Below are 62,369 nucleotides of genomic sequence, written 5' to 3' on the forward strand. Positions count from 1 at the left end.
AATATATAACATCAAATTAGTTTGAAAATAATACCATAATACATAACATCATAGCATCATATAGTTTGAAAATAATACCATAATTTGAAAATAATAATACATAACATCATAACATCATAAGTTTTCTCCCCTTGTGACATTATCAAAAGGAAATCATGAGTCAGAATCTGGAGGAGGAGAAGGAAAATGATAGAGATAAATGGCATCAAAAAATAGATAATCAAAACATGTATATATATATATATACACATATATGCTTATACATATAACTCTCTTCGTCTCTCTCTTTTTTCGCAAAACGCGGTTGCCACGAGGCCTGGCTTTTGCTTCATTGGCCGACAAAAGCTGCTCTGCTCGATTGTCGCTCGCCTCGGCTATCTCTCCCTCTTTGTCTTTTTCTCTTCAGCCGCTTCTCTTCAACCTTCTTCTTAATCACACTCGTCTGCTTCTTCTTCACCATTCTCTTCTTCACCACTCTCGTCTGTTTCTTCTTCCTCATCGAGAGACAAAAAAAAAAACTGAACGGAGGAGGCCAAACCTTAGTCTGTTCTCTTCTATTTCTCTGCAACTCATTTCTTTTACACCTCTCACCTCTAAACCATGGCTTTCTCATCCCGTCCCCTCACTCTATTTCCGGACCTGAACGATCCCATAAGCTCTGCCGAACCAAGTGCCCCTACTCCTACTTTTCTTGTTATTCCTCTTCCTAACCTTCCTATGATGTCGATTGAGCAAATCATGGCAGCTCAATCTAACATAGAAGCCAATCATTTCACACTGACGTCCTGTATGGAGACGGTGACGGCAGTCACAACATTGACTCACCGATTGCAAAACAGGACAAGTGAGCTCCATCAGGTCAGCGCCCAACTCTCTTTGCTCCAACGCATGTACAAGGATGCGCAAGCAGAAATAGGCGCACTGAAGGCTGAAAATAAAGAGCTTAAATGGAAGACCACCTCCATGGCCCGATTTGGAGCAACGTCGTTCTTGGCCTTTGATAGTTAGTGGGGAGTCATCGCTTTGGACGAAAGAACGGGGGCAGGGGCGTCAAGGGTCGCCCAAGGTGATAAAAAGAAGAAGAAAACGATGGAAGAGGCGAGTAAGTAAGATTGGCGTATGGCCGGAAAAAAATGATGGGGTTTTTTTTATGTTTATTTTGATCGGCGTGTGGCCATAAAAAAAAATGAAGGATGTTTTTTTTTTTTGGTTTTTTTTTTAATGTAAATATTTGTATTTTGATTTGTTGTTGTGTTTATGTTTAAGTATTGAAAAATGAAATTAAAAAGCAGGGAAAAAAATAAAAAAATTAAGCCCAAACAAAAAATAATAATGAGAGACCAAATTGTTAATGAGTATATGAGAAGCATTTGAGCATGATCTAATTCTCAATTTCTTAGCAAGAGCATACCGATCTCAAGAGTATAATAGACATAACAGTGCATAGATCAAACAAGGTTGCCAAGCAAGAGCATAAATTTGGAGCTAAAATTCAAGTCACTTTTCCTTGAGGAAAACGATCTTCCTCTTACATTATTAACAAGTAATCAGCTCAAAGGTCATGTTGTAAGAATTAAGATACCAAAAGCATAGAGATACCAAAAAAATCAGAGACACTAAAACAATCAAGTCTCTTTTTCTCCCCCGATGACATTTTCAACAAAATCAAGTACAAGGAGGGAGTATGGTACAACATATAGGATGAAAGAATGTAAGTCTCATTATAGCACAAATAATCATCCATATCAAGGTAGCTCTATGATACCAAAAAAATGATAGCACATAATGATCATACAATTGAAGCTCATACCATTTGACAATAATGGGCAAAAAAAAAAATTTAATAATATGTGAAGGTGTAAGCCCATAAGTTTGATATCAAAAACAGAATAAAAACTTAGGAGATTTTAAAAAATAATCAAGTTTAAATTCTTCCCCTTGTTTCATTTGGCAAAATCAATAGGAGATATGATAAATGAAAGCTCATAATTGAAATGTTCTCATCAATAATATCAAATAGGATGGCAAAATAATACCAACATACAATCTACCAAGGATACTAATATGCAATCTAGAAGATTTAACAATCATAGCTCAAGCATTATGTAGAATACCAAATATTGCTCATAATAGGTTAAACTCAATATAATCTCATGAAACTAATGTAATTCCAAAACAAATGAAGCATGTTCAAGGTATAACAATCTATATGCCAAGAAAAATCATGAATTTCAATATGTACCACACAATTAAACATATGCATGATTTTTAGGTAAGAGTATCATCAAAGAGTATACATTGCAAATCATATGAAGCATAATCAATCTTTTTCATATCAAAGTAATAACAGTATTAGCTCAAGGGATATAAGATAGAATTTTTACCTCAAAAGCTTAAGAGAGTATATGAGGCATACCTTAGGTTCAAGAGATGAAAGTTTTTCAATCTTCAATTTTCATTCATGAGGAGTTCATCTCAAAAGGGTTTAACAAGTATGTTAGAAAATGATTTCTCTCCCTAAGTTAGTGCTACCCTTTTCTATTTTGTGTAAATATAGCGTTCATAGAACAATCACTATTACTCAATAAAAATACAACACAAATCACTTTTTATCACAAACTAAAAAGGTGAAAAATAATTCAATGATCACACAAGAGTTTGGAATGCTATTTTTCAGAATTTTCAAGTTGTAACGCATAACATAATATACATAAGAAAATAGTTTTATGCTTTTTGTTTTATTAAGAAATGATGCAACAATCTCATTTAATCACATAACATTATCAAGAGGCATTTTCATCAATTCAATCCACATGCTTAAGTGTGATAAAACATTTTACTCAATATGGAACACAACATAAATGTTATAAACAATTAATTCAACAATTTATCAATCAAAAGTTTTTCATGAGATGTATGCCAATATAATCCATATTCAAAAGATATTCAATAGGATAGATGCAATATCTCTACAAACGGATGATACTTCTTTTCATTTAGACATTGTTGATGGATCATAATCAAGGAATTTCACAACTCATTCAAATATTCCAATGTAAAACATATAAGCATGAAATTTTCATATTGAGCATATTCTTGAGATCACAAATGTAGAATTCAAAATATAGGTAGTATACATCTCAAAAACATGCTATGACATCAAAATTGATTTTACAAAGATATGACTCAAAAAGAAATTAACATATTAGTATGAAGTCATATATAAGATGTGAAAAGTATGCTCACAAAAAAATTTATCACTTCTTATCTCTTTTTCATAGCAATGGATGACATGATATAAAATGTTAATGAATACATGAATCATTCATATTCTAATAGGCATTCATCAAAATAATATAATTCTCATTTTTGAGTTCAATGAATGTTTAAAAGAAACTAGCAGAACATGACTTAGCAAACTTAGTACAATTAGGTTACATGGAAGCAATGATTAGACACAACCTATTGTACACAAATCACACCTTAAAGAATATAGAACTTTAAGCTTAAAGATGTGTTAGGAGTTATACCTTCATTTACCTCTTTGAAATCTTCACCCATACATTACTTCTATTGTTCATCTTGGTGATTTTCATTTCATCATTCTTCTTCTTGTAGGAGCTGATTTTGCTCTTTAGATTGAACACTCTTGTTGTGCATTTCCTCTCGAAGTCCTTGGTGTTCTTCGAGATTCCACCTACAAAATATCTTGATTTTTTTTCTTGGTACCCATACTTTCTTGGGTCCATGAGGATTAGTCTCAAGAACATTTAATCTCATAAAAGGTTTAGGAGGATCAAAACCAATGCCTACTTTGTCAAAAACACATCTTTTATTTCCAAAAAGCTTGTTGAGGTTTTCTTTTCCTTTTACAAAATTTTCAGGAGTTTTGTTTAAATCCTCAACATTGTTTTTCAAAATGTTTTTCTCATTAGCAACAGACGTAAAGTCATTTTTCAAAGTAACATTTTCCATTTTTAAAACACCCACATCATTTGAAAGAGAAGTAACTAATTTCTTTAATTTAGAATTCTTAACACAAACGTTTCTAAATATGTCATGTAATTCATTGAAAACACTTTCAAGTTCCACATAATTAGAAATTACCTCATCTTGAGTGGATTCTTCTTCTCCAAGAGCCATGAGACACAGGTTGGCTACTCTATCATTTTCTTCCCAAATGACTTCCTTTTTGCTGCTATCCATCATTGAAAGTTCATGAGCCATGAATGAGCCTAAGAGTTCTTCAATGCCTAATTTTGTTAAGTCTTTTACTTCTTGGATTGCTGTAACCTTACCTTCTCATTCATTTGGCAAAGACCTAAGTATTTTTCTTACAAGCTCATCATTAGTATAAGATTTACCAAGAGATTTTAGAGCATTAATAATATTGGTAAATTTATAAAACATCTCATAAATAGATTCAAATGATTCCATAGTAAAGAGTTCATAATCATGAATAAGCATGTCAATCCGAGACTCTTTTATTTGGCTAGTTCCTTCATAGGCGATTTCAAGCTTATCCCAAATCTCTTTAGCAATAATACACCCAGAAATTCTATTGTACTCATTTGCATCTAGTCCACACACAAGAATAAGCTTGGCTTTAGCATTAGCTTAAAGGACTTTATAATCACGCTCATCAAATTCATCCTCCAGTTTAGGCACACTGATATGGTCTACTACCTTGGTAAAGATTTTAGGACATTTAGTGAGAATGAGCCACAAAGCATAATTGGTAGTTTAAAGATACAAAGTCATTTTTTCTTTCTAATGAATGTAATTACTACCATCAAAGAGAGGCAGCCTATTGCTAGCTTGTCCTACAGCAGAGTGAGTAGAATACATGGTTGCTATGGATCAAAAACTCAAGATTGGCAAATCTAAACAAGAGCCCTAGGCTCTGATATCAATTGTTACCCAAAAAGCAACCTAAGAAGGGGGTGAATTAGATTTCTACAAATCAAAATTAATAATACCCCAATAAAATTAACTACTATTACAACAAATTATTAACAAGCACAATGATGAACTTAGCAGTAAATGATCAAGCAAAATAACAATGAAGTATAACTAACATACATGGTAAATCAAATGATTAGCACAAGAATATTAGATAGATATAGCAGTAGTAGGAAAGTAAAGAGATTAGGGAAGAAGAAACAAACAGATTTATAGTGGTTCGGCTTCAACCAAGCCTACATCCACTCATCAAGCTTCACTTGAGAATTTTCACTATCTTCTAGCCTCACAGGGTGCTAGCAACCTTTTCACAGATGAAGCAATCATCCACAGATTTTACATAGACTTTCTAAGTCAAGAACACTGAGTGTACTACACTCTTACAAGGTTGAAAAGAATGTGTTTTTGCTTTCATAGAAAGCTACAATAATTATCTCTCAAAGATAGATATAAAAATGAAGTTCTAATTTTTTGTAAACCTTACACAGGAAAGATGAGCTTAATGCTAGAAGGCTCAGTGTATAATTTTTTAGAGAGAATGTAAACAAAAATTGAAGAACATTTCTCAGAGAATTTTTTAGAGAATATATGTGAGTGATTATAGATCAAAGAATATTTTCTAGTTTTTTTTTTTTTTTTTTTGTAACTTGTTTACATTAGAGGATTTGGTATATATAATGAAACTTATAGCCGTTTATAGCTGTTTATAGCCGTTGTATTCATTTGAATTTATAGCCGTTGTATTCATTTGAATTTGTAGCTGTTTATAGCCGTTGTATTTATTTAAATTTATAGCCGTTGTACTCCATCATTACTAATTTGAATATCTTCCACTCCATCATTACTAATTTGAATATCTTCCACTTGAACATTTTGAACCTTTTGAACTGCTACTGTGCTGGGCTATTTGAACCTCTATTTTGGGCTATTTGAACTCCTGATTTAATCAAATATTAAATACATTCTAACAACTTTTAGGGTAAAGGTTTAGGTGAGAAATAATGGGACAAAATAAATTTTGATTCTATTTTTCTCTTTCAAATAAATTAAAACATAATTAAATAAATCATCAAAATAAATTTTGGATTTAAAACATAATTAAATAAATCATCAAAATAAATTTTGGATTCTATTTTTCTTTTTCAAATAAATTAAAATATAATTAAATAAATCATCAAAATAAATTTTGGATTCTATTTTTCTCTTTCAAATAAATTAAAACATAATTAAATAAATCATCAAAATAAATAAGTCTAACAGTGTACTTATACATTCATATTTATAATTTGAATGCTTTACATACATGTTTTAGATACTTTGGTGACACTTTTTGAACCCTCCGAGCATGACATGTGTGATGAATCTTCTTATGTTTTGCATTCTTCAAAATACAAAGTTTACTCAAAATATATTTTGTAACATTTATAAGATGAAGTGTCACAAAAATATCCTACAAAAAAAATGATAATTAGAAAAATTGACATACCATATGGCATGTTTGACACGCGTGTCCCAGGCGTGTTAGTGTCCTGCACATGTTTGATACAGACACAACATCCATTTGAAGTGTTAGTACTTCATACAGACATGTTTATGAAATGAGTGGTGAAATAAGAAAAAGATATGATAGGAAAGAAAGTCATTTTGAAATAACATGAATTGAGGATAAGCCGAGAGAATTTATGAAAACAATGTGCTCGTCCGGTGCAACAAAAATCAATTACTCCTTTAGTAACTAGTAGCAATTTAATTCAAGCTAACGATACTTACTACACACACAAGCAAGGCCAAAGTTCTAATGGCATGGAAGCTTACAATTTACATAAGAAATGGCATGTCTGATGATCTTGATCCACAACCCTGACACTATATAAAGCCCGGGAAAAAATCAACAAAGACATTTTGGTCACTGAATCCTAACTTGCCTGTTCTATCTTGCTGCTGATATCTATGGTTTATCATATTTAACATGAACAAATTTTGTTTCTTTGAACAATGCATTGACTCAACTAGTTTAAACTTGTACTAAGGCCTCGTTTGTCAACTATACATTTTAGTTAAAAAGTCAAAAAGTTACTATAAGTTGTCACATTACTCTCTCTACTTTTCTACACATCTTTTCGTAAAAAGCCAAAAAGTTTCTAAAATAACAAATAACCCTTTTATTAATAAATTATCAGGTCAGTTAACAATTTTTAATGATATCATAAATATATTTCAATTAATAATTACGATAATTTTATTATTATATAAGAAAACAATTAGAAATTTTATTTTTTCACTTAATTTTGTTAAATAAAAAGTTATAACAAAAAGATATTTGTAATTTTTCAAACTATATAAAGTAATTCATATTTTAAACAAGCCACAAAGAGTATATTTGCAATTTACCTTAACTTTTATGTTAGGGAAATCAATGTTTGTTTATTAATTTCATTTTTTTCTTTGACAAATTTCACTTTACTCCCTTTTTATCAAATTAATTAGTGATTAAGTATAAGACACTTTTACATATAGGATTGACAAATTTTAAGCTGCAAGCCAAGCAACCAATTCTTATAATCTAACCTACTAACCTACCAAACTCAATCCTTTACCTTCTCAAAGCCAATTCTTATAATCTAACCTACCAAACTCAACCCCTCACCTTCTCAAACCACACAAGTTGTTTTGGATTGGTGCAATTTTGGGCTGATGCAATGTTTTTTTTTTTTTTTTTTTCTTTTTGTTTGGTTTTTTGTAAACTAAATGGGCAATATGAGTCCAAGTGTTGCAACAAAAACAAAAATAATATCCTTGACCCATCCTACTAAGATCAAAACCCTTTCATATTAAGATCTTGCAAGCTCGTGGCCTCGTGCAAAATTTCTAGTAATTTAGGAATTTTGCACCCTAACAGACCAAATCAAAAGCTGCTTAATTTGCAGTCTCTCATCAAATTTATGGGTTTCTTCTCATCTAATAAGCAGCATACAAGACAATAGTTGACTATGGGTATCTTATTTTTACCAAATAAAAATAAAGAAAATAAAATAAAATAAAAACGGTTCAACAATGGGTACCCACAATCCTCCATTTCCGTTTGGCATGGTCAAGTAGCACCACTATCTGAGAGGGAGAGCTATGAATGCAGCAACATTGAATGACATTTAAAAGAACCTAACGACCTCTTAAATTGTATCAGCATAATTATAGACAAGCTAAAGTTTAATTTCACTGCAAAAATGCATCTTGAAATCCACCCCATTCCTCCACAGTCGTTTTTAGTTTGAAAGCCCAAGTAACTCTCAAAAACTATGTCATAATATCAAATTATCAATATGCATAGACCAAACAACGAAAAAACCTCTTACATTTCGTACTTCAGAAATATAGAGGAAGATTGGTGGAGAATAGTTCCCATCAAAGATTGGATATCACTAAACATAATATGTCATGCCAACTTCTATAAGGCTAATGTAAGGAATGTTAAGCGCCACAACAAGGCCCCTGTAGTTCTTTCGGGGAAATGAATATCTAATGTCAATAACAAGCTTGTTCAAAAATGACGAAGATCTCCTTGCTTTAACATGAAAATGGCCTATTATATACGCAACCCCTGCTTCTTTTACCTGGATCAAGTCCAAGAGCTCTTCTCTAACCAAAGGGGCCATCCCAGGGTTTAGTGGCAATTGAAACCTCACTTGTCGCTTCTTCATCTGAGGATTTTCATCTTCATAAGAAGACTGCAAACTCTGAAGGGTTTAAAGACTTGCTACTTTGGATGGAATTGAATGTACCACAATCCTCTTGCTCAGATACTATCGAGCATGAGCTTAATTGAATAGTTCTAGTGCTTATCACAGCCATCCTCCCATCAAATGATGCACTGTCTCTGTCAGAGCTTGATAATGTTGGTTCTACTGCCTCTATCTGGATGAACTCTGCTACACTTTGGATGAGCTGGTTCTCAAATTCTCCATCATCTCGTTGAATGTCTTTATACCCGTACCTCACAATGCACTGGTACATCCGATAGGGTCTTGGGAAAATACGACCAACGAGGAATCGTTCCTCCGAGGAGACATGGGGTACCGAAACAGATTTTACACAAACAAAACTAACGGAGTGTGAAATGCTAAGAGATTTGTCACATAGTGAGAGAAGATTGCAGGCACTCTTGTTGCCAATTCTGAGTACACAAGTCCTATTCCTGGCACTCGGACAATGCCAAGGCTGGGGCCCAGGCCAAGTAGCCAACGCAATGGAACTTTGTTGTGAAGATCAAAGTTATACTTTTTGCGAGTTCCATAGTATCAGACATACATGATGACCATAAAGATAAAGGAGAGAACAAGAGAAACCCAGCCACCTTGAAGAACTTTCATGAGTGCAGATGACAGGTAGACGTCCTCAATAAACCCAAAAAAGAGAAGAAATGTTGCGGCTAGTAGAATGCTTCTTTGCTAGACGAAGACTAAAACAAGTGCCATGAGACACGTTGTGATAAACATAAATGTCATGCAAGCGAGGCCTAGGAACCAAAAACTAGATAATAAGGGTATTTCCTTCAAAACAAACATAACCACAGAAAAGTAAGATACCCTCAAGAAGAAACTGAGAGAGAGAGAGGACAACAAAGTGTTCCTCCTGCTTCCTGCTATTGTTTTTAAAATGGCAAATGTAAACAGCTTCAAGCTCCATCAATGGACACTCCTTATAGTAATAAACTTATAACCTAAGTAGCACAAACATGGATACATCGACACGTCGATTTTCAAAAAAATACAAGACATGACACATACTTGGGACACCTTAAAATTTTATATTTTTACAAATTTGTTATGTCACATATGTGAATTATTTATTCAAAGTTAACGAAAAATATGTAACATAACACTAATTCCATTAACAAGCTATATATTTCATAACTTAAACGTCAAAATACCACTCCATGGGAATTACATTCTATAGCATGCAAAACAAATATAAAACTTTATAATACAAATGATTTATTCATCTCATAAATATTTAAAAACATATTTAGAGTGCATAAATTGTATTATGAAAAATGCAAAACATTATTATTGCGAAGAGATTCATTATACAGGATGTCTTTGGAGGGTTCAAGAAGTGTCTGTAAAGTGTCCAATATTATGGATTTGATATTTTAATTGAAATGCATTGAAGAAGTGTTGAACACGCTTTTAAGAGTGTTCGAAGTGTTGAAGACGCTTTTAAGAGTGTTCGAAGAGTGTTAGTATCCGACATAAGTTAGACATGACATGTTTCCTCCGCAGAAGCGTTTGTGCATTCTAGCTAATAACTGATTGACTTATAGGTATAATCTATGTTTGTGATCTAACAAAAAGCAAAATCTAAGTGTTTACAAGTGTCTCCAAATTTCTCTTTTACTTATTTATTTTATATTTCTTTTGTGGAAGAGCAAAATCAAAATCTAGAAATATCTATATTTCTGTGCAACTCACAAGTTCATTTATCTAGCTCTAGTACTTCCTACTCTTTATTTATATATTTATTCGTTTCTTTATCTTTTTTTATGAATTTTTTTTATTTGTTTGTTTTTCTTTTGAAGTGGGGTCAATGGGAAATCATTTGGGTCTTCATATCTAAGTGGAACTAGGATATCATTTTGGGGGTGCCAAACCTTGACAAATCAAGTATGTGTATGATTTCAAATGAATTGCATCATACAATCAATTACAACGTAATCTCATATAAATTTCACTAAACATAATTATTTCAAGTAAATTTAATTATATAATCATTCAATTACAACTAAATTTTATTCAAGTAAAAAGAAACCATCCTATCGTTCCGTATTAAACTGTTCAACATTAATTATAACTAGAACTAATGTTCATCATAAACACATATTGAGGTCATCTAATCAAATTAAATTACAATAATTTCAAGTAGAATTATGAATACAAATAATTAATAAAGAATGAACCTCTTGCTTTATGAAATACTTATGATTTCACTACTATAATTACAAAACAACAACAATTAAAAATTAATCAAATTTCGTATTTTGGATAAATGATGATCTCCAAATCAAACCAACCTAAGCCTCGAGTCTCACTCAAGTGGGGTCAACTACATGAATCACTTTCCTCCATTTTACTCTGTCAAGGATTATATGCTTAGTTAAATTAAATAAATTCATTATTTTTTTACAACTGCATCTCATGTAAGTCCTAAAATTTCCATTTATAGTAATCATATAACTCTTCTTAACCGGTGCATTTATAAGTCTTTGTTGTACATAACCAACTTGTGAACGCATTGTTTCTTAGAGCATCTCCAATGGTTGTTGCTATTTTGCTATTGCTATAATTTGGCAATGAATAGTGTTATTTTGCCAAATTATAGCAATGGTACTCCAATGGTCATTTGCTATTTTTGGCAAATCTCAACCAACTTTCCCTCCAAGTTTGTAGGTGTTGTTTGGATATAGGTTTTTTGTGATTTTATTTTTATTTATTTTTTATTTTTTGTGACATTTTTTTACATGTTTGTTAAAAAAATTATGTATTTATATTATTCCCAACTAGACAAATATAAAAAATTTAAAAAAAAAATGAAAAATTGGAAAAAAAAATTGTTTGATTAATTCACCCCACTAAAAAACATATCACTACATATTTAATAAATTTTTTTAACTACATATAAAAAATAATTTTTCCCCAATTACCCACCAATAACCAACCACCAACAACCATCCATTATTAACCCAGGATTCATTCACTCACATCCACCCACCCAACAACCACCCATTATTCATCCACCCACCCAACAACCACCCATTATTCATCCACCCACTCAACAACCATCCATCATTCACCCACCCACAATTTTCTCTATAAATATAACATAAGGTTTTCTACAATTTTCATATTCACTTACCTATCATTTTCATATCTTCAAAACTCTCTGTACCGGCCAAGAAGATTTTCTACAATTTTCATATTCACCTACTTACCCATCCACCTACAATGAACAATTTGAGTAAAGCCATATTAAATGGAGATTTTGATGAATCTTCATCATCTGATGATGATATCATCATGATGCAATTATTCACAGCGCAACAACAAAGATTACAGATGTTAAGCCTAAGCCAACAAACCAGACGTGTTGGTTCCACAAGTGGTCGTCGATACATTAATCGTGAGAGGGTCAAAGGCGACGAACAAATTTATAGAGATTATTTTGCAGATAATCCTGTCTATCTAGAAGAATTCCGAAGACGTTTTCGAATGAGGCGGTCATTGTTTGTTAGTATCTTACACGATATTCAACAAGTGAATGAGTACTTCATCCAAACCCGTGATGCCACTGGTGCTCTTGGATTATCCGGTGTACAGAAGATGATTGCAGCACTTCGGATCCTCCAATACGGCGTGCCTGCTGATACTGTAGACGAGTACATTAGAATCGGCGAAAGTACTGCAATTGCCGCCTTAAATTTTTTTACCAGATCAATTGTTGCTACCTATGAAGCCGTTTACTTAAGATCTCCAAATGAAGCAGATGTCGCTAGATTATTGCAAAAGGGAGAGTAACGTGGGTTTCTTGGAATGTTAGGGAGTTTGGATTGTATGCACTGGCGTTGGGATAAATGTCCAAGTGCCCAAGCCGATGCTTACACTGGACACTATCACAAACCAACAGTTGTACTCGAGGCAGTTGCCTCCTATGACTTGTGGATTTGGCATGCTTTCTTTGGCATGCCTTCTTTGGCATGCCTGGCTCTCTAAATGATATTACTGTTCTTGACAGGTCGCCTTTATTTGCTGAACTAACTAGAGGACATGCCCCTGCTGCCAACTACACCATCAATAATCATGTATATACCATGGGGTATTATCTTGCTAATGGTATCTATCCTCGTTGGGCAACGATTGTGAAAACAATATCTCAACCTCAAGGCGCAAAGAGACAACTATTTGCGAGGATGTAGGAGGCATGTCGGAAAGATGTCGAAAGGGCATTTGGAGTACTCCAAGCACGATTTAATATTGTCAGCGTGCCAGCTAGAGGTTGGAGTGATGGGGATCTATACTACATCATGAAGACGTGCATTATTTTGCACGACATTATCATTGAAGACGAGCGTGATATTCCAGAAAATGAACACAGTGCAGCACAACTTGAGACTGATACCAGTAATTTGGGCTGTCAAGTGTCACGTGATCCAAATGAGGAGTATGCTCAATTTATGTTGAATCAGCAAAGGATTAGATCTATTGAAGCCCATAATGTAATTCGTAATGATCTAATTGAACACTTGTGGTCCCGAGCTGGAGAGTTAGATTAAGTTTGCATTTTATCTTTTTAATGACAGTTAATGTCATTTAATGTCAGTTAATATCTTTTTATTCTAATAAAATGTTCTTCATTTAATGTCTTTTTATTTTACAATGTCTTTTAATGTCAGTTAATGTCTTTTAATGTCAGTTAATGTCTTTTTATAAAATGTCTTTTTTTACATTGTGAAGTACAAAATATAAAAAAAAAAAAAAAAAAAAAAAACATGAAATTGCATTACAAAATAAAAATTACATTGCAAATAAAGACTAACAATTACATTAAAAAATAAATGGTATTGCAAATTTCAAAAAAATTTATCCCGTAATTATTCATCAGGAGGTAGGGGGAAATAAAAATTTGGTCCACTCACATTTGAGGACCACTTAGCGAAAATCTCATTTTTTCGCATTGTGTAATACGCTTTCATCTGAGGGTCCAAATGAGAAATGTCCGTAGTCATTATTTGGTGTTCTTCCTTTTTCATCTCAAACTCATGTCTTTTCATCTCAAGTTCTTTCATCTCCTGCAGTGCTTGAATCATTTTTTTCTTCTCTTTCCTCTTTTTTCTTTTCTTTCTCAGCAAGGTGTTGGTTAAATGTGTCTAATTGTATGCTCATTTTTTGGACTTCAGTTTCAATGACTTGATTTCTCCGGAATAATTCTTTTGCAGATTTTCTACCCATCGGCCTTTTACCCTTTCAAGAGACACTACCCTCACCAATAGTTGGATTGTTACCAACACTTGGATTATTGTCGTCTTCAAAAGAAATGCAGTTTTTCAAAGGGGAATCAGGGGCTGAATTAGGGGTAAACACTGTATGCATCCTTGACTTTACCGTATTCGTGGGAGTTACATCTTGCCACCTGATATTGTCTTGCAATATTGGCCAACAATGTTCAAAAGCGAAATGTTTGTTTTCATCTTAATGGTATAACAGTTTTGCTTGAAGCATCTGTGTAAAAAAAATTGAAACATTATTTAATTACGTAATTTTTATACGATACCAGAATAAGAAACTAAACATAATAATTGAAAATAAAAACTTACTATATCAACTTGAGAAATCCCACTTGGGTAAAGATTTTCGACTTGAGCTAAACATCCTCGAAATTTGTTAGAACATTTCATGATTATACCCCATCGAGATTGAATAGACACTTATGTTCTGGACTGATCATTCTGAAGCAGGCAAAAATTTTCGTAAATTCTCCCCCAAAAGTGAGCATACGATTGCGAATTGCCAACAATTGGGTCTTCCGAAATGTGACACCAAGATTTACAAATTGCCATAACTTCTTCAATGGTGAATGATTTTCCTCTCTTTGTTTTTGATGAACCTTCCATAGTGATTGGATGAAAAAACTAAAAAGAAAATAATTTAAGAGGTTTGCTGTTAAATCAGATTCAAATAAAAGAGGAGAAAAGAAAAATTAAATGTAAATGTTTGTGTGAAATAAAAGTGGCATGGAGAGTTTCAATTTATAGAAATTAAATATATTACCGTTTGGAAAATAGCCGTTTAAAAGAGCTATTGTAAAAAATAATTTCAAAAAAATTTTTTTTTGTTAAACAAACCAAACAGAGCCCAACGGCTCTTTATTACACTGAGGCATCACCTTATTTTGCCATACATCTAGAATGATCCACTCTCTTCTCACTCTCATTCTCCTCCACGGCTCTTCCTCTCCCTCTCATTCTGACTCTGTCTTCTCCACCATGGCCGAAATCAAACAGAGCACAAACCACTCTCCCTTCTCCTCCATGGTTGAAACCCCTCTCTCACTCTCTCACTCTCTCTCCCTTTCAGTCTCTCACTCTGTCTCCTCTATGATCGAACCCCTTTCCATGGTCGAACCCCTTCTCCTCCATGATCTCCTCCATGATCGGAACCCGATCTCCCCATTCTCCTCCAAGATCGGAACCCCCTCTCTCTGGTTTCACTCTGTCTCCCTCTCAATCCTCGCCTCCAATCTGTGTACTCTCCGCCTCTGGTACGATCTCCATCTATATACATACTCATATATATATATATATATATATATATATATGTTTTGATATGTCTTGATCTCCATCTATACGATCTGTCTTCATGTGTTTTGATCTGTCTTGATCTCCATTTATATCTGTCTTAATCAATTCTTTTTGATATATATGTTTTGAATTTTTTTGATATATATGTCTTCATCAATTTTTCTATTATATATATATATATATATATTTTTCATATCTATATATATATCTGTCTTCAATTTTTTATATCTGTCATCAATTTTTTGATTATCCGGTATACAGAATTTATATATATATATATATATGTTTTGATATCTGAAACTGATTTGCTGATAAATGAAGTAAAAAAAAAATTGAGAAACCGAATTTGGGTTTGTCAATTTCATTTTGAAATTTGCTTGATTCTGAAAATTGGGTCTCCAACAGTCTGATTTTTGCTGATCTGGCAAGCTTGGCATCTACTATTTCACTTGCCAAATTTGAGAACACATATGGCATCTACCATCTTTGGCAAGTGAAATAGCAGACCGTTGGAGACTCATTTTTGCCATTCCTGTCATTTTTTAGCTTTGGCAACTGATATAGCAGCTCCATTGGAGATGCTCTTAGTTGTCCATCGTTTTGTCCTGTAAAGCATTGTTCGCCTTATAGTTGTTCTATAAAAAAATTTCTTTCAATTTTGTTGGTATTGTCGATCATCACAACAGTTGGGGAGATTAGAGCAAATGTGGTCCATAGAATTAAGGCAGAGTGGCTCAAGTGGAAGAGTGTATTTGGGGTACTGTGCAATGAACGAGTACCCACTAGACTAAGAAAAAAGTTCTATAGAACAGCTATTAGACTAGCAATGTTGTACGGGATGGAATGTTGGGCAACCAAGAAATAACATGTAGATAAAATGAGTATTGTTGAGATGAAAATACTAAGGTAGATGTGTGGCAAAACTAGGAAAGACGGAGTTAGAAATGAATCTATTTTTGAATGGGTAAGAGGAGCACCAATAGAAGATAAGCTGAGAGAGAATAGATTGAGATGGTTTGGTCATATACAACGGAGATCAACAGAGGCAATAGTGAAGAGATGCAACACAATGATGGTAGATGAAAGTGTTAGGGGAAGGGGTAGACTTAAATTAACATGGGCTAGTATTGTAAATAAAGATATGAATCTCCTTATTTTGACTAATCAAACAGCCTTTGATAGAGTCAAGTGGAGAAGAAGGATTAATATAGCTGACCCCATTTGATGGGACTTAAGGCTTCGTTTGGTTGGGTTTGGTTTGGTTTAATAATATCATCTGAGAACAACATACACCATGGGACATCGTCATGAATGTGTTTAGTTAATTGACTAAAGAAAGTAGGAGGTAAGGACTTCAATTGACCCTTGATGTAATCCTATAGTAATTGGAAATTCACTAGTTTCTCTTGCAGGTGTTCTAATCGTAGTCCCAAGTCCATTATACATTTCTTTTATCACATCAATATACCTTTTGGTCATGCCCTTTTTCTCCAACACCTACCATATTAGAGCATCTCCTAGAGCCTTACATTTTAAATCAAAATAGCAAGCCAAAACAACAAAAAAGACCTCCAATAGTTTTGTCAAATGCTTCAACAATTTGATGAAAGCTACAGTTGCTAGCTTCCTTTAGCGAGGTACTGTTACAGGGCTATTCATTTTTTATTACTTTATTCCCAATGTGTCATTGATGATCAAGTTATTTACAATTTTATCTAAAAAAGAAAGAACAAATATTTTAATGAAAAATAGTTAAAGCGGAGAGTACTGTCAGAGTGTGAATTGCAAAAGTGAATAGCTAAAATAAATAAATTTTTAAAAAAGCTAATTACGGAAAAAAATTTCATTATCATCGTTGGAGATGATCTTATATTAAAAATAAATAAATAAATAAAAACTAACTTGAAAGGGGTTATCAAAAAAATATTAAAAAAACTGATGGTCAACTTTTTTAATTGGTAAAATGAATGAAGGTGGTCATTTTTGGGGTGCAATGTACAATATGTTGGTATGTATAGCATCTCAAATGCTATGGTATGGCCACTATATAGATTTATTTATTTATTTATTTTAGATATCATATACTACATATGTGGGATATACATGAATTTCTTCCAACATGCCCCTATGAAATAATCATAGTTCTACCCCTGTTCATATCTGTGACACATGCTTGTGTCTATACCCATGCTTACTTCCTGTATTTTAGGTGAGTGCACATATCTCATATGTTTAAAATAGGAGTATAAAAATAATAGTTGGTAATAAATCACTCCTCTCCAATCTACCAAACAACACTTGGAAATCAAGTTTTGGAGTTGTAAATAAGCAGTACAGGCAAACACACAAGCTCAATGCAATGCTCAAGGATTTGAGAGAACAAGATCATGCAATCCCAAAATCAATCAACTTACCATAAGCATTTCCAATTAAAGTTGTATTGTGGAACCCAATAGTTATAGCAAGCATAATGATCATGAGGATCCAGTTTATTTTTGGTATATATATCTGCCCGTGAATATGTTTTGAGGTGTTCACAACCTAGACTCGTGGAAAGCACCCATGGGCATGGCATTGCTTGACAATGGAGAATGTTGCAGTGATGATAGCCTGACTTCCAACAATAGCTGCTAGAGTGGCAATAATGAAGACTGTCCAAAATACAACATCTGCAAGACAACCAACAGTTAAAAGTAGATTAAGACTAAATTTGGCTTCAAGAACAAAATGCATGAAACAATTCCAAGTCAAGTGAAAATGCAAAAACCAGGTATTGAGTCATAGAAGCTTTCAGGAATGGATGAGATATTTCTAGACAGGAAAGCAGTCTGGCCCATGTATTGTACAACCAAACAGGAATATACAACAAATGAAAACACGAGCTGCACAAACAAGAAGAATGTTCAAATCAACACCTGCACATAATAAATAGGGATCCACATTATGACACACAATAAATCATGGGAACCTATATTTTAAAATGTGACAGTTACAACCCCTATGGTACCAACTAAAGTGAAACCAATAACTAACCTCCCTTGAGGATTGAAAAAATTACATTGATCCTCACAAGTTTGGCATAATTACACTATATTCTGATATAGACGAGATTTTAGAATTTTTACACTTTTATTTTATTTATTTGGGTATTAGCATTTTATTAATTATTATGTTTCTTAAATTGTGTAGATTTAACTAGTTTCCTATTTTATTAGTTTCTTGTTCTAGAAGAATTAGGTTTATTATAAAGAGGGGTTGTAAGCCTTAGGGAAAAAACAATTTTGAGAATTAATACAAATTCGAGCTTATACTCTTTTTTCTAACCTTGGGTTCTTTAAGAATCAACCGCAATTGAGCCCTTATTCTCAATATTCTTCGTGATTCAATAAGTCTACTAAAGGATCTTGCATCCAGTATTCATTCTTGAATTGGCGGTCTCCAAGATTGTTACTTTACCTTATCTATTTTGTGTTTGCCACGTCATCAGGTGGTATCAGAGCTTATGATTGTTCCTACACCATGCCTCAAAGTTGTGACAGTGCTCAGAAGGTTCCTGTGGAAGAAGAGGCAATTGATGATGATCTCAACGTATTGAGTTTCCACAAACAAAGACTAAGAAGGATCATGCATCCAAGAAGGATACAGATCACATGAACCAAGTCCTTGAACAAGAGGACACAATTACGTGGCCATTCACATAAAAAATTATTCTACATCCGATTGTGGATCGGAATAAACCAACAGATAATCACTTTTAAAGAATTATAGAATCATTTTCGTGATCATTTAACTTTGGAAGACAATTCTTTAAAATTTAGATTTGAGAAAATTAATCTTAAATACAAAGTGGTTGTGGACAAGTATAGACATATCAAATTGTTTCGAACAATGAAACCTCAATGACGAGTTTTCTCAAGTGGGGGAAAATGATGTAGACAAGATTTTAGAATTTCAAATTATTTTATTTTATTTATTTTGGTGTTAGTATTTTATTAGGAATCTTCTAGTTTAGTATAGAATCTAAGAATGTTTGCATTTCTTAAATTGTGTTGATTTAATTAGTTTTCCTAGTTTATTAGTTTCTTGTTCTATAAGAATTAGATTTATTTAATTATAAATAAGGGTTGTCAATCTTAGGGGAAAAACAAATTTTGAGAATTAATACTATTTTGAGTTTATAGTCTTCTTTCCAAACTTGGGTATTCCTTGAGAATCAACCACTATTGAGCCTTTATTCTAGGTTTTCTTCGTGAGTGAACAATTCTACAGAAGAATCGTGCTTCCGATATTCATCCTTGAATCAACGTTCTCTAAGATCATTACCTTTATCTATTTTGCATTTCCCGTTGCATCATGTTCCCTTAGGATTTTAATTCAAAAAACAAGTTGCACTCTTTCCATCAATCATTTGTTAGCCGAATTGATAGAAAAACAATGTTGTCATCTTTTTTACATTAAAATATATATCTTATCAATGATTATACCTTTGTCTACACACCATTTGTATTTTTCTGGTCATTTTAGCCTTATTACGAGGGAGGTTAGTGTACTTATGTCAAACTTGTGAGACTTGCTATATTTTATTACTAAATCTCAGAGATGGTCAGTCTCTAACCAGCAAACCAGTCAATCCCAGAGTCCTACAGTGCTATGCTGAAAAACTCAGAATACCATTGTAGACACCCCATTTTTGACCGACCTTAAGACTCAGACGTCACCGATTGAGCGCTTGGTGATGTTGCATAATGTGCTCGTTCAGAAGTTTTAGAGTCGCGGCCGTGAGCCCTGCCTCCAGACTTCCGAACCCTCTTCTGTGCCTTGTCTCGGTTTGCGAACCAGACTCGATTTTCTCTGTTTCTTTTCTTGAGGGGAGGGAGAGGTCCCGTAGACCATCTCTCAATGTCCGTAGGCTACATTTGGTGGCCGTAGGCCATTTTTCCCATTTCGGAGTCCGGTTTCCGGTTTTCGGAGCCGTCAGGCCGTGTGCCTCGGTTCGGGACCGCTTAACCATCTCCTATTGCTCTAATTTTTGGCATACTTCCTATTTGCTCCCTTTTGAGGGACACTGGGGTCTGAGAAACCCACTTCGTAGCCGAATGCCACTTTCGGTGCTTAACAGCCCATTTTCGGGACCCCGAACTGCGTGTTTTGGTCCCCGAGCATTCGTTTTGCAACGGTTTTCGTTCATTTTTGGCAGGTACCTCTGTTTTATCACCGGGGAGGTCACTGAAGGGTGGGAGGCCAGCAATTGTTGCAGCAACCAGTTATACATCCTCCGACGCCCTCTGGCGCCCGTTTTTCGCACTTCCAAGCTATTGTTGAACACATTGGGCCCATTTTCTCGAACTTTGAACCACATATTTGTGATGTACACACATGAGAGGACCCTAAAAGTTCATGGCCGGCCATTAATTCAACTTGACCCTTTTGACCCCCTCCTTCCGGGCTAATGTTGAACCCCTTTGACCCTTTTTCTTGAACTTTGAACCACATATTTGTGATGTACACACATGAGAGGACCCTAAAAGTTCATGGCCGGCCATTAATTCAACTTGACCCTTTTGACCCCCTCCTTCCGGGCTAATGTTGAACCCCTTGGACCCACTTTCTCGGACTTTTAACCACAGAGTTGTGTTGTACACAGATAGGAGGACCCAACCAGTTGGTGGCCGGCCAGAAAATCTGATTGACCCTTTTGACCCCTAGCCGGCCGGCTAGGGGGTGTGGCCGGCCGGCCACCTGCAGCAAAAGTACCAGGCCGGCCGAGCTCCTTGCACTGTTCCCTTTACAGCTGTGAGGCTTTATCCCCCAGAAAAGATCTTTATCCGGGGGATATTTTGTGGAGGAAAGTTACTCTCATTTTCCCCCACCTTTACACCCCCTTTCTGGCCTATATAGCAAGCAAGATATATCCTTTGTTGGGGTTAGAAAACTTCACCTTCAAGCCTCCATACACAACTCCATCTCCATACCTCTCATTTCTTGAAAAATCTCTAAGTCCCTAACCATCATTCCTTCTACACCACCAAGCTCTACCACCACCACCTCATTTCCAGCAACAAGGAAGGTTTCTCAAAGGCCAAAGAAGCTGCAAATTGATCCAAGAAGCAACAAAAGTTTGAGTCTTCAAGGGTAAGTGATACTTTTCCTCTTTTGACCCTTTTTCTTGATCTATTTGTAAGCCCCACTTGCTTTTTGTTTCAAGCTCCGGCCCTAACTGAAAAGGGCCCTCTTTTGAGCTCATCTTCACTTTTCATTAAGGGCTCAACCCTGTTTGAGCCCTCCATGATATACTTGCTTCATTGATCCTCTTATATGTCATAATTTTGCATGCTATTTTTGGCCCATGAGCAATCTGTTTTCGAGCATGTTGTAAACTGATATTAGGCTTATTTTGAGCCCCTCTTCAACATTGAAGAAGGGCTCAATACCATTTGGGGCTTCCATGTTGTACCTACCTTTATACTCCTCTTTTCTTCCCCATTCTTGCATGCAATGGCAGCCTACCATACTTTTGTTTTTGGCCATTTTACAGTTCTGAAAAGGTGCTTATTTTGGTCCATTCTTCATGTTTCATTTAGGTCCTTTCATGGTTTGGGGTCTCCATAGGTCACTTCATGTTATATCCCTCTTTTATTCCCCATTCTTGCATGTTTAGTTAGCCTATCATTCTTTTGTTTTTGGCCATTTTACAGTTCTGGAATAGTGCTTATTTTGGTCCATTCTACATGTTTTATTAAGGGTCTTTGGCTATTTGGTGATTATTTTGTATACCTCATGTTATAGCCACTTTTGAGCCTTATTTTGCATCACATTTCTATCATGTTTGTATACTGATTTTGAGGCTGTCATAAACTGTAAATATTCATATTTTTGGTCCCTCTTCAATGTTGTAGAAGGAAATTTTTCAGTTTGGATTTTTCTTATATCACTTGCTTCATTACCCCTCTTTTGGCCCCTATTCTTGCATGCTATTTTTGCCATACCTATGCTTGCTGTTTGGCCATGTTTATAACTGTGAAAGTGCATCTTTTGGGACTGTCTAGCTTCTGTCTTTGCATTGCATGTCCATATTGTGCATGTTTGGCATAGCTATAGGCCATTTCGGGTGCCTAAATTCGCATTTCGGGACAATTCCTTGCATTTCATGTCGTTTCGCCTCATTTCGGGATTTTTTTCCCCCATATTTTAGTGCTGAAATTCCATTAGAATGACCATATCATGTTTTCATGTCATTACATCGCATTTTGTCATTGCCTCGGTTTGCGTGCCCGTGTGCACGCATTTCGAGGCACCCCATTTTCATCCGCCGGCATCCTATGTGAGTGTGGCTGAGGCTCACTCATGTTGGTATAAGCCCATATCATGTTTCCATGGCATTACATCGCATTTTGTCATTGCCTCGGTTTGCGTGCCCGTGTGCACGCATTTTGAGGCACCCCATTTTCATCCGCCGGCATCCTATGTGAGTGTGGCTGAGGCTCACTCATGTTGGTATAAGCCCATATCATGTTTCCATGTCATTTCATCGCATTCCGTCATCGCCTCGGTTTGCGTGCCCGTGTGCACGCATTTCGAGGCACTTCATTTTTCATCCACCGGCATCCTATGTGAGTGTGGCTGAGGCTCACTCATGTTGGTATAAGCCCATATCATGTTTCCATATCATTTCATCGCATTCCGTCATTGCCTCGGTTTGCGTGCCCGTATGCACGCATTTCGAGGCACTTCATTTTTCATCCGCCGGCATCCTATGTGAGTGTGGCTGAGGCTCACTCATGTTGGTATAAGCCCATATCATGTTTCCATATCATTTCATCGCATTCCGTCATTGCCTCGGTTTGCGTGCCCGTGTGCACGCATTTCGAGGCACCTCATTCTCATAGCATTTTGCCATTGCCTCGGTTTGCGTGCTGTGTGCACGCATTTCGAGGCACCTCATTTTCATCACATTCCGTCATCGCCTCGGTTTGCGTGCCCGTGTGCACGCATTTCGAGGCACCTCATTTTCATTGCGTATGCCATCGCCTCGGTTTGTGTGCCCTTGTGCACGCATTTCGAGGCATCTCATTTTCATCATATTCTGTCATTTTCTCGGTTTGCGTGCCCGTGTGCACGCATTTCGAGGCATATCATTTTCATAGCATTGTGTATGTTAGGATTATATCTTAGTTGCATATTGCATCGTGTTCGAAATAGGAGTTAGCCCGGGCACGGGAAACGAGGTACATTTCGTACTCCGAGTGACGGAATGTGTCTCAATTCCCCAGTCACCGACACTCCGGATTGCCCATGATGGAGTTAGGTTTTAGCTGTAGTTTCATGTGCATTCATCTTATATTGAGTTGTGCATTTCGACTTCTCGGCCATCATGCCTCGGTATGCGTGATTGGTGGCACGAGGATCGAGACATGCATATATTTGTGCAAATACATTGCTATGCCCCTTTCCTGCTCTCTGTTGCAGCAAAACGAAGAATCAGCAACTTTTTGGGGCTTGGCACGCATTTCAAGAACAGATGTAAACAGAGGCTAATTGGGGCATTCCGGTGGATTTCCGCGCAAGACAATCCGGACATGCATCATCCATCAGAAGCAAGGCAGTCCCTGGCTTGCACGCCAGTTTTACTTGTTTTCTTAGTTAATTCATTAATTAATTAGGATTCTGTAATATTTGGACTGTATATTTATTTGGACCCTCCGAGCGAGGGCATAACTGTAATAAGTGTGCGTGAGTGTGATGTATGTCTTCCAACCCCACGTCTTTCTCCCTTTTATTTATCCGCTTTTGATGGTTAGATTAGGGCATGTTTAAATTAGCATACAGTATGACAGCATGTTTGCATTCATTCATCTGTATTGCATGCACCGGGCTCGGCGCATCATACTAACTGCATTTTACTTTCAATTTCAAAGTTGAATACATGATAGTTGTAACATTTCATATGCCATCTTAGAATAGCCGAGCCTGCTATAATTGCATTTTGCATGTGTTGCATTAGGCATTTCTGTATATTTAGGATCATGCATGATTTCTAATAAATTCCTATTTTGGCTTGGAGTACTCGGCAAGCTTTATGCTTTAGCATCCTTGCATGCGTGTGAGTGATTGCCATGAATAGCATGCTTACCATGAGGCTATGTGCTTATCTGATATAACTGCCTGAATGTCTGTGGGTGAAGGTTGGGTTACTTAAATTGGAATAAATCATCAAATGTTTCAAGCCTACCTGCGGGTAGCAAACCATTTTCAAAAAAACAAGCATGAAATGTTTTGTTCCAATTCGGGCGACCCGGTCTATACTTATATGCTGTGAGCATCACATAGTAACCTAGGCTAATAACCGGATTAAGGACACACAAAGTTTTCAAAACTAGATATCATGGTTAGTAGATGCCGGTCTATGACCGGGCGAGCGGGGGTGCTCACGAAGTGACCTTCCCCAATCGTACCCAAGTTCCCGAGCCGAGGCAACTTTGGTGATGACGGACACGTGGCCTTTTGGCACCGAGTCAGGGTTTCCTAAATTTCCCAAAATAAAATATTTAGGTGGCGACTCTGTATCTGGCAAAGCAGTCCATGTTTGGCACTTCTTTCAAAAATCAGTTTTCTCAAAACGATTTGCCGGATTTGGACTCTTTGGTTCAGATTAGGAACCGTAACACAAAAATTGAGTCCGAACTATAGCATGAGGCCCACGGGCCTGTCTACAGTTTCTGGCGACTCTGCTGGGGATTTAGAGAACTTGACTCGAACTCATGATATCTGTTTTTGACTACACTTATGTGTTTCTTTGCATTGCATTTGCATTGGTGCGCCTAGGACACCGTGTTTGCTATCTGCTATTCCTGAACTGTTTGCCGGAGGCTTGTCTTGTCAAGGCATGACCATAAGGCTGACCGGTTGTGGGCTCTGCCAGTATGGGAACACAAACCCCGGTTTTACCGAGGCACCCTCTTTGACCATTCGACCTAGTGCATATTCGGATCCATAGTGACCAGTCCAAATTAGGACAGGTTGCTTACCCGTTTATAGGTTGTTTGAAACCGCTGCGTGCGTAGTGAAACCCTAGCTCCTAACAAAATAGGACAGGGAAACCCTACCCCAACATAGGGGTGTTTTGGCTCTCACTTATCTGTTATGTGCTTTAGAGTGCGTCTCTACAGGAATGCATGTATCAGTATATGAGTTTGGGCATCAAGCCTGCGGGCTTCAGTTCAGTGTTATCAATATCAGGCCTGCGGGCATCAGTTGGGCATCAAGCCTGCGGGCTTCAGTTCAGTGTTATCAGTATCAAGCCTGCGGGCATCAGTTCGGTATTGTCAGCATCAAGCCTGCGGGCATCAGTTCAGTATTATGGGTATCAGGCCTGCGGGCATCAACCAGTGTTTGAGAATGAGTTATCTGCGGATATCAGATTCTGTTTTAGGGAACAGTGACACAGGGATAATAATCAGTGTTTGAGGACAGTGTGTTATTCAGCTTATTGACTGTGTGTTGATTATGCCCGACTGTGTGTCTTGCATTTTATTTTAAGCTGTTATGCTGTCCGTTTATCTGTTTATTTATTTCCTTTTCGCTTTATTTATCTTTTGCTAGGGTCAGTTTTAGCACGACTGCTTCCAACCCAGCAGGCATTCCCCAAGCACTTTGGACACGAGGTCGTCGACTCCATCGATCTGAGGATCTAATCAACGGACAGCCAGTTGTAGACACCCCATTTTTGACCGACCTTAAGACTCAGACGTCGCCAATTGAGCGCTTGGTGATGTTGCATAATGTGCTCGTTCAGAAGTTTCAGAGTCGCGGCCGTAAGCCCTGCCTCCGGACTTCCAAACCCTTTTCTGTGCCTTGTCTCGGTTTGCGAACCAGACTCGGTTTTCTCTGTTTCTTTTCCTGAAGGGAGGGAGAGGTCCCGTAGACCATCTCTCAATGTCCGTAGGCTACATTTGGTGGCCGTAGGCCATTTTGCCCATTTCGGAGTCTGGTTCCCGGTTTTCGGAGCCGTCAGGCCGTGTGCCTCGGTTCGGGACCGCTTAACCATCTCCTATTGCTCTGATTTTTGGCATACATCTTATTTCATCCATTTTGAGGGACACTGGGGGCTGAGAAACCCACTTCGAGGTCGAATACAATTTTCGGTGCTTAACAGCCCATTTCCGGGACCCCGAACTGCGTGTTTTGGCTCCGGAACATTCGTTTTGCAGCGGTTTTCGCTCATTTTTGGCAGGTACCTCTGTTTTATCCCGAGGAAGGTCACTGAAGGGCGGGAGACCAGCAATTGTTGCAGCAACCAGTTATCTCTCCTCCGGAGCCTCCCGGCGCCCGTTTTTGCAACTTCCGGGCTAATGTTGAATACCTTAGAGGTAGTGTTGCCAACTTTCAACCACATATCTGTGATCTACACATCTGGGAGGCCACTAAAAGTTGGTGGCCGGCCATTAAGGTCACCTGACCCTTTTGACCCCTTTTTTCCGGGCTAATGTTGAACCCCTTGGACCTTTTTTCTTGAACTTTGAACCACATATCTATGATGTACACACTTGAGAGGCCACTAAAAGTTCATGGCCGGCCAGTAAGTCAACTTGACCCTTTTGACCCCCTCTTTCCGAGCCATTGTTGAACCCCTTGGGCCCACTTTCTTGGAACTTCAATTACATGGTTGTGTTGTACACACATAGGGCTACCTCCCCAATATCTGGCCGGCCAGAAAAGCTTGTTGACCCTTTTGACCCCTAGCCGGCCGGCTAGGGGGTGTGGCCGGCCGGCCACCTCCAGCCAAAGTGAGAGGCCGGCCGTATTCTCCTCACTGTAGCCTTTCCAGCTGTGGGGCAATATCCCCCAGATATTTTCTGTATCCGGGGGATATTTTGGGAGAGAGGATTCCTCTCCAACTCACCCCCCTTTTACACCCCTTTCTTGACCTTATAACCAGCTGAGGGTCTTCTTCATGGGGGTTAAAAAAAAAATTCTTCTCCAAGGACAAACCCTAAACTCCATTGTCTTCTTCTTCAATTCTTCAAAAAACCCTAAGTCTATAATCTTCATTCCTTCTACACCACCAAGCTCCACCACCACCATCTCATTTCCAGCAGCTAGGAGGGATTCTTGAAGGCTAAAGAAGCTGCAAATCAACCCAAGAAGTAACAAAAGCTTGGATCTTCAAGGGTAAGTTACACTTTGATCCTTTTGACCCTTTCCTTTGATCTATTTCTAAGCCTCATTTATTTTTGGTTTCAAGCTTCGGCCCTAACTGAAAAGGGCCATATTTTGAGCTCATCTTCACTTCTCATTAAGGGCTCAACCCTGTTTGAGCCCTCCATAATACACTTGCTTCATTGACCATCTTGTATGTCATAATTTTGCATGCTATTTTTGACCCATGAGAAATTTATTTTCGAGCATGTTGTAAACTAATATGAGGCATATTTTGAGCCCTTCTTCAACATTGGAGAAGGGCTCAACATTGTTTGGTGTTTCCATATGTCACTTGTAGTTATATCCCCTATTTAGCCCCATTTTTGCATAAATTAATAGCCCTCTTTTCTTCTGTTTTTGGACCTTGGTCCGAACTGAAAGTGGTCTTATTTTGGCCTATACTTCATGTTTCATTCACACTTTTTTTCTTTTTGGTGATTATTTTATACACTTCATGTTTTAGCACCTTTTGAGTCTTATTTTGCATCATATTTTTAGCATGTTTGTATACTGATTTTGAGGCTGCCATATACTGTAAATGTTCATATTTTTGGTCCATCTTCAGTGTTGTAGAAGGAAATTTTTCAGTTTGAGTTTTGCTTATACCACTTGCTTCATTACCCCTCTTTTGGCCCCTATTCTTGCATGCTATTTTCGCCATACCTATACTTGCTGTTTGGCCATGTTTATAACTGGAAAAGTGCTTATTTTGGGACTGTCTAGCTTCTGTATTTGCATTGCATGTCCATGTTGTGCATGTTTAGTATGGCTATAGGCCATTTCGGATGCCTAATGTTGCATTTCGGGTCATTTCCTTGCATTTCATGTCATTTCGCTTCATTTCGGGACTGTTTTCCCCCATATTTTGTTGCTGAAATTCCATTAGCATGCTTGCATATCATTTTTGCCATGTTTCATTGCATTTTATCATTGCCTCGGTTTGCGTGCCCGTGTGCACGCATTTCGAGGCACTTCATTTTCATCCGCTGGCATCCGATGTGAGTGTGGCTGAGGCTCACTCATGTTGGTATAAACCCACTTGTCATTTCCATGCCATTTCATTGCATTTTATCACTGCCTCGGTTTGCGTACCCGTGTGCACGCATTTCGAGGCACTTCATTTTCATCCGCCGGCATCTTATGTGAGTGTGGCTGAGGCTCGCTCATGTTAGTATAAGTCCATATTGCATTCTGTATGTCATATGCATTGCGTAGGCATTGCCTCGGTTTGCGTGCCCGTGTGCACGCATTTCGGGGCACTTCGTTTTCTGCCATCGGCATCCGATGTGAGTGTGGCTGAGGCTCACTCATGTTGGTATAAGCCCATTTGTCATTTCCATGTCACTTTAGCACCGCCTCGGTTTGCGTGTCCGTGTGCACGTACTTCGAGGCATCTCATCTTCATTGCATCTGTCATCGCCTCGGTTTGCGTGCCCGTGTGCACGTACTTCGAGGCATCTCATTTCCTTGTCACTTTAGCACCGCCTCGGTTTGCGTGCCCGTGTGCACGTACTTCGAGGCATCTCATCTTCATTACATCTGTCATCGCCTCGGTTTGCGTGCCCGCGTGCACGTACTTCGAGGCATCTCATCTTCATTGCATCTGTCATCGCCTCGGTTTGCGTGCCTGCGTGCACGTACTTCGAGGCATCTCATCTTCATTACATCTGTCATCGCCTCGATTTGTGTGCCCGCGTGCACGTACTTCGAGGCATCTCATCTTCATTGCATCTGTCATCGCCTCGGTTTGCGTGCCCGTATGCACGTACTTCGAGGTGTCTCATTTTCATTGCATCTGTCATCGCCTCGGTTTGCGTGCCCGTGTGCACGTACTTCGAGGCACCTCATTTGCATTGCATCTGTTATTGCCTCGGTTTGCGTGCCCGTGTGCACGCATTTCGAGGCTTCTCATTTTCACTGCATTTACCATTACCTCGGTTTGCGTGCCCATGTGCACGCATTTCGAGGCATCTCATTTTCAACATCCCGTCACTTTCTCGGTTTGCGTGCCTGCGTGCACGTACTTCGAGGCATCTCATCTTCATTGCATCTGTCATCGCCTCAGTTTGCGTGCCCGCGTGCACGTACTTCGAGGCATCTCATCTTCATTGCATCTGTCATCGCCTCGGTTTGCGTGCCCGTGTGCACGTACTTCGAGGCGTCTCATTTTCATTGCATCTGTTATTGCCTCGGTTTGCATGCCCGTGTGCACGCATTTCGAGGCATCTCATTTTCACTGCATTTACCATTACCTCGGTTTGCATGCCCGTGTGCACGCATTTCGAGGCATCTCATTTTCAACATCCCGTCACTTTCTCGGTTTGCGTGCCTGTGTGCACGCATTTCGAGGCATCTCATTTTCATAGCTTTGAGTATGTTAGGATTGTATCCTAGTTGCATTTCATGCATATCATGCACATTGCACCATGTCCGGAATAGGAGTTAGCCCGGGCACGGGAAACGAGGTACATTTCGTACTCCGAGTGACGGAATGTGTCTCAATTCCCCAGTCACCGACACTCCGGATTATCCATGATGGAGTTAGGTTTTAGCTGTAGTTTCATGTGCATTCATCCTATATTGAGTTGTGCATCTCGACTCCTCGGCCATCATGCCTCGGTATGCGTGATTGGTGGCACGAGGATCGAGACATGCATACATTTGTGCAAATACATTGCTATGCCCCTTTCTTGCTCTCTGTTGCAGCAAAATCAGGAATCAGCAACTTTCCGGGACTTGGCACGCTTTTCAAAAAATAACAGGTGTAAACAGAGGCTAATTGGGGCATTCCGGTGGATTTCCGCGCAAGACAGTCCGGACATGCATCATCCACCAGAAGCAAGGCAGTACCTGGCTTGCACGCCAGTTTATTTGCTTTCTAGTTAATTCATTAATTAATTAGAATTCTGTAATATTTTGGACTGTAATATTCTTTTATTTTGGGGACTGTAATATTTGGACTGTATTATTTATTCGGACCCTCCGAGTGAGGGCACAACTGTAATAAGTGTGCGTGAGTGTGATGTATGTCTTCCAACCCCACGTCTTTCTCCCTTTTATTTATCCGCTTATGAAGATTAGATTAGGGCATATTTCAATTAGCATACAGTATGACAGCATGTTTGCATCATTCATCTGTTTTGCATGCACCGGGCTCGGCGCATCATACTAACTGCATTGTACTTTCAATTCCAAATTGAATACATGGTAGTTATAGCATTCCATATGCCATCTTAGAATAACCGAGCCTGCTATAGTTGCATTTTGCATGTGTTGCATTAGGCATTTCTGTACACTTAGGATCATGCATGGTTTCTAATATAGTTTCTATTTTGGCTTGGAGTACTCGGTGAGTTTTATGCTTTAGCATCCTTGCATGCGTGTGAGTGAATGCCATGATAGCATGCTTACCATGAGGCTATGTGCTTATATGATATAACTGCCTGAATGCCTGTGGGTGAAGGTTGGGTTATCTGAATTGGAGTAAATCATCAAATGTTTCAAGCCTACCTGCGGGTAGCAAAACCTCTTTCAAAAAAAGGCAAACATGAAATGTTTTGTTCCAATTCGGGCGACCCGGTCTATACTTATATGCTGTGCGCATCACATAGTAACCTAGGCTAATAACCGGTATAAGAACTCACAATGTTTTCAAAAATTGATATCATGGTTAGTAGAGGCCGGTCTATGACCGGGCGAGCGGGGGTGCTCACGAAGTGACCTTCCCCAATCGTACCCAAGTTCCCGAGCCGAGGCAACTTTGGTGATGACGGACACGTGGCCTTTTGGCACCGAGTCAGGGTTTCCTAAATTTCCCAAAATAAAATATTTAGGTGGCGACTCTGTATCTGGCAAAGCAGTCCATGTTTGGCACTTCTTTCAAAAATCAGTTTTCCTAAAACGATTTGCCGGATTTGGACTCTTTGGTTCAGATTTAGAACCGTGACTGCGAAAGTCGAGTCCGAGCTGTAGCGAGGTCCCCCGCGGGCTTGTTACACCAGTGTTCCATTCTCTACCCCCTGTTACCAGAAGGAAGCCGAAAAGGCGCAGTGTGTCAGAACAGAGGTTGTCAGAGCAGTGGGTTACTTCATCAGAGGACTATAGGACTGAGGTCTCAATTACTGCTGTAGGAATAGACAGACCAGTTAGACAGATGGATCAATAGAATACATCAGGGATGGAGGCTCTAATGCGCCAGATGCAGGAAAGCATGAGACAGATGCATGATGATGCCACCCGTCAAACGGAGTTCTCCAAACAGCAGGCCGCGATCATGGCCCAACAGGCCGAACTAATCACCAGATTGCAACAGCAGAACGCGGCATCTGCTTCACACCAAATTCCTCCTCCGGCAGGGGCTCCGTTACCTGAGCAGGCACCTACTGTTCAGAACGCCCCACCAAATGCCCAGAATACCCTGCCGCATGTCCAAAATTTACAAGAGGACACGAATCTTCCAACGGGGCCAGCTCCGCCCCCGCTTTCACCACAACTGTCCAAAGTCCATACATCCAATCACCCGGACTCTCCATTCGAGGTCGAGGTTGATCATACAGCTCTGAAATTGAGCAAATTGGAGAAGCTCTTCAAGAAATCCCAAGGGGTCAAGGCTATGCCGGATATCGAAGATGGATATACCGAGGAGGCCGTAACACTCCCCGATAGGTTCAAAATGCCACAAATTGACCGTTTTGATGGGTCCGGCGACCCCATGGTCCATATCCGACTGTTTGCAGACGTCTTGCGGCCAATGGGCCTAACACGACCACAGAAGCTCTCATTATTCGGCCGAACCCTGTCGGGTGTGGCCTCCCATTGGTATGCAAAGTTACAAGACGAAGTGAAGAGGAACTGGGATGAAATGGCTGAGGCCTTTGTCGCACAATATTCATACAACACTCATATCGAGATCACAACTCGTGATCTCGAAACGACAAGGCAAGAGCCTAAAGAAACTTTCTCGGACTTTGTGATCCGATGGAGGGCAAAGGCATCAATGATGACTTTAAGGCCCACAGACAAAGATCAAATCCGGATGATTGTGCGCAATCTCCACCCAAAACTGATGCAGAGAATGATTGTAGTCCCCTTCCCTACTTTCGCAGATTTACATGAGATGGGGGTGCAAATCGAAGACGCAATGAAACAAGGTCTGTTTGACCATGACAGAGAACAACCGAGGAGGACGTTTAACCGTAACAACAATGCGGGCCCGAGTGGCGCTGCAAATACGAGAGCCTCGGAAGTTAGTATGGTCACCACCACTCTCCCTCCCCCTCCAAGGCCCATGGCTGCCACACCCTTCTCCGGCGCGTCCGGAAGCAACACACAAGCCAACAGATTCCAACCGCGAGGCCAAAGAACCTTTACCCCACTATATATGCCTCTGACCAAAGTTCTGGGAATATTGATCAGAAAAAATCATTTAAAACCCCTGGAACCAAAGCCATTACCGAATCCACTCCCACCCTCTTACGACCCGTCAAAGTACTGTGCGTATCACCAACAACACGGTCACGACACCGACCGTTGTTACAGATTGCGTCATGAGATTCAAGATCTTATTGACAAACAGGTGATCGCACCTCCTGATAAACCCAATGTCACAACCAACCCTCTCCCACCACATAACCAAGCTCCTCCTCCCAAAAGAATTAACTTTATCCAGACTGGGGTCGCATCTTACGATCCTAGCATCTATATTACACCCACCCACCTACCCAAGCCAGAGGTGCTCCTCCCCGATTGCACTGATTTCTTGTGCATGGTGGACATCTCCAAAACCCAATCAGAACCGATGGTGGTGACCGTCGAAGACGGAGCAGGGCAGATTTTGGGAGGAAATGAGATTGTTGAATCTGAGACTGGACAGAATTTTGTCGGGGGAGCCTATGATCCAAGCAAGTACATCCTGTCAACGAGCCGAATTGGGCTAAGTGTAGAATTGCCAGAGACAGGAGAGCTATGCATGATCCGGGGGGATGGATCTGGGCTATGGGCAGATGATTTGACAGCCGCAGGGGAGGACTTTGCCAACCTGCAACTTCTTGATGACCAAGAACTGGGGGAGGCGTCAATCAATTGGTACGATTATGAGGGATCAGAGGAGGCCACTGGATGGCTCGAAGATCAACCGAATGCAGTGGGGGAAGCCCAACCAGAACAGAGCCCGGCAGGGGCAGAAATATCAGTTGTGGCCGGAATGGCCGAAAGTCAAGTTGTACCGCCGGAGAGCGTCGGTGTCAAGAATTCCGCTCGGGACATGGGCATTATGGATATGGGAACTGTTGAACAAACAGCTGTACTGACGCAGCTAGAACAAGAAGAGTTTGAGGAGGCTGAGAGAATTAGAAAAGCTAAAGGCCCTGAGGGGACTGAAAGTGCTGCGTGCACGAAAATGGAGAATGCTGCGAGCATATGGACAGGGGATATTGAGAGAGCAACTAAACCGGAGCCAGACAGGTGTCTGTTGGCTGCCAGCGGAATGTGGTGGGAAGATGACGACTTGTGTCTTGCCCACACCGATGAAGACTGGGGAAGTGGCCAGCCGGATGATACTTGGTACCTCGATGAGGTTGACCATATGACAAGAAGTGGGCGGTACTTCAAACCCCCACACCTGGACCAACCCGAGGCATCCGGGAAGGATAGAGAAGTGGAGAGACAGAAGGAGAAGCAGATGGAAGATGAAGCTGTGCTGAAACAGTTAAAAAAGATACAAGCAGACATCTCCATCTGGGGACTGCTAATGGCATCACGAGTACACAGAGAAGCTGTCTTATCTGCTATGGACAAGTCCAAACTCTCCATAGACACCACGCCTGAACAGCTGGTTGGGCTGGTTTTTACGGGAGGAGGTTCCCCGGCATTAACCTTTTCGGACAAGGAGCTACCGCCTGAGGGCACAAATCATAACAAACCTCTCTATATTTCTGTGGAATGTAGAGATAAGTGGATACCGGTAGTACTTGTTGATACCGGGTCTGCGATTAATGTCTGCCCGACCAGAACGGCATATGCAATCGGGTTAAAACCCGCGGACTTCGTCCCAACCACCCAAGTGATCAGAGCATACGACAATACCAGCAGAGAAGTGATGGGGACTGTTAAAATTCAAACCAAGGTTGGTCCAGGACAACACAACATCGAATTTCATATCTTGGACGTTCCCGCAACCTTTAACCTACTTTTGGGGCGACCGTGGTTGCACCAGGTCAAAGCAGTCTCTTCCACTGTACATCAAATGCTGAAGTACCCCCACGGGAAAGGGGTAGCGATCGTTTTCGGGAATTCATCAATCCATCCGCCGCCGGAAGTGTCTACACCTGTCTTGGAGATTGAGCACGGCACGGAGGATGTGTTTTTGTCGGGGTTCACTTTGGCCGAGGCTCAAGTGGTGCAGAATGTCATGGCTGTGAATGAGGGCATGTACGTTAGTGCACAATCTATCTACCTCATGAACAAGCTAAAACATACTCCCGGGATGGGATTAGGGAGAAGCGGCCGGAAGGGCGTCTCAGTGTTGGCCGAAGTGCCACACAACCCTCACGCCTTTGGACTGGGTTATCTGCCCACCAAAGAGGACTGGGTGAGGAAAGGAAAAGAAATGGCCGGAAGGGCCAGAGCAAAGAAGGCCGGGAAGCCATTTGAGTTAATGCACAGGCCCATCTGGGGTACCCTAAACGGACGCTTCGTCCGGGAGGGGGAAGATTTTCCATTCTGCGGCTTCCCGGAGCCATGGCAAAACGCGGAGGGGAAGCGCGTGCCTGGTTTTGAAATCTTCTTCGACATACAATTATCTGGGGATGACGTTGCCGAAGCGCAGACAGACCCACCAACTGAGGTTGAGCAATGTGAAACAGTGGATCCTGAGAGCACAGAGCTTGAAATGAGGGTAGCACTGGCGAGTCTACTATCAGATCCTCCGATCGGCCAAGAGTGCTTGGGGGATAACTCTTCGGTTTCTGTGATTGGAGATGAAATAGCTGCGGGCTTTCCAGCGCCGATCTTGGATGCATCTATCGCACCTTCTCTCATCTGGCAATATGAAGAAGGCTTTTTATCTAGCAGTTCCGGGTCAGGTAGTGAGCCGGAATCTGATTCTACCGAATCTTGTACGTCGGAATCAGATTCCAGCTCGACTGAGTCTGAGTCCGGTATTCCTGGGAGTGATAACCCGGATGCCACAGTCCTGTCTAGGTCGTCTTTTTCATTTTCTTTTGAGTCTGTTGTAACAGAGGAATCTGACGGCTTGGAAATATTTAATGAGAATGATGTGGATGTGGTTTCCGAGTATTTTTCTGTGCCTTTGATTTATTGCTTAAATCAGGATTTTCAAAATTTTGATGAAAACAACGAGGGAGAAATTCCCCCAGTTTTGCAACGATTAATTGATCAAGAGCAGGAAAGATTTGTTAAACCTTTAATGGATGAAATCACTACTGTGAATGTTGGTACTGAGAAGGACCCGCGGCTGGTCCAGATCGGGTCCACGTTGTCTTCGGAGGAGCGCGAGCGCTTAGTCGCTTTATTAAAAGATTTCAAAGATGTTTTCGCGTGGTCCTACGAAGACATGCCTGGAATCGATCCTGAGATTGTACAGCACCGGATCCCTCTTGATCCCGAGGCCCGCCCTGTCAAACAGAAACTCAGAAGGATTCGCCCGGACTAGGCCCTCAAAATTAAGGAAGAGGTCACCAAGCAAATTGACGCAGGGTTCCTGCTGGTATATGAATATCCAACTTGGTTGGCCAACATTGTTCCGGTGCCAAAGAAGGACGGCAGAATTCGGGTCTGTGTAGACTTCAGAGATTTGAACAGGGCTAGTCCGAAGGACGACTTCCCCTTACCGCACATCGATGAATTGGTGGATTTCACGGCAGGACACGCCTTGCTTTCGTTTATGGATGGTTTCTCGGGCTATAATCAGATAGTAATGGCACCCGAAGACCGGGAGAAGACTGCGTTCACTACCCCGTGGGGTACATATTGTTATAGAGTGATGCCATTCGGGTTGAAAAATGCTGGAGCTACGTATCAACGGGCAGCAACTACGATATTGCATGATATGATCCATAAAGAGGTCGAGGTGTATGTGGACGACATGATTGTCAAGTCCAAAGATAGAGAGGGCCACTACACCGCCTTACAAAAATTCTTTCAAAGGATCAAAGAGTTTCGGCTGCGACTGAATCCCCAGAAATGCACATTTGGTGTTACAGCAGGGAAGATGCTAGGGTTTCTGATTACACAAAGGGGCATCGAGGTCGACCCTTCCAAAATCAAGGCCATCTTAGAAATGCCACCACCAAGGACTGAAAAGGAGGTGCGAGGCTTTCTGGGTAAAGTGCAATTCATAAGACGGTTTATTTCTAAATTAACCTTGACTTGTGAACCACTTTTTGGTCTCCTGAAGAAAGGAAAGAAATTCCAGTGGGACGGCCGATGTCAAGCAACTTTTGAGCAGATCAAAGAGTATCTACAGAACCCACCCGTGTTGTCGCCACCAGAGCCGGGGAGACCGTTGATATTGTACCTTTCGGTAACTGAGACTACCATGGGCTGCATGCTTGCGCAGGAGTCAGAAGACAAATTGGAAAGAGCCATCTACTATCTGAGCAAAAAGATGCTGGATTACGAGACCCGCTATACACCGCTGGAGAAGGCTTGTTTGGCCTTGGTATGGGCAACCAGGAAGCTGCGGCACTACCTGTTAGCCCACTCTGTAATGTTGGTTTCGCGTTTGGATCCCATCAAATATCTTTTCGAGAAACCAGCACTTACGGGTAGGCTAGCTCGTTGGCTGCTGTTGCTCTCCGAATTTGATTTGAAGTATGTAACGCGCAAGTCAGTAAAAGGGAGAGCGGTAGCGGAGTTCCTTGCCGACCACCCGGTTGAGGGGGATGAAGCGGTTGAGTATCTATTCCCAGATGAAGCCATTCTGCACGTCGAAGATGAAACTTGGACGATGTACTTTGACGGAGCGTCAAACCAGTATGGGTATGGGATAGGGGTGTTGCTGATAGCGCCTGATGATTCCCGTATCCCTTTAGCATTCAAGCTCCGGTTCAAGGTTTCCAACAATGAAGCAGAGTATGAGGCATGTATTGCTGGCCTGGAAGCAGCCCTAGAACTAGGGGCAAGACGGTTGGACGTCATTGGGGACTCGAACCTTGTTGTGTCTCAAGCAAAAGGAGATTGGAAAGTCAAGGAGGAAAGGATGATAATTTACCACCAAACCTTGGATCTGTTAATTCCTCGGTTTGAGAAGCTAAATTTCACCCACCTCATAAGAGAGAACAACAGGTTTGCAGATTCATTAGCAACTCTATCTTCTATGATAGACATCCCGTCCGGAGTCCGGATGCGTCCAGTCATTATTGATCAGAAGTTTACGCCAGCATACGAGTCGATTTCCGCCATAGATGAGGTTCAAGACGGCAACCCCTGGTATTACGACATCTGGAACTTCTTGGAAAAGGAGACATATCCACTAGGGGCAAATGCCAAGGATAAGAGGGTTGTCAGGAGAATGGCTGCTCAGTTTATCATCTGCGGGGGTAAGCTGTACAAAAGGGGTCATCTGGGAATGCATAAGCTCTGTGTAGAAGCTGAAGAGTCAAGACGCCTGATGGAAGCCATCCATGGGGGAGAGTGCGGTGCACACATGAATGGAGTAATGCTGGCCAGAAAGATCCTCAGACAGGGCTACTACTGGTCAACCATGGAGGAGGATTGTATTAGCTTTGTTCGGCGATGCCACAAGTGTCAAATCCATGCAAATCGCATGAACATCCCGCCGTCAAAACTGTACAACATGACTTCGCCATGGCCTTTTTCAGTCTGGGGAATTGATGTGATCGGAGCTGTTACCCCGAAAGGGTCAAACGGGCATGAGTTTATCCTAGTAGCAATAGATTATTTCACAAAGTGGGTCGAGGCCCAATCATACGCGGTGTTGAAGGCGTCGCATGTCGCAAAGTTCATTAGAAACAACATCATCTGTCGCTACGGAGTGCCAAACGAGATAATTTCAGATAATGGTTCCCACTTCAAGAAAGAAGTGATAGACTTGTTGGAGAAATACAATGTGGCTTTCCATAAGTCATCTACATACTGGCCGCAGACCAACGGAGTGGTTGAGGCCGCCAACAAGAATGTCAAGCATATACTACAGAAGATGGTGGAAACCTATCGGGATTGGCCAGACAAGCTGCCATTTGCTCTGTGGGGCTACAGGACTTCAATCAGGACTTCTACTGGAGCAACTCCATATTCATTGGTCTATGGAATTGAGGCTGTTCTACACATTGAGATTGAGGTTCCGTCGTTACGAGTATTGGCTGAATGCCAGATAGCCGAACCAAATTGGCAGCAAAGCAGATTCGAAGAACTCATGCTCTTTGATGAAAGAAGACTGAAAGCACTGTACCACATCCAAGGCTATCAACGCAGAATTGCCCGGGCTTTCAACAAGAAGGTTAAGTCCAGGAATCTGAAAGAAGGAGATTTGGTGCTCAAAGACAACCGAGCTCCCATCCACGACCCAAGGGGCAAGTTCAAACCCAATTGGACTGGTCCTTACATCATTAAAGCTATCTGGTCAGGTGGGGCTGTGGTTCTGATGGATCTAGATGGCTTGGAGTTCTCACAACCGATCAATATGGACAAGTTGAAGAAATACTATCCTTGAGAGGCTCGCTAGGCCGAAAACCCGAAAGGGCGACCTAGGCAAAAGTCAGAGCACAAAAAAATTAGAAAATATAAAAACTGAGCTCGCAAGGTTGAAAACCCGCAAAGGGCGGCCTTGGCAAAAGTTAGAGCGCAAAAGGAGAGTGAAAATACTCGAGTGAACCTTAGCCTGAACTACGTAAGGCTTGATTCCCATCTTTGGGATACGTAGGCAACTTCACCTCGAAGTTCAGCCATAAACTTTTCCCCGATCAACTCTGTCCATTTTGATCATCTCAGTCATCTTTATCCATCAGCATTTATCGTGATCTCCGGTACAGTGCTGTTCAAACTAGGGGCAACTTTCCGTTGCCGCGACGGTGCAAAGTTACTCAGACTAGAGGCAACTTTTCGTTGCTTTGGAGTGCCGCATTGTTCTTCAGACTAGGGGCAACTTTCCAGTTGCAGGGATCTGGGGTTGTGCATCTCAGTGACAGATTTTCGGCGTGTCCAGTTCTGATCCACATCGAAAATAGTTTTGAAAAGTTTTAATAAAAGTTGACTTTGTTCAAATCAATCTTTTTACGACTAAGACCATTTTTGGACCAAAAGCGGAAAATTTTCAGTACCACAACTTTCAATTTCATTGATTTCAAAACTGAGTTCTCCTGCTCTTGCATTACAATCGAGGTTGCTTTTTTTTTAGTACATTCATAAAGAAAACTTGAAAATGCTAAATAAGCAATAAATTTGGGGCATAGTTGAATCAAGTATCTCTGCGTCCCCTCCCAGAGCTGGACGAAACATCTGATGCCAAGCTAGGCCCAACCTGTGCCTCCTCATTGAGCCAATCCAAGCACTCATCGGACAAAGTGCAACTGAAAGTGGAAGCAGGGGCCAGAAGCTCTCTAGTCCTCCATGCAGTGGCATATCGGGCAAGCTGTGCCCCCCGGATCGGGAAAGCGGCTGGGTACTCAATCCCCTCCGGTGGGCAAGTCTGATCATGACCAAACTGACGCAGGAACCAGAACGGAAAATAAAATACGCAGTGGGTTAGACCAACCAATTGGATCCCAATCAGCCGGGACATACTATAGCTCATTGCCGGGAGGTTGAGCCAAGGGCAACGCCAAGCAATGCCGTCTGCGGACAAATTGCACATCCAATCGAACCACCACCTTTCGTCAAGAGCATTGACTAGACGCTGCCGAAAGAAGTAGCCTCGAGCCGAATAGGCCGGGCAAGAGTCCACAACCTGCAACTTGTCCATTAACCATACCTAGGGGAGGGATGGAAAATGAGAGAATAAAGAACAGAGAGATGTACGATGAGAGAAAAGTAAGACAAGGGTTTTGTGAGAAAAACCGAGCCTGAGAGTCGAGTGATGTGAGCAAATATATATGTGAGGTCGGGTGGGAAACATTACCTGCAGCAGCAGTGGACTCCCAGCAAACCTACTCGCCTCCCGGCAATAGACAGAATCTAAGCCCATCAGTGTCTCGGCCAAGGTCATAGCAATACAGCTCTTTCCTTCTCTCAAACCTTGGGCGACTTCAATCAGGCGGATGCTAGCCCCGCCGAAGCCCGAGGAAAGTAGAAAGTGAGACAACAAACATAAGCAGAGGGCGTGTTGCCGAAAACCCTGCCAATAATGGTTGCTGCGGTCACCAGCATCGGAAAAACGATGGATCAAGCCGAGGATGTCCAGTTCCCCACTGCAGATCAGAGATCGAGCATCATGCGCCGTGAGCCCACACATCTGCCCTAAAGCCTGAGCATGGCCAAAACGGAGCTGGGGCAAGATCACTTCAGAGCATTCAGACTCCATCAAAACCTGAAAATCTTCGAAAGTGGGACACATCTCTTGGCCGCCAAAGCTAAAAACATGTGTCACTGGATTCCAGAACCTTGCCGCGGCATGGAGAAAAGGAAGCTGTAGCGGAGTACGACTCAGCGTGAATAGTGCATTCAAGCCGAAACCCCGGAAGTTCAGCTTTTCCGAGCCATCCAAAGAAGAAATCCAATATATGACATTTTCTGCGAGAAACGCCTCCATCTTTGCCTAAAACTAAGATGAAATGAATGTTCCCGAAGTTGAGGCTTTTATAGAAGGAAAAATACTATTCACGGGGACACGTGTCAAAAATCAGGAGGCTGCAGGACTGAGTGGCCGGCCGGCCACCTTTTCTGGCTAGCCAGCCATCTACTTTTTCAGAAATGGCCGGCCAGCTATCTCTCTCCACAAAAATGGCCGGCCGGCTCCCAGGGATGGCCGACAATGCTGCAGTGTATCCCCTTGGCCCTGTTTTACTCTTCGAGGGAGAGTTCCAAGCATTTCCATGCAACGGGAGAGTCAAAGGCCTTCATCTCCCTCCGTTTCGGATGCGTTCCGGTGCCCAGATCATCAGAAGTACACTTTGTTGTTGTTGAGTTTTGTTTATCGAGTTGTTGTTTTGCTTATCGAGTTGTTTGTCGAGCGGGCGTGTTTTGTGTTTTTGAGTCATTGCGCTCTGTTTAAGCAATTTTTGTTAAAGTCTTGTTTATTTGCGTTGTTGCATTTTGCTTATCGAGTTGTAAACTTGCTAAAGATTCTGTTATATCTTAGTAAGTTGAGTTGCTTAGTTTGTTGCGTCGGTTCACTACCTGACTTGGTGATTACACAATGCGCATTTCCATTCAATTTCATTTTTGTGCGAAATAAATTGATGCGATACGATGCTAAAGTTTAAAATACAAACACCTTTTCAAAAGCTATTTCATTCCATCATGCTTTACAACAAACAAAGGTACAAGTTTTACAATAAATAAAACTGCCTAACAATGTGCAAAGTGCTACAAACTACTAGCAAAAAGAAAAATAAAGCAAGAAATAGCAACATCAAAGTCCTCGGGAGCGGGAACGAGAAGCACTCCTCATCCTCTTCTGCGGGACAACCTCCGCACCATCATCATCATCTGAGTCGGAGCTGTCATCCTCAGGATCCCCCTCAGCCTCGCCTCTATTCCCCGAGCCAAAACCGGAGCCCCCCTCCTCAGCAGATGTCTCTGACTGACGATCGATAGCCTCCTCCTCCTCCTCAGCATCCTCCTCCTCCTCATCAGGCTCCACCTCCACAACGTGAGCTCTGCGTCTGCGGACAGGCCCTCCTCGAGCTCCTCGAAAAGGCCTAGATGGCCCGGCCCCTCGGGAAGGCCGAGATGACCCCGCCCCCTGAAAAGGCCCAGATGGCCCAGCTCCCCAAGGAGGCCCAGGTGGCCTAGCCTGCGGCTGACTAGACCATGAAGGCATCTGAAAAACAAAGAGTTCAATTCAAATGCATCAGTCCAAATATATACATCAGATGCAGATACAAGCAAAGGCTACATGAAGAGGGTGCATGTAAATACAGTGTACAAGTGGGGTGTGTGTCAGATGTGCTCTACACAAATAGTCTATCGATGCAGTAGAAATCAGCATGTCATCAGAAGTATGATAAATGCCAGAAAACTGAAGGGTACCTGAATGCCCGCGACAGACAACTGTGCCTCCCTACGCAGGACCATGCCTTCGAGTGTGGCCACCAATCCAACCACCTCCTCCATGTACCCTCGCGATGGCTGCAAAAATGAGCTCATAATCATCAGTGAACAGAAGAGTGTCTAAACATCTGAATGATGAATGAAAAAAGTGGAGCATACCGGCGGTGAATCAGGATCAATGGCGTATCGATCACTGGGCATCGGAGGCTCTAGTGGAATCGGAGTCGGAAAGCTAGCCCCATACTGCCACGCCATCAACTCAGTAGGCATATCTGGCCATCCGGGATGAGGATGAGTCGACGGAACCGGGGGAACCGGTTTACTCCCACCTCTAGATGTACCGGCCCTGCTAGTAGAAGGGGCGTCTGCAGCCCGAGCCCGAGCCAGGCCCGAGGATGACATACCGGCAGGCCTCATCATCGGGATATGAGCTCCCGTCAATGGAGGCATCAAATATATGTGACGGTAAGTGGCGTAGTCCCCCTCCTCAACATATAGTAAAGCATCACTGCCCAGCATGGCGCCGACTACCTCCGAGTAAGAGAGCCTGTCAGCAGTCCACATACTGGCTGGAGGTACTGCGGGAGGATCCTGAGAAAGATACCCCCATACCTGGCGCAGAAAGCGTTCCCCCAGGAACCATGCCCTGCCAACCGGCCCTTCAAGCAGGACCCTATACTGGGAGATGTCCGACGCTCCGGTATACTGAAGTCGGAGACCATCACCCAGGGACACCCAGGGCTGCCATGTGATCTGCGGATGATAAATGCATAAACCAATCAGAAATCAAGAATATACAGAGCAAATCAAAGATGAAAATGAAAGGAACTGAAAGTTCTGAGGTACCTCTGAATGTCGCACAGTGTCAAAGTACTGTCGCAGGTTAAGGAGGGTCTCTCGAGGTCTCGGCCGGTGCGGGCCCTCGAACACCAATGAGTATGGGGTCATGAGAATCCCCGCCACCTCCAACTCTGGGGCTAATGATGGGAAGTATACATAGACCCATAGCTGAGAAATGCAATGCAGAATGTAAGTACGAAATGCTGAGAGCAAAATACAGACTGTAAAAGTGCGATGTGTGTGCAATGTACAAGTAATGAAAAGCAGAAATGTAAATCAAGGGGACAGAAAAGTACCTCCCAGGCTCTCCAATAGCCGCCAAGTAAATCGCCCCGCCCGCGAGAGGTCGCGCTCATATAAAAGTAGAGGGTAGCCAGGCCGGCGCCACCCCAGTCATAACGATGGACCTGTGATAGGTCAACCAGAGCGCTCAGCAGGTATAGCCCAACTGTGTTCCCTCTGTCGGCAAACAGGGTAGTCCCGAAGAGGAACATAAGAAAATCACGGGCATACTGCTCTGTCTCCTCGAGAGTCTCGGGCACCATCTCCGCCTGCCGAAAATGGGAAGAGAACCAAGTGTATCGGACTCTCCCAGAGACCCTGTCAACAGGTGGGCGAGCCCCCAATAGATACATCCAGGCGGCCTCCCACTCGCCCATATCCTCATCGTAGGGGATGGACCAACCTCCGATGTCAAGGCCGGTCAATACAGCGAAGTCAAAAGGGGTCATGGTCATGTCCCCGGTAGCAGAGAAATGAAAGGAGTTGGTGGTGTCCCACCATCTCTCTACCAAGGCTGCCATCAGTGTCCTCCTGGCAGGACAACGTGACAACCCGACGCAGAAGGGCCCGAACCCTGCCAAGTCTACTAAGTCTCGGACGCCCTCCGGGAGCTCAGCGTACCAGTCCCGCGCGATGGTGGAACCATACCCCCGCACACTGCGGGAACCAACCTGCATTCAGAATGAATACATGTGTCAATAATGAAATGAATGGGCTGTGTGCCAATGATATGAACTGGGCTGTGTGCCAATGAAATGAACTGGGCTATGTGCCAATGAGATGAAATGGGCTGCGTGCCAATGGAATGAAATGGGCTGTATGCCGATGAAGTGAAATAAGCTACATGCAAATTCAACTGGGCTGCGTGTTCAGAAAATTTAAAGTTTGGGCTACGTGTTCAACTTTCTATCAGTGTGGGCTGCGTGTTCACTATCTATCTGGGCTGCGTGTTCAGAAAATTTGAAGTTTGGGCTGCGTGTTCAACTTTCTATCAGTGTGGGCTGCGTGTTCACTATCTATCTGGGCTGCGTGTTCAGAAAATTTGAAGTTTGGGCTGCGTGTTCAACTTTCTATCAGTGTGGGCTGCGTGTTCACTATCTATCTGGGCTGCGTGTTCAGAAAATTTGAAGTTTGGGCTGCGTGTTCAACTTTCAGTTAAATTGTGGGCTGCGTGTTCACTATCTATCTGGGCTGCGTGTTCAGAAAATTTGAAGTTTGGGCTGCGTGTTCAACTTTCAGTTAAATTTTGGGCTGCGTGTTCACTATCTATCTGGGCTGCGTGTTCAGAAAATTTGAATTTTGGACTGCGTGTTCAACTTTCAGTTAAATTGTGGGCTGCGTGTTCACTATCTATCTGGGCTGCGTGTTCAGAAAATTTGAAGTTTGGGCTGCGTGTTCAACTTTCAGTTAAATTGTGGGCTGCGTGTTCACTATCTATCTGGGCTGCGTGTTCAGAAAATTTGAAGTTTGGGCTGCGTGTTCAACTTTCAGTTAAATTGTGGGCTGCGTGTTCAGAAAATTTGAAGTTTGGGCTGCGTGTTCAACTTTCAGTTAAATTGTGGGCTGCGTGTTCACTATCTATCTGGGCTGCGTGTTCAGAAAATTTAAAGTTTGGGCTGCGTGTTCAAATTTCAACTAGTGTGGGCTGCGTGTTCACTATCTATCTGGGCTGCGTGTTCAGAAAATTTAAAGTGTGGGCTGTGTGTTCACTTTCGAATTCGGGCTATGTGTTCGACAAATCAGTGTTTGAGCCGTGTGTTCTAATGTGGGCTGTGTGTTCGCAATTAATTAATGGGCCGAGTGTTCAGAAATTCGAATGTTGAAATTACATGTTCAAGATGCAAGCAAAGTACTATGTCATAAGCTAAACTGCGTGTTCAAGCATGGCAAAGGTGCGAAATCTAGGAAAAATACAGAAAATGAAGTAAATACCTCTCGGGCCTCATGAGAGAGGTGATGCTCCGGCTCTCGGAGAAGCAGATCCACGGGTGCCCGCTCGTCAAAGCTAGTGAAGTGACGGAAGACAGCACGAGGGAGGACGTGTGCTGGCGGACGGTACCTCCCAGGAATAAAAGGTCGGGTCCTCGGGGGTAGAGTCATGGGATCGAAATCATCTCCGGCACCTGGAAAACCTCCGCCGTGGAGAGAATTACCCGCCATTTTCAAAGAATCTGCAAAAGGAGCAAAAATGAGCGAAAATGAGCCAAAATTGGAAAAAGTCAACAAAAGTCAACTCCCGAGAAAATATTCCAAATATTGAGACAAACTTACCTCAAGTGGCGAAAACGCAAAAAGAAGCTCCGAAGCCGGAATTTAATCGCTTCAAAGTGCTTGAAACTGAATGTTTTTGCGGAAACAATTTGCACGGGACGTTGGAAAACGCGTGTGGAACTCAGATCTGGAGAAGAAAATGTTGTGGGAGGCAAGAAAAGGAAGGGGCCTCGGCTGCCTTTTATAGGCCTCAAGTCTTGGATGAAGAAGCATGAAGGAAGGAGGTGAAAATACCAAAATACCCCCGGATCTGGGCACATGGTCGGCCGGCCCCATTTTCCAGCCGGCCAGCTATCTGCTTTTTGGATAACTGGCCGGCCAGCCATTAGCTTTATGGGAAACCGGTTGGCCACCTCCCCTTGGGAAGATGAACGGCCGGCCATGTTCCCCACATGCCCACCTAGCTCTCTGCAAATTTTGAGGAAGATCGGAGTTCCCGGGACCTGAAAAAGTTCAAGAAAAGTACACTTCCGGTCGCGAAATAGCTCCGCCGGAACTTCGGCTTCAAGTTCTGACATATGTCTCATCATCACTCATCGAAATCAAAGTGTATCCTTTTTGAATGAGTTGTAACCTTTCAGGGAAGTGGATCGGAGGCCGCGATTGAGTTACCTTCGCCGAAACACGCGTTTCCGTACTCGTTATTTCATGACAAATGAACACCCTGATTCATGCTCGTGTCACATTATCTTACATTCTCATGAGCATACCCACTTTTTTATGCACATTTCTTGATGTTAATCATACTTCTGTGTTTGAGCATATGTTGTCACGCATGTTCCACTTTTGCATTGCGATGCATTCACTTGCCGGCACTGCGTGTGTCGAACTTTCAGAATCACATTGGATATATAGCATATTGTACTCATTGAGTTTCTCTCTTTTGCAGGCACGATATTGTATGTATGGTTCAATTGAGGCTGGTGCGACCAGACGAATCGCGCAGGTATCGTATCTTCTCCGTGTGAGACGTGGCGGGGATTGAATAATCCTCCGCATTCTTAACTGCATGAAATGTAGTTGTTGCTTTGCATTCTTGCTTAAAACTGTTGCATCTATTTGCGAATACTTGCTTCATTACAGCTTGTTGCATTTGCATGATCATTGGGTTACCTTCGGCTTCTTGCATATCATTCGCATTTTGCCCCCCCTGCCTGCGGGCGCATCTCTGTTTATCCTGTCTGTTTGTCTAAGTCTTCGGCCTTGTCAAAAATGGGTCGTCTCTAGGCTTTGACATTCACTCCCGTCACTTATGACTTCCGAGTTCTGTCAAAGAGGGGCAACTGTAGACACCCCATTTTTGACCGACCTTAAGACTCAGACAGCACCGATTGAGCGCTTGGTGATGTTGCATAATGTGCTCGTTCAGAAGTTTTAGAGTCGCGGCCGTGAGCCCTGTCTCCGGACTTCCGAACCCTCTTCTGTGCCTTGTCTCGGTTTGCGAACCAGACTCGGTTTTCTCTGTTTCTTTTCCTGAGGGGAGGGAGAGGTCCCGTAGACCATCTCTCAATGTCCGTAGGCTACATTTGGTGGCCGTAGGCCATTTTTCCCATTTCGGAGTCCGGTTTCCGGTTTTCGGAGCCGTCAGGCCGTGTGCCTTGGTTCGGGACCGCTTAACCATCTCCTATTGCTCTAATTTTTGGCATACTTCCTATTTGCTCCCTTTTGAGGGACACTGGGGTCTGAGAAACCCACTTCGTAGCCGAATGCCACTTTCGGTGCTTAACAGCCCATTTTCGGGACCCCGAACTGCGTGTTTTGGTCCCCGAGCATTCGTTTTGCAACGGTTTTCGTTCATTTTTGGCAGGTACCTCTGTTTTATCACCGGGGAGGTCACTGAAGGGTGGGAGGCCAGCAATTGTTGCAGCAACCAGTTATACATCCTCTGACGCCCTCCGGCGCCCGTTTTTCGCACTTCCGGGCTAATGTTGAACACCTTGGGCCCATTTTCTCGAACTTTGAACCACATATTTGTGATGTACACACATGAGAGGACCCTAAAAGTTCATGGCCGGCCATTAATTCAACTTGACCCTTTTGACTCCCTCCTTCCGGGCTAATGTTGAACCCCTTTGACCCTTTTTCTTGAACTTTGAACCACATATTTGTGATGTACACACATGAGAGGACCCTAAAAGTTCATGGCCGGCCATTAATTCAACTTGACCCTTTTGACCCCCTCCTTCCGGGCTAATGTTGAACCCCTTGGACCCACTTTCTCGGACTTTTAACCACAGAGTTGTGTTGTACACAGATAGGAGGACCCAACCAGTTGGTGGCCGGCCAGAAAATCTGATTGACCCTTTTGACCCCTAGCCGGCCGGCTAGGGGGTGTGGTCGGCCGGCCACCTGCAGCAAAAGTACCAGGCCGGCCGAGCTCCTTGCACTGTTCCCTTTACAGCTGTGAGGCTTTATCCCCCAGAAAAGATCTTTATCCGGGGGATATTTTGTGGGGGAAAGTTACTCTCCTTTTCCCCCACCTTTACACCCCCTTTCTGGCCTATATAGCAAGCAAGATATATCCTTTGTTGGGGTTAGAAAACTTCACCTTCAAGCCTCCATACACAACTCCATCTCCATACCTCTCATTTCTTGAAAAATCTCTAAGTCCCTAACCATCATTCCTTCTACACCACCAAGCTCTACCACCACCACCTCATTTCCAGCAACAAGGAAGGTTTCTCAAAGGCCAAAGAAGCTGCAAATTGATCCAAGAAGCAACAAAAGTTTGAGTCTTCAAGGGTAAGTGATACTTTTCCTCTTTTGACCCTTTTTCTTGATCTATTTGTAAGCCCCACTTTCTTTTTGTTTCAAGCTCCGGCCCTAACTGAAAAGGGCCCTCTTTTGAGCTCATCTTCACTTTTCATTAAGGGCTCAACCCTGTTTGAGCCCTCCATGATACACTTGCTTCATTGATCCTCTTATATGTCATAATTTTGCATGCTATTTTTGGCCCATGAGCAATCTGTTTTCGAGCATGTTGTAAACTGATATTAGGCTTATTTTGAGCCCCTCTTCAACATTGAAGAAGGGCTCAACACCATTTGGGGCTGCCATGTTGTACCTACCTTTATACTCCTCTTTTCTTCCCCATTCTTGCATGCAATGGAAGCCTACCATACTTTTGTTTTTGGCCATTTTACAGTTCTGAAAAGGTGCTTATTTTGGTCCATTCTTCATGTTTCATTTAGGTCCTTTCATGGTTTGTGACCCATAGGTCACTTCATGTTATATCCCTCTTTTATTCCCCATTCTTGCATGTTTAGTTAGCCTATCATGCTTTTGTTTTTGGCCATTTTACAGTTCTGGGAAAGTGCTTATTTTGGTCCATTCTACATGTTTTATTAAGGGTCTTTGGCTATTTGGTGATTATTTTGTATACCTCATGTTATAGCCACTTTTGAGCCTTATTTTGCATCACATTTCCATCATGTTTGTATACTGATTTTGAGGCTGTCATAAACTGTAAATATTCATATTTTTGGTCCCTCTTCAATGTTGTAGAAGGAAATTTTTCAGTTTGGATTTTTCTTATATCACTTGCTTCATTACCCCTCTTTTGGCCCCTATTCTTGCATGCTATTTTTGCCATACCTATGCTTGCTGTTTGGCCATGTTTATAACTGTGAAAGTGCATCTTTTGGGACTGTCTAGCTTCTGTCTTTGCATTGCATGTCCATATTGTGCATGTTTGGCATAGCTATAGGCCATTTCGGGTGCCTAAATTCGCATTTCGGGACAATTCCTTGCATTTCATGTCGTTTCGCCTCATTTCGGGATTGTTTTCCCCCATATTTTAGTGCTGAAATTCCATTAGAATGACCATATCATGTTTTCATGTCATTACATCGCATTTTGTCATTGCCTCGGTTTGCGTGCCCGTGCACGCATTTCGAGGCACCCCATTTTCATCCGCCGGCATCCTATGTGAGTGTGGCTGAGGCTCACTCATGTTGGTATAAGCCCATATCATGTTTCCATGGCATTACATCGCATTTTGTCATTGCCTCGGTTTGCGTGCCCGTGTGCACGCATTTCGAGGCACCCCATTTTCATCCGCCGGCATCCTATGTGAGTGTGGCTGAGGCTCACTCATGTTGGTATAAGCCCATATCATGTTTCCATGTCATTTCATCGCATTCCGTCATCGCCTCAGTTTGCGTGCCCGTGTGCACGCATTTCGAGGCACTTCATTTTTCATCCACCGGCATCCTATGTGAGTGTGGCTGAGGCTCACTCATGTTGGTATAAGCCCATATCATGTTTCCATATCATTTCATCGCATTCCGTCATTGCCTCGGTTTGTGTGCCCGTGTGCACGCATTTCGAGGCACTTCATTTTTCATCCGCCGGCATCCAATGTTAGTGTGGCTGAGGCTCACTCATGTTGGTATAAGCCCATATCATGTTTCCATATCATTTCATCGCATTCCGTCATTGCCTCGGTTTGTGTGCCCGTGTGCACGCATTTCGAGGCACCTCATTCTCATAGCATTTTGCCATTGCCTCGGTTTGCGTGCCCATGTGCACGTATTTCGAGGCACCTCATTTTCATAGCATTTTGCTATTGTCTCGGTTTGCGTGCCTGTGTGCACGCATTTCGAGGCACCTCATTTTCATCACATTCCGTCATCGCCTCGGTTTGCGTGCCCGTGTGCACACATTTCGAGGCACCTCATTTTCATTGTGTATGCCATCGCCTCGGTTTGCGTGCCAGTGTGCACGCATTTCGAGGCATCTCATTTTCATCATATTCTGTCATTTTCTCGGTTTGCGTGCCCGTGTGCACGCATTTCGAGGCATATCATTTTCATAGCATTGTGTATGTTAGGATTATATCTTAGTTGCATATTGCATCGTGTTCGGAATAGGAGTTAGCCCGGGCACGGGAAACGAGGTACATTTCGTACTCCGAGTGACGGAATGTGTCTCAATTCCCCAGTCACCGACACTCCGGATTGCCCATGATGGAGTTAGGTTTTAGCTGTAGTTTCATGTGCATTTATCTTATATTGAGTTGTGCATTTCGACTTCTCGGCCATTATGCCTCGGTATGCGTGATTGGTGGCACGATGATCAAGACATGCATATATTTGTGCAAATACATTGCTATGCCCCTTTCCTGCTCTCTGTTGCAGCAAAACGAAGAATCAGCAACTTTTTGGGGCTTGGCACGCATTTCAAGAACAGATGTAAACAGAGGCTAATTGGGGCATTCCGGTGGATTTCCGCGCAAGACAATCCGGACATGCATCATCCATCAGAAGCAAGGCAGTCCCTGGCTTGCACGCCAGTTTTACTTGTTTTCTTAGTTAATTCATTAATTAATTAGGATTCTGTAATATTTGGACTGTATATTTATTTGGACCCTCCAAGCGAGGGCATAACTGTAATAAGTGTGCGTGAGTGTGATGTATGTCTTCCAACCCCACGTCTTTCTCCCTTTTATTTATCCGCTTTTGATGGTTAGATTAGGGCATGTTTAAATTAGCATACAGTATGACAGCATGTTTGCATTCATTCATCTGTATTGCATGCACCGGGCTCGGCGCATCATACTAACTGCATTTTACTTTCAATTTCAAAGTTGAATACATGATAGTTGTAACATTTTATATGCCATCTTAGAATAGCTGAGCCTGCTATAATTGCATTTTGCATGTGTTGCATTAGGCATTTCTGTATATTTAGGATCATGCATGATTTCTAATAAATTCCTATTTTGGCTTGGAGTACTCGGTAAGCTTTATGCTTTAGCATCCTTGCATGCGTGTGAGTGATTGCCATGAATAGCATGCTTACCATGAGGCTATGTGCTTATCTGATATAACTGCCTGAATGCCTGTGGGTGAAGGTTGGGTTACTTAAATTGGAATAAATCATCAAATGTTTCAAGCCTACCTGCGGGTAGCAAACCATTTTCAAAAAAACAAGCATGAAATGTTTTGTTCCAATTCGGGCGACCCGGTCTATACTTATATGCTGTGAGCATCACATAGTAACCTAGGCTAATAACCGGATTAAGAACACACAAAGTTTTCAAAACTAGATATCATGGTTAGTAGAGGCCGGTTTATGACCGGGCGAGCGGGGGTGCTCACGAAGTGACCTTCCCCAATCGTACCCAAGTTCCCGAGCCGAGGCAACTTTGGTGATGACGGACACGTGGCCTTTTGGCACCGAGTCAGGGTTTCCTAAATTTCCCAAAATAAAATATTTAGGTGGCGACTCTGTATCTGGCAAAGCAGTCCATGTTTGGCACTTCTTTCAAAAATCAGTTTTCTCAAAACGATTTGCCGGATTTGGACTATTTGGTTCAGATTAGGAACCGTAACACAAAAATTGAGTCCGAACTGTAGCATGAGGCCCACGGGCCTGTCTACAACCATAGTCTTGTCTTTGACTTAGGTATTAGGAGAGGGCACGACAAACCCTTCTACGGGTGTTGAGATCTTGCCGTATAAACACTGCGGTGAGCTATAGTTGAATGAGTCATTTGAGGGACTGTTTAAATCACTGTCGTATGTGATGCACTGCGTGGCATAGATTCCTTGGTGGGGATAAGTCTTCTTTTCTAGGTAAATCACTCAAACATGTCTTCATAAACATAGAAGTGTGAAACCACATATAAATCTTTAATCTGACATATACACAACATGTCATCTGCCATGTGTGCAACTCACGTGAAAAGATCAGAGATATCTACAGACACTTCATGTAATGCAAAACAAAAAATAAAGGAGAAACACTGGGTGAAGTGATTAGCATATCTACACACATGCTAGGTTTGAACACTAAGACACACAAGGCTGCAAGCCACAATAGCTGGGACCAGTGGTGGTTCAAATTTTAGTTTTTGCCTCACACACAATGCAAGATTGAACAAACTGGCTTAAAAGTTAGCATAAAGACTAACAGGAATGAAAAAATATGATGGGTTCTCAACTGAGCATCAGAGTACAACTATACCAATAACCCATTTTTATTATCCATATCTGACCTCAGTAATTCCTATTGCCACTTGCTAGAATATAGGTTAGATAAAGACTTTCCATGTACCTTAAAAAAAAGGACTTATCCTTATTGACAACGCAGTGAAATGCCCCAAATCTGTAAACATAGCTTTAGTACCTGATGAGACCCCACAAAAGCTCAGTGATGAAGGTGGCATGTTTCAAGAAAAGATTCAGTATTCTTAGGCTCATGAAGTAAAATATCGTATACATTCAAGAAATAATAACCAGTGTCTAGATTCATGAAAATGAGAGAGAAAAAAAGAAAAACTAAGGTTGCGTTGGTAGAGTTTTCTAAATATGATTTGAGAATAGAGTTGTATGTTGAGTTTGTGAGTTTTGGAATTATGATTTGAGTGTGGAAATTTTTTTGGTGAATGAGTTTTGAAAAGAGTTTTAAATTGAGTAGGAAATTTTTGATGCGACATATGATATTTGATACAAAAACTTACAACTCATAACCAAACACACAACTCAAAATTCTATTCAAAGCTCATAAAAAAATTTAAAAAAAAATTGAATTTTTATTTATTTCAAATATAAAAAATAACAGGTGCCAATTGTAAAAAAAAAAAAAAAAAATGCATTGTTCAAGTTAACCGGCCGGATGTCCGGGAGGACGATCGATTAGTCCAAATTTTCACACTTTGGACATAGTTTTCAAAAGTGAGTGTGGAATTAATTTTTGAAAACTCTAAACAAACAACAAACTCAAAACATAGGGTAGCAATATGTTTGGAGAATACAACCAAACACAGCCTAAGGCTCTATGTGGTTTAACTCTGGAAACATGATTCCACCCTTATGTTTCAATACTTTGTTTGGTTTATGTTTTCAGAAATCGATTCCAAGGTCACATTTCAAAGCTCGTTTGACAACATGTTTGGTAGAGTAGGGAGTTTTTGAATTTTGGCCAGTTGACCGAACATCCTCCCAGACGTCTAGCTAGTTGACCGGCCGATTGACCGAAACAGTACTCTTTTTTTCTTTTTCTTTTTTTTTCTTTTTTTGTAATTGGTGTTATGTGAAAAAAATAAATAAATTATATTTTTTTTTGATATTTTTTAAATCAAAATGACAAATTATTTGGCCATTTATTTAAAATTAACAAAAAAAAAAATTAAATAAAAATTAATATGTCACAGTAATTTTTAAAAAATAAATAAACATTTTTAAACAAAACAATTAAAAAAAATTCCAACCAAATATACAATCAAAAGTAATATTTTCAGATTTTTTTTTAATTTTTTAAATTAAAAAATTAGTTTTTTCAATAATTATTTTTTTAAATTGAATTTTAAAAAGAGTTTGGTTATAAGTCTTGAATAGAATTTTCAATAAAGTTTTGAGTTGTGTGTTTAATTATGAGTTATAAGTTTTTGAATTAAGTTTTGAAAACTCTTTCTAAAACTCATAATCAAACAGCTTTTCTTATTTCAAAACTCATTTCAAAAATTCAACACTCAATTCAAAATTTAATTCAAAACTCAATTCAAAACTCTTTTCAAAATTCATGACCAAACAAATTTTCTCTTTTCAAATCATAATTTCAAAACTCACAAACTCAAAACACAACTCCACACTCAAATCATAATTCTAAAACTAAACTAAACGCTACGCTACCTAAAATTTCAATTTTCCAAACTCAGAACACTACTCATATCTGAAAACATGGAACGAGGCACAAGTGCATAGATCCCATATACCTGTGATGGAGAGAAGGATCCCTCCAAGCGAAATCCATCCATCTTTACCAGTATCACTAATGAACTTGATGATATAATGTGGATAAATTGCATATACAATTTTTGGGTTCCAATATATGGTATCGTACAACCCAATAGCAAAAATTGATATCAACCAGATAATCACAATTGGTGCAAACATAAAAGCTACCCTGTGGATGCCATAATGCTATAATGCAAACAGGCCAACCAATATGACACAAGCAAGCAATAGCACTTCCCCCTACATAGAAGAAAGCAGTGACAATTAGGAAAGTACAGCCAGCACATTGTCTCAAAATATAAGCAGCAAAACTAAAATGACAACAAGTTACCATTTTTCAAATTTTGTACTCTATCTTGAAGCCCTGATACCGATGACAGAACTGCAATTAAAAAATATATATATATATATATAAGCCCAACATTAGACCTATTTAATCCATGAGAAAATTCACAAGATTCAAGGGAAGTTCCATACTTCAAAGTTATCAAATAAGAAACTAAGAACAACAAACCATTGCTAGGACCAGTGGCGGAGCCAGAAATTTAATATAGGGGGGTATAGCGATTCCGGGTCTTACCCCTTGTTGTACAGTGATCCGGACTTGGTTCCGTGGATGTTAGCAATTGTTTATATCTTGTTTACATCCTTTCGTACTTTGTATTTGAGTTATAGGATGTGTTGGGCGTGTTCTGAACAGGTAGGTTGAGTTTTGGTCTCTAGTGTAGTTGCCCAGGTTTTTGGTGTTACGTTCGAGCGGATCATTCTGTGCTCGAGAGGAGTTTGATTTTTGGTTGTTCGCTCGAGCGGGCCTTCTTGCGCTTGAGCGGGATTTACACACTCCCAGTATCTCGTGTCCCTGCAAAACTTCTACAGGTGTGTTTTTCACGCTCGAGCGGGTCGCGCTCGAGCGGGTATGTTGGCGCTCGAGCGAGTAGTGCTTTGTCTGTGAAAGTTCTGGGAGGGGGAAATCTACGCTCGAGTGGACTGGTTTTCGCACTCGAGCGGATGTATTTTATTCTTGTATCTTGGAACTCGAGCGGGCCTTCTTGCGCTTGAGCGTTTCCAGATTTTTGTGCTTGACGCTCGAGCGTTATATTCTCCGCTCGAGCGAAAATGTCGTATATCAGTGGGCAGCTGGGCATTTTTGAATCACTTTTTACATTAACTCTCTCTCTCTCTTACTTTCTAAAAGCACTTTTCAGAGCCTCTCTCTCTAGGATATCCTTTCTTTCTAGGGTTTGATCTAGTTAGAGTGTTCTCCTATCCTTCGTCCTTTGTAAAAAGCGTGTTGATCGTCGAGGGCTTCGTTTTGATCCAAAAAGTTTGGAGTTTGGAACACTTTGGTTTTGGTCTTCTTCTCCATTTGAGCTCTAACTTCGAGGTAGGGATATCCTACTCCTCCTTATGAGCTTTGTCTTTAAATTTTAACATTTTGATATGTTGTGGATTGTTGGGTAATTTTGAGAAAGTTTGGGTCTTTGTGTAATTTTACAAAAGATGGGATTTTATTTATATAAGCCTATATGCATGTTTAGCATGGAGAAATAAGATAAATGTTGGGTTATTGATAGAAATGGAACCTTAGGGTGATTTTGTTAATTATGGGAAATGCCCTAATGACATTGATGAATTAATTTGTGAAATTAATTTTGAGAAAAATGAGAAGTTGAATTGAAAACGTTGAAATTGGGAACATATGGGATTAAAGGGTGTAGTTGGATCATTTATCACTCACCTAGTTGAAATGTTGATACTTTATCCATTTGGTGCATTTATTTTCTGTTTAGAAATAACTGTTTTGGGCTATCGGTGGAGGATAGTCTTGATTGTTGTAAACAATGCATGATGATTAGGCAAACTAAAACTAATCAATTGAGTATGCTATCAAGTATAGCGGTTGGAATAATACACTAACTTTATGTATTGATTGATTGTGTATATGATCTATGTTTATATACATTATGTGTGGGAGGAGATAGGGGATGTACTCCACGGTTTAGGGGAAGATAGGGATGGACCTCTAAACCCGATATCGTGTGACATTGATACAGCACTACAATATGTATCAAGTGTGGATTATGGAAGTGTTTGAATTGATTTGATATAGCACTAAAATGTATATCGTTATCAATTGTGAAGTATAGAAGCGTTTCTATGTGTTATTGATACAGCACCAAAATGTGTATCCATCATGAATTTCGAAAGTGTTTTAAAGATGAGTCTAAATCTCATTAAGTTATTTGGCTAGGTTCTAAGCCTTGTTATCAAACTCAAAGTCGAATAAGAAATGGAAACTGAAGTGTGCCATGGGCATGATTGTCGTGAAACTGTAATACGACATACGTTGGAATACAAGGGTGGACTATCTATTGAATGCTATTATTTTAGTCATTGTTTATTGTTGGTTTAGTATATTTCTACTGGGCTGTGGCTCACCCTTTATGGGACATCATTTTCAGGTACCGGTAGCATGCCACATCCAAGGACATAGCTTGGGAGGCTAGAGACCGACAGACTGTTTCTGTTGTTTTTTTTTTTTTTTTTTTTGATGTATTGCATGTATATCAAGCCACGGGCTTTCTTTGTATAGAGTTAGTACTTTTTTTTTTTTGTAACCAAGTGTTGACTTGGAAAGTTGTAAGCCCATAGGGCATTTACTTTCATTGTCAACATGTAATACATTTTGTAATGATTACTCTGATGGAATATATTTATGCTTTATTTTCTTGTGTCTAAGCATGCTATTGTTGGATGATTTATGGGTTTATTTTAAGGGCGTTACAACTTGGTATTAGAGCGTACAGGGTTCGAATACCTTGGGTACGTGGGAAGTGATTGGTATCACAATGGGTTTGTCTCGCTTGTTAGAGACTTATGTGTGACATTATGTGTTTATTTGATAACATGTTTATGTGACTACTTGGGTATGGGATTTAGTTTCCAGGATGTTGATTGGATCCTTGGGTTTCTGTGAGTCTTGTTGGAAAAGCACTTGATCAATGCTGTTTCTAACCGGAACTCTAGTAACGCCTTGGGACTATCATTATCCGGAAATGAAATTCGTAAGTGCTTATGTGTTTATGTGCTTACGTGGAGTGAATTACAGTTGTCCATGTAATAGGACGCGAGTGTTTAGTTTTGGCACACTTATGTTCATCGTTACCTTTATTAGGATGTCAGGACGAGGAAGAGGTGGTAGACGTGGCAGACGTGGTAGGCAGGAGATGCCTTTATCGGATGATATTCCGGTACAGTAGGAGGGGGTTGGCCAGGCCAATGTGGCCGATCCAGCAGGTCAAGAGGCTATGGGCGCTTTAGCCCGAGGGATAGCCGATGCTTTGAGGGAGTCTATGGATATTCTCAGAGCTGAGAATCCAGTTCAGGCTCCAGTGCAGGCCCAGGTTGTTGAGGCAGGGCCTTCCTTCTTGAAGAGGGAGTTCTTCCGATCTAACCCGGACGAGTTTATTGGGGATCCAAAGGAGCCACTTAAGGCTGACGAGTGGTTGGAGCAGATGAGTAAGACGTTCGAGATGCTTGGCATCGAGGACGGGGCGTTGAAAGTGACCTTGGCATCTTTCCAGCTTAAAGGGGGTGCAGGTCAGTGGTGGAAATACATGAGGGGCCGTATTGCTGGCACGTGGGAGGCTTTTGTGGAGGCTTTTCAGGAGAAGTACTTATCTCCAGCAGTCAGGGAGAAGCTGAGAGATCAGTTTTGCCAGCTTTTACAGTTGAGTTCTTCAGTGGCCAAGTATGAGGCTGCTTTTACTAGCTTGTCCAGGTTCGCACCTGAACTTGTGGCGTCCGAGGAATGCCGCTATATCGAGTTTGAGAAGAGGTTGAGGCGCGGCCTCAAGATGAGAGTTGGGGTTCTATGATCCGAGACTATGGGCCCTTGGTTGATGCTGCAGCCCATATGGAGATCATGATGTAGGAGGAGGAGGGACAGAGAGGCTCCAAGAGGAGCCAAGATGGTCAGGGTGATGGCAGGAGATAGAGGGGTGCTAACCCTCAGCAGTCTCAGGAGGTGTTGCTAGATCGACCTTTCCAGTGCCGAGTGCAGGCTCGGGGAGAGGCAATCAAGGAGATTTCACCTGTTACAAGTGTGGTCAGCTGGGCCACAAGGCTTCGGTTTGCCCACAGAGGGGAGGAGGTCGGAGAGCTGCTTCATCTTTAGCTAGACTGTAGAGCCAGAGTCAGGGCAGGGGCCAGCCCTTGTCTTGTTATCAATGTGGTCAGCCTGGGCACCTGAAGAGGTTTTGCCCACAGTTGAGTGCCATTTCGGGCGCGTCTGGTTTTAGGCAGACGCAGGGTTTTCAACCAGCTCAGTCTGTGCAGGCCTCGAGGGCCAATCTGGGAGCTTCGTCATCCTAGTCTGTGCAGCAGTCGTATGCTCCGAGGGGTGAGCAGGTGGATCAGGGGCCTACTGGGCGCGTGTACGCCGTTACCGCGCAGGATCTCGTACCTGCTCCATCAATTGTGAGAGGTACTTTCTTGTTTTGTAACTCGGTTACTAGTGTATTGATTGATACGGGTGCATCTCATTCTTTTGTATCTGTTGCATTTGTATTTTTTTTAGGATTGGAGTTGGCATAGTTAGCATCTCCTATTTGTGTAGTGTCACCTATTGGGTGTGAGTTGATTTTGAAACAAGGATGTAGGGGCTATGATATAGAGGTCGCCGATCACTGACTTCCGTTTCCTTTTGTAGTGATGCCCATGTCGGGATTTGATGTTATTTTAGGTATGGACTGGCTATCATCATACCAGGCTATTATTGATTGCTACCGCCAGAGGGTCACAGTTTGTACCTTGAGCGGGGAGTGTTTCCATTTCTTGCGGGATCGGGTTGGTAGTGTGTTGCCACCGGTGTATGATTCGCAAGGGCGGAGTGAGCTTAGTGGTCTACTTGCTAGCTTTATGAGTAGTTAGTGTGATGAGACCCAGATTGAGTTACCGAGAGTGGTTTGCGAGTATTTGGATGTTTTTCGCGAGTATTTGGATGTTTTTCCTGAGGATCTTGTTAGTTTGCCACCACATCGAGAGATAGAGTTCTCCATTGATTTAGTGCCGGGCACAGCACCGATCTCTATGGCGCCTTATCGTTTTGCCCCAGCCGAGTTGAGTGAGTTGAAGATTCAGCTTCAGGAATTGCTAAATAAGGGCTTCATTCGCCCTAGTGTTTCACCATGGGGAGCACCGACCCTCTTTGCTAAAGAGAAGGAAGACCAAAATACCATTGTTTTTCCTCTCTTATCCATTGCGGAGGGCGGGGTTCGTTTTCCCCTTCATCCATTTCTTAGGGCTGTCCTCCATCATTGGGGTCTAATTCTTTCCCAACCCAATGTGAACTTCTTTCAAGTCATAATGGAAATTGTAGAGTTGATCCGGCGCCTTAGGATCAACCTTGGCATTTCGGCGATTTGGCACTGCTACGCCTTAGCCAAATCCTCCGGTCGACTCGGGCGCTATTTTCTCATGGCGAAGGACACCGACCATCACTTGGTTACCATGCTTGCCAGCTCTGGCAAACGAGTTGATGATGTAATGGTCAATATCCATGGCAACTGGGAATTCGGCGAGGGCAAAGATCGTCTAGACCCTATTCCCAGAAAGAGGGGTGAACCAGGTTGCCGTGTAACCCCTTGTGTCTATTGATCCTTATTTTATTCGGCTTTTTCTTCAAGTTTAATTTTTTATTTTTGCAGGCAGTAAGTTGAAGAGGATTTTGACCTCGGCTGACGACACAGTCCTTGCGGAAATTAGGACTGCACTAAAGTATTTTGGCCGTCCAAACGTACAGAATCAAGGGAGATCCGCCCATATACTCTTGCGGTACGAGCCTACTTATACGACGTTCTCGGCTGCGGACAATATTCCGATCCCGACCCACGAACATCACCTTACGGCTCTAATCTTCCCTAGCTTCAAGACCCTTAGGCAAATTGGTCTCGAAGCTTCCGATTTGGAGCAAAATGTAGCGCCGGTGGTTGAGGTAGTTGCTGAACCAACGAGAGAGTTTGCTGCGGAGGCCGAAGAGGCCGACGAAGCTCTAAACTCAGCGTTCGAGGCAGCCGGTCTTAACCAGCCTAATCCGCCAATCGTGATATCCATGAAGGGCGCTCCGAATCCGAAGGCTTTAATCAGCCAATCGTGATATCCACGAAGGGTGCTCCGAATTCGGAGGCTTTATCGGTCAATCATGATATCTACGAAGGGCACTCCAAATCCGGAGGCTTTAATCGGCCAATCGTGATATCCACGAAGGGTGCTCCGAATTCAGAGACTTAATCGGCCAATCGTGATATCCACGAAGGGCGCTCCGAATCAGAAGGCTTTATCGGCCCAAGGAGCTCGTGAACTGAATCGCGTGATTAAGAAATAAGAAACTTCGCATTGCAGAAGTGAAATTTTGTACAAATATCAAGTCCCACAAGTCGGGTCAATGATAGAATTTACGTAAATCTGTTGAATTCTAAGGCTGTGGGAGATTCCTTTCTGACATATCTTTCAGCTGGTACGCCCTCGCTCCCGCAATAGAATCAATCTGGTAGGGGCTGTCCCAGTTTGGACCCAGTTTTTCATCGGCCGATTTCCTATCGACTGGAAGCACCTTCTTTAGGACCAACTGTCATGGTGTGTAGCGGCGCAGCTGAACGTGTTGATTATACGACTTTGCCAACTGCTGCTGGTACCGTGCCATGGACGCAAGGGCTCGGTCTCTTCGTTCTTCGATTAAAATCAAATCCAAAGCCAGCATCATGTCGTTTCGGCCCGTATCAAAAACTTGCGACTTGAGGGTCGGGTGGCCGATCTCTAGGGGTAAGATCGCCTGGGTTCCAAAGCATAGGGCAAACGGCGTTTCTCTAGTTGATCTTATCGGCGTAGTTCGATGGGCCCACAATACACTCGGCAATTCTTCGACCCATTTGCCTTTGGCTTTCTCCAGCCTCTTCTTAATGCCGTCCAAGATGGATTTGTTAGAGGCTTCGGCTTGACCATTGCTTTGGGGGTAAGCCAGCGTAGAGAAGTAAGGCCGGATACCATACTTACTACACAGCTCTTGGTACACGCCACAATCAAACTGGGTGTCGTTGTCTGAGATAAGAGCTCTTGGAATACCGAATCGTGTTATGATGTTCCTCCACACAAAGCGCTTAACATCAGCATCCCGAATGTGTGTTAATGCCTCCGCTTCAACCCATTTCGTGAAATAGTCTGTTACAACGATCAGGTATCGCTTGTTTCCTGGGGCCCTTGGCAATGGTCCTACAATATCGAGCCCCCACTGGGCGAACGGCCAGGGACTGGTGATAGAGTTCAACTCTTCAGCAGGAAAATGGTTTAACGGGGAGAACTTCTGGCACTGTTCACACTTTTTTGCGTAACATTCGGCGTCCGCTCTCATTGTCTGCCAAAGAGCGTCCGCCAGAATGGGCACCACAACTGCCTTCGTGTATCTCGGTCAGAAGCTCCTCGACTTTGTCCAGGTGCACACATTTCAAATATGGGCCAGAGAGGGATTTTTTATAAAGCCT

At 41.7% G+C, this 62,369-nt stretch overlaps 1 long non-coding RNA gene and 1 pseudogene across 1 annotated transcript; both read right to left on the minus strand.

The window, feature by feature from the left end:
- Positions 1–8,381: 8,381 nt before the first annotated feature.
- LOC114293204 (potassium transporter 4-like) lies at positions 8,382–60,127 on the minus strand (annotated as a pseudogene).
- On the minus strand, positions 43,051–43,951 carry LOC145813778 (uncharacterized). Its single transcript, XR_014357050.1, has 3 exons — positions 43,834–43,951; positions 43,544–43,705; positions 43,051–43,450 (listed from the first exon to the last, which is right to left on the minus strand). It is a non-coding gene; the product is annotated as an uncharacterized LOC145813778 (long non-coding RNA).
- Positions 60,128–62,369: the final 2,242 nt, after the last annotated feature.

Source organism: Camellia sinensis, chromosome 15, assembly GCF_055761805.1.
Source record: "Camellia sinensis isolate YWXY chromosome 15, ASM5576180v1, whole genome shotgun sequence".
Lineage (NCBI taxonomy): Eukaryota > Viridiplantae > Streptophyta > Magnoliopsida > Ericales > Theaceae > Camellia > Camellia sinensis.